Source organism: Protomyctophum bolini, assembly GCF_963924005.1.
Source record: "Protomyctophum bolini genome assembly, chromosome: 6".
Classification (NCBI taxonomy): domain Eukaryota; kingdom Metazoa; phylum Chordata; class Actinopteri; order Myctophiformes; family Myctophidae; genus Protomyctophum; species Protomyctophum bolini.
Window position 1 is genome coordinate 31,510,686 of NC_137867.1, and position 60,948 is coordinate 31,571,633.

The window sequence follows — 60,948 nt, forward strand, 5'->3', positions numbered from 1 at the left end:
ATCGTACGGCATACTATAGCGCGCCGTTTTTCTACATTTTTGAGGATTTGAAAAAAATGACAAAATGACAAAAACGATGGGTTATAGCCCATGTTTTTTGAAATTTTGAAAAAAAAAGTTAGCCTCGTTTCTCATCATTTTGGACCGTGGGCTATAGCCCATATCGTACGGCATACTATAGCGCGCAGTTTTTCATCATTTTTGAGGATTTGAAAAAAATGACGAAATGACAAAAACGATGGGTTATAGCCCATGTTTTTTGAAATTTTGAAAAAAAAAAGTTAGCCTCGTTTCTCATCATTTTGGACCATGGGCTATAGCCCATATCGTACGGCATACTATAGCGCGCCGTTTTTCATCATTTTTGAGGATTTGAAAAAAATGACGAAATGACAAAAACGATGGGTTATAGCCCATGTTTTTTTAAATTAAAAAAAAAAAGTTAGCCTCGTTTCTCATCATTTTGGACCGTGGGCTATAGCCCATATCGTACGGCATACTATAGCGCGCCGTTTTTCATCATTTTTGAGGATTTGAAAAAAATGACAAAATGACAAAAACGATGGGTTATAGCCCATGTTTTTTGAAATTTTGAAAAAAAAAGTTAGCCTCGTTTCTCATCATTTTGGACCGTGGGCTATAGCCCATATCGTACGGCATACTATAGCGCGCAGTTTTTCATCATTTTTGAGGATTTGAAAAAAATGACAAAATGACAAAAACGATGGGTTATAGCCCATGTTTTTTGAAATTTTGAAAAAAAAAGTTAGCCTCGTTTCTCATCATTTTGGACCGTTGGCTATAGCCCATATCGTACGGCATACTATAGCGCGCAGTTTTTCATCATTTTTGAGGATTTGAAAAAAATGACGAAATGACAAAAACGATGGGTTATAGCCCATGTTTTTTGAAATTTTGAAAAAAAAAGTTAGCCTCGTTTCTCATCATTTTGGACCATGGGCTATAGCCCATATCGTACGGCATACTATAGCGCGCCGTTTTTCATCATTTTTGAGGATTTGAAAAAAATGACGAAATGACAAAAACGATGGGTTATAGCCCATGTTTTTTGAAATTTTGAAAAAAAAAGTTAGCCTCGTTTCTCATCATTTTGGACCATGGGCTATAGCCCATATCGTACGGCATACTATAGCGCGCCGTTTTTCATCATTTTTGAGGATTTGAAAAAAATGACGAAATGACAAAAACGATGGGTTATAGCCCATGTTTTTTGAAATTTTGAAAAAAAAAGTTAGCCTCGTTTCTCATCATTTTGGACCATGGGCTATAGCCCATATCGTACGGCATACTATAGCGCGCAGTTTTTCATCATTTTTGAGGATTTGAAAAAAATGACGAAATGACAAAAACGATGGGTTATAGCCCATGTTTTTTGAAATTTTGAAAAAAAAAGTTAGCCTCGTTTCTCATCATTTTGGACCATGGGCTATAGCCCATATCGTACGGCATACTATAGCGCGCCGTTTTTCATCATTTTTGAGGATTTGAAAAAAATGACGAAATGACAAAAACGATGGGTTATAGCCCATGTTTTTTGAAATTTTGGAAAAAAAAGTTAGCCTCGTTTCTCATCATTTTGGACCGTGGGCTATAGCCCATATCGTACGGCATACTATAGCGCACAGTTTTTTTATCATTTTTGAGGATTTGAAAAAAATGACGAAATGACAAAAACGATGGGTTATAGCCCATGTTTTTTGAAATGTTGAAAAAAAAGTTAGCCTCGTTTCTCATCATTTTGGACCGTGGGCTATAGCCCATATCGTACGGCATACTATAGCGCGCCGTTTTTCATCATTTTTGAGGATTTGAAAAAAATGACAAAATGACAAAAACGATGGGTTATAGCCCATGTTTTTTGAAATTTTGAAAAAAAAAGTTAGCCTCGTTTCTCATCATTTTGGACCGTGGGCTATAGCCCATATCGTACGGCATACTATAGCGCGCAGTTTTTCATCATTTTTGAGGATTTGAAAAAAATGACGAAATGACAAAAACGATGGGTTATAGCCCATGTTTTTTGAAATTTTGAAAAAAAAAGTTAGCCTCGTTTCTCATCATTTTGGACCATGGGCTATAGCCCATATCGTACGGCATACTATAGCGCGCCGTTTTTCATCATTTTTGAGGATTTGAAAAAAATGACGAAATGACAAAAACGATGGGTTATAGCCCATGTTTTTTTAAATTAAAAAAAAAAAGTTAGCCTCGTTTCTCATCATTTTGGACCGTGGGCAATAGCCCATATCGTACGGCATACTATAGCGCGCCGTTTTTCATCATTTTTGAGGATTTAAAAAAAATGACGAAATGACAAAAACGATGGGTTATAGCCCATGTTTTTTGAAATTTTGAAAAAAAAAGTTAGCCTCGTTTCTCATCATTTTGGACCGTGGGCTATAGCCCATATCGTACGGCATACTATAGCGCGCAGTTTTTCATCATTTTTGAGGATTTGAAAAAAATGACAAAATGACAAAAACGATGGGTTATAGCCCATGTTTTTTGAAATTTTGAAAAAAAAAGTTAGCCTCGTTTCTCATCATTTTGGACCGTTGGCTATAGCCCATATCGTACGGCATACTATAGCGCGCAGTTTTTCATCATTTTTGAGGATTTGAAAAAAATGACGAAATGACAAAAACGATGGGTTATAGCCCATGTTTTTTGAAATTTTGAAAAAAAAAGTTAGCCTCGTTTCTCATCATTTTGGATCATGGGCTATAGCCCATATCGTACGGCATACTATAGCGCGCCGTTTTTCATCATTTTTGAGGATTTGAAAAAAATGACGAAATGACAAAAACGATGGGTTATAGCCCATGTTTTTTGAAATTTTGAAAAAAAAAGTTAGCCTCGTTTCTCATCATTTTGGACCGTGGGCAATAGCCCATATCGTACGGCATACTATAGCACGCCGTTTTTCATCATTTTTGAGGATTTGAAAAAAATGACGAAATGACAAAAACGATGGGTTATAGTCCATGTTTTTTGAAATGTTGAAAAAAAAGTTAGCCTCGTTTCTCATCATTTTGGACCGTGGGCTATAGCCCATATCGTACGGCATACTATAGCGCGCCGTTTTTCATCATTTTTGAGGATTTGAAAAAAATGACGAAATGACAAAAACGATGGGTTATAGCCCATGTTTTTTGAAATTAAAAAAAAAAAGTTAGCCTCGTTTCTCATCATTTTGGACCGTGGGCTATAGCCCATATCGTACGGCATACTATAGCGCGCCGTTTTTCATCATTTTTGAGGATTTGAAAAAAATGACGAAATGACAAAAACGATGGGTTATAGCTCATGTTTTTTGAAATTTTGAAAAAGAAAGTTAGCCTCGTTTCTCATCATTTTGGACCGTGGGCTATAGCCCATATCGTACGGCATACTATAGCGCTCCGTTTTTCATCATTTTTGAGGATTTGAAAAAAATGACGAAATGACAAAAACGATGGGTTATAGCCCATGTTTTTTGAAATTTTGGAAAAAAAAGTTAGCCTCGTTTCTCATCATTTTGGACCGTGGGCTATAGCCCATATCGTACGGCATACTATAGCGCGCAGTTTTTCATCATTTTTGAGGATTTGAAAAAAATGACGAAATGACAAAAACGATGGGTTATAGCCCATGTTTTTTGAAATGTTGAAAAAAAAGTTAGCCTCGTTTCTCATCATTTTGGACCGTGGGCTATAGCCCATATCGTACGGCATACTATAGCGAGCCGTTTTTCATCATTTTTGAGGATTTGAAAAAAATGACGAAATGACAAAAACGATGGGTTATAGCCCATGTTTTTTGAAATTTTGAAAAAAAAAGTTAGCCTCGTTTCTCATCATTTTGGACCATGGGCTATAGCCCATATCGTACGGCATACTATAGCGCGCCGTTTTTCATCATTTTTGAGGATTTGAAAAAAATGACGAAATGACAAAAACGATGGGTTATAGCCCATGTTTTTTGAAATTAAAAAAAAAAAGTTAGCCTCGTTTCTCATCATTTTGGACCGTGGGCTATAGCCCATATCGTACGGCATACTATAGCGCGCCGTTTTTCATCATTTTTGAGGATTTGAAAAAAATGACGAAATGACAAAAACGATGGGTTATAGCCCATGTTTTTTGAAATTTTGAAAAAAAAAGTTAGCCTCGTTTCTCATCATTTTGGACCGTGGGCTATAGCCCATATCGTACGGCATACTATAGCGCGCAGTTTTTCATCATTTTTGAGGATTTGAAAAAAATGACAAAATGACAAAAACGATGGGTTATAGCCCATGTTTTTTGAAATTTTGAAAAAAAAAGTTAGCCTCGTTTCTCATCATTTTGGACCGTTGGCTATAGCCCATATCGTACGGCATACTATAGCGCGCAGTTTTTCATCATTTTTGAGGATTTGAAAAAAATGACGAAATGACAAAAACGATGGGTTATAAGCCCATGTTTTTTGAAATTTTGAAAAAAAAAGTTAGCCTCGTTTCTCATCATTTTGGACCGTGGGCTATAGCCCATATCGTACGGCATACTATAGCACGCCGTTTTTCATCATTTTTGAGGATTTGAAAAAAATGACGAAATGACAAAAACGATGGGTTATAGCCCATGTTTTTTGAAATGTTGAAAAAAAAGTTAGCCTCGTTTCTCATCATTTTGGACCGTGGGCTATAGCCCATATCGTACGGCATACTATAGCGCGCCGTTTTTCATCATTTTTGAGGATTTGAAAAAAATGACGAAATGACAAAAACGATGGGTTATAGCCCATGTTTTTTGAAATGTTGAAAAAAAAGTTAGCCTCGTTTCTCATCATTTTGGACCGTGGGCTATAGCCCATATCGTACGGCATACTATAGCGCGCCGTTTTTCATCATTTTTGAGGATTTGAAAAAAATGACGAAATGACAAAAACGATGGGTTATAGCCCATGTTTTTTGAAATTTTGAAAAAAAAAGTTAGCCTCGTTTCTCATCATTTTGGACCATGGGCTATAGCCCATATCGTACGGCATACTATAGCGCGCCGTTTTTCATCATTTTTGAGGATTTGAAAAAAATGACGAAATGACAAAAACGATGGGTTATAGCCCATGTTTTTTGAAATGTTGAAAAAAAAAGTTAGCCTCGTTTCTCATCATTTTGGACCGTGGGCTATAGCCCATATCGTACGGCATACTATAGCGCGCCGTTTTTCATCATTTTTGAGGATTTGAAAAAAATGACGAAATGACAAAAACGATGGGTTATAGCCCATGTTTTTTGAAATGTTGAAAAAAAAGTTAGCCTCGTTTCTCATCATTTTGGACCGTGGGCTATAGCCCATATCGTACGGCATACTATAGCGCGCCGTTTTTCATCATTTTTGAGGATTTGAAAAAAATGACGAAATGACAAAAACGATGGGTTATAGCCCATGTTTTTTGAAATTTTGGAAAAAAAAGTTAGCCTCGTTTCTCATCATTTTGGACCGTGGGCTATAGCCCATATCGTACGGCATACTATAGCGCGCAGTTTTTCATCATTTTTGAGGATTTGAAAAAAATGACGAAATGACAAAAACGATGGGTTATAGCCCATGTTTTTTGAAATGTTGAAAAAAAAGTTAGCCTCGTTTCTCATCATTTTGGACCGTGGGCTATAGCCCATATCGTACGGCATACTATAGCGAGCCGTTTTTCATCATTTTTGAGGATTTGAAAAAAATGACAAAATGACAAAAACGATGGGTTATAGCCCATGTTTTTTGAAATTTTGGAAAAAAAAGTTAGCCTCGTTTCTCATCATTTTGGACCGTGGGCTATAGCCCATATCGTACGGCATACTATAGCGCGCAGTTTTTCATCATTTTTGAGGATTTGAAAAAAATGACGAAATGACAAAAACGATGGGTTATAGCCCATGTTTTTTGAAATGTTGAAAAAAAAGTTAGCCTCGTTTCTCATCATTTTGGACCGTGGGCTATAGCCCATATCGTACGGCATACTATAGCGAGCCGTTTTTCATCATTTTTGAGGATTTGAAAAAAATGACGAAATGACAAAAACGATGGGTTATAGCCCATGTTTTTTGAAATTTTGAAAAAAAAAGTTAGCCTCGTTTCTCATCATTTTGGACCATGGGCTATAGCCCATATCGTACGGCATACTATAGCGCGCCGTTTTTCATCATTTTTGAGGATTTGAAAAAAATGACGAAATGACAAAAACGATGGGTTATAGCCCATGTTTTTTTAAATTAAAAAAAAAAAGTTAGCCTCGTTTCTCATCATTTTGGACCGTGGGCTATAGCCCATATCGTACGGCATACTATAGCGCGCAGTTTTTCATCATTTTTGAGGATTTGAAAAAAATGACGAAATGACAAAAACGATGGGTTATAGCCCATGTTTTTTGAAATGTTGAAAAAAAAGTTAGCCTCGTTTCTCATCATTTTGGACCGTGGGCTATAGCCCATATCGTACGGCATACTATAGCGAGCCGTTTTTCATCATTTTTGAGGATTTGAAAAAAATGACGAAATGACAAAAACGATGGGTTATAGCCCATGTTTTTTTAAATTAAAAAAAAAAAGTTAGCCTCGTTTCTCATCATTTTGGACCGTGGGCTATAGCCCATATCGTACGGCATACTATAGCGCGCCGTTTTTCATCATTTTTGAGGATTTGAAAAAAATGACGAAATGACAAAAACGATGGGTTATAGCTCATGTTTTTTGAAATTTTGAAAAAAAAAGTTAGCCTCGTTTCTCATCATTTTGGACCGTGGGCTATAGCCCATATCGTACGGCATACTATAGCGCGCCGTTTTTCATCATTTTTGAGGATTTGAAAAAAATGACGAAATGACAAAAACGATGGGTTATAGCCCATGTTTTTTGAAATTTTGGAAAAAAAAGTTAGCCTCGTTTCTCATCATTTTGGACCGTGGGCTATAGCCCATATCGTACGGCATACTATAGCGCGCAGTTTTTCATCATTTTTGAGGATTTGAAAAAAATGACGAAATGACAAAAACGATGGGTTATAGCCCATGTTTCTTGAAATGTTGAAAAAAAAGTTAGCCTCGTTTCTCATCATTTTGGACCGTGGGCTATAGCCCATATCGTACGGCATACTATAGCGAGCCGTTTTTCATCATTTTTGAGGATTTGAAAAAAATGACGAAATGACAAAAACGATGGGTTATAGCCCATGTTTTTTGAAATTTTGAAAAAAAAAGTTAGCCTCGTTTCTCATCATTTTGGACCATGGGCTATAGCCCATATCGTACGGCATACTATAGCGCGCCGTTTTTCATCATTTTTGAGGATTTGAAAAAAATGACGAAATGACAAAAACGATGGGTTATAGCCCATGTTTTTTGAAATTTTGAAAAAAAAAGTTAGCCTCGTTTCTCATCATTTTGGACCGTGGGCTATAGCCCATATCGTACGGCATACTATAGCGCGCAGTTTTTCATCATTTTTGAGGATTTGAAAAAAATGACAAAATGACAAAAACGATGGGTTATAGCCCATGTTTTTTGAAATTTTGAAAAAAAAAGTTAGCCTCGTTTCTCATCAATTTGGACCGTTGGCTATAGCCCATATCGTACGGCATACTATAGCGCGCAGTTTTTCATCATTTTTGAGGATTTGAAAAAAATGACGAAATGACAAAAACGATGGGTTATAAGCCCATGTTTTTTTAAATTAAAAAAAAAAAGTTAGCCTCGTTTCTCATCATTTTGGACCGTGGGCTATAGCCCATATCGTACGGCATACTATAGCGCGCCGTTTTTCATCATTTTTGAGGATTTGAAAAAAATGACGAAATGACAAAAACGATGGGTTATAGCCCATGTTTTTTGAAATGTTGAAAAAAAAAGTTAGCCTCGTTTCTCATCATTTTGGACCATGGGCTATAGCCCATATCGTACGGCATACTATAGCGCGCCGTTTTTCATCATTTTTGAGGATTTGAAAAAAATGACGAAATGACAAAAACGATGGGTTATAGCCCATGTTTTTTGAAATGTTGAAAAAAAAGTTAGCCTCGTTTCTCATCATTTTGGACCGTGGGCTATAGCCCATATCGTACGGCATACTATAGCGCGCCGTTTTTCATCATTTTTGAGGATTTGAAAAAAATGACGAAATGACAAAAACGATGGGTTATAGCCCATGTTTTTTGAAATTTTGAAAAAAAAAGTTAGCCTCGTTTCTCATCATTTTGGACCATGGGCTATAGCCCATATCGTACGGCATACTATAGCGCGCCGTTTTTCATCATTTTTGAGGATTTGAAAAAAATGACGAAATGACAAAAACGATGGGTTATAGCCCATGTTTTTTGAAATGTTGAAAAAAAAAGTTAGCCTCGTTTCTCATCATTTTGGACCGTGGGCTATAGCCCATATCGTACGGCATACTATAGCGCGCCGTTTTTCATCATTTTTGAGGATTTGAAAAAAATGATGAAATGACAAAAACGATGGGTTATAGCCCATGTTTTTTGAAATGTTGAAAAAAAAGTTAGCCTCGTTTCTCATCATTTTGGACCGTGGGCTATAGCCCATATCGTACGGCATACTATAGCGCGCCGTTTTTCATCATTTTTGAGGATTTGAAAAAAATGACGAAATGACAAAAACGATGGGTTATAGCCCATGTTTTTTGAAATTTTGGAAAAAAAAGTTAGCCTCGTTTCTCATCATTTTGGACCGTGGGCTATAGCCCATATCGTACGGCATACTATAGCGCGCAGTTTTTCATCATTTTTGAGGATTTGAAAAAAATGACGAAATGACAAAAACGATGGGTTATAGCCCATGTTTCTTGAAATGTTGAAAAAAAAGTTAGCCTCGTTTCTCATCATTTTGGACCGTGGGCTATAGCCCATATCGTACGGCATACTATAGCGAGCCGTTTTTCATCATTTTTGAGGATTTGAAAAAAATGACGAAATGACAAAAACGATGGGTTATAGCCCATGTTTTTTGAAATTTTGAAAAAAAAAGTTAGCCTCGTTTCTCATCATTTTGGACCATGGGCTATAGCCCATATCGTACGGCATACTATAGCGCGCCGTTTTTCATCATTTTTGAGGATTTGAAAAAAATGACGAAATGACAAAAACGATGGGTTATAGCCCATGTTTTTTGAAATTTTGAAAAAAAAAGTTAGCCTCGTTTCTCATCATTTTGGACCGTGGGCTATAGCCCATATCGTACGGCATACTATAGCGCGCCGTTTTTCATCATTTTTGAGGATTTGAAAAAAATGACGAAATGACAAAAACGATGGGTTATAGCTCATGTTTTTTGAAATTTTGAAAAAGAAAGTTAGCCTCGTTTCTCATCATTTTGGACCGTGGGCTATAGCCCATATCGTACGGCATACTATAGCGCTCCGTTTTTCATCATTTTTGAGGATTTGAAAAAAATGACGAAATGACAAAAACGATGGGTTATAGCCCATGTTTTTTGAAATTTTGGAAAAAAAAGTTAGCCTCGTTTCTCATCATTTTGGACCGTGGGCTATAGCCCATATCGTACGGCATACTATAGCGCGCAGTTTTTCATCATTTTTGAGGATTTGAAAAAAATGACGAAATGACAAAAACGATGGGTTATAGCCCATGTTTTTTGAAATGTTGAAAAAAAAGTTAGCCTCGTTTCTCATCATTTTGGACCGTGGGCTATAGCCCATATCGTACGGCATACTATAGCGAGCCGTTTTTCATCATTTTTGAGGATTTGAAAAAAATGACGAAATGACAAAAACGATGGGTTATAGCCCATGTTTTTTGAAATTTTGAAAAAAAAAGTTAGCCTCGTTTCTCATCATTTTGGACCATGGGCTATAGCCCATATCGTACGGCATACTATAGCGCGCCGTTTTTCATCATTTTTGAGGATTTGAAAAAAATGACGAAATGACAAAAACGATGGGTTATAGCCCATGTTTTTTGAAATTAAAAAAAAAAAGTTAGCCTCGTTTCTCATCATTTTGGACCGTGGGCTATAGCCCATATCGTACGGCATACTATAGCGCGCCGTTTTTCATCATTTTTGAGGATTTGAAAAAAATGACGAAATGACAAAAACGATGGGTTATAGCCCATGTTTTTTGAAATTTTGAAAAAAAAAGTTAGCCTCGTTTCTCATCATTTTGGACCGTGGGCTATAGCCCATATCGTACGGCATACTATAGCGCGCAGTTTTTCATCATTTTTGAGGATTTGAAAAAAATGACAAAATGACAAAAACGATGGGTTATAGCCCATGTTTTTTGAAATTTTGAAAAAAAAAGTTAGCCTCGTTTCTCATCATTTTGGACCGTTGGCTATAGCCCATATCGTACGGCATACTATAGCGCGCAGTTTTTCATCATTTTTGAGGATTTGAAAAAAATGACGAAATGACAAAAACGATGGGTTATAAGCCCATGTTTTTTGAAATTTTGAAAAAAAAAGTTAGCCTCGTTTCTCATCATTTTGGACCGTGGGCTATAGCCCATATCGTACGGCATACTATAGCACGCCGTTTTTCATCATTTTTGAGGATTTGAAAAAAATGACGAAATGACAAAAACGATGGGTTATAGCCCATGTTTTTTGAAATGTTGAAAAAAAAGTTAGCCTCGTTTCTCATCATTTTGGACCGTGGGCTATAGCCCATATCGTACGGCATACTATAGCGCGCCGTTTTTCATCATTTTTGAGGATTTGAAAAAAATGACGAAATGACAAAAACGATGGGTTATAGCCCATGTTTTTTGAAATGTTGAAAAAAAAGTTAGCCTCGTTTCTCATCATTTTGGACCGTGGGCTATAGCCCATATCGTACGGCATACTATAGCGCGCCGTTTTTCATCATTTTTGAGGATTTGAAAAAAATGACGAAATGACAAAAACGATGGGTTATAGCCCATGTTTTTTGAAATTTTGAAAAAAAAAGTTAGCCTCGTTTCTCATCATTTTGGACCATGGGCTATAGCCCATATCGTACGGCATACTATAGCGCGCCGTTTTTCATCATTTTTGAGGATTTGAAAAAAATGACGAAATGACAAAAACGATGGGTTATAGCCCATGTTTTTTGAAATGTTGAAAAAAAAAGTTAGCCTCGTTTCTCATCATTTTGGACCGTGGGCTATAGCCCATATCGTACGGCATACTATAGCGCGCCGTTTTTCATCATTTTTGAGGATTTGAAAAAAATGACGAAATGACAAAAACGATGGGTTATAGCCCATGTTTTTTGAAATGTTGAAAAAAAAGTTAGCCTCGTTTCTCATCATTTTGGACCGTGGGCTATAGCCCATATCGTACGGCATACTATAGCGCGCCGTTTTTCATCATTTTTGAGGATTTGAAAAAAATGACGAAATGACAAAAACGATGGGTTATAGCCCATGTTTTTTGAAATTTTGGAAAAAAAAGTTAGCCTCGTTTCTCATCATTTTGGACCGTGGGCTATAGCCCATATCGTACGGCATACTATAGCGCGCAGTTTTTCATCATTTTTGAGGATTTGAAAAAAATGACGAAATGACAAAAACGATGGGTTATAGCCCATGTTTTTTGAAATGTTGAAAAAAAAGTTAGCCTCGTTTCTCATCATTTTGGACCGTGGGCTATAGCCCATATCGTACGGCATACTATAGCGAGCCGTTTTTCATCATTTTTGAGGATTTGAAAAAAATGACAAAATGACAAAAACGATGGGTTATAGCCCATGTTTTTTGAAATTTTGGAAAAAAAAGTTAGCCTCGTTTCTCATCATTTTGGACCGTGGGCTATAGCCCATATCGTACGGCATACTATAGCGCGCAGTTTTTCATCATTTTTGAGGATTTGAAAAAAATGACGAAATGACAAAAACGATGGGTTATAGCCCATGTTTTTTGAAATGTTGAAAAAAAAGTTAGCCTCGTTTCTCATCATTTTGGACCGTGGGCTATAGCCCATATCGTACGGCATACTATAGCGAGCCGTTTTTCATCATTTTTGAGGATTTGAAAAAAATGACGAAATGACAAAAACGATGGGTTATAGCCCATGTTTTTTGAAATTTTGAAAAAAAAAGTTAGCCTCGTTTCTCATCATTTTGGACCATGGGCTATAGCCCATATCGTACGGCATACTATAGCGCGCCGTTTTTCATCATTTTTGAGGATTTGAAAAAAATGACGAAATGACAAAAACGATGGGTTATAGCCCATGTTTTTTTAAATTAAAAAAAAAAAGTTAGCCTCGTTTCTCATCATTTTGGACCGTGGGCTATAGCCCATATCGTACGGCATACTATAGCGCGCAGTTTTTCATCATTTTTGAGGATTTGAAAAAAATGACGAAATGACAAAAACGATGGGTTATAGCCCATGTTTTTTGAAATGTTGAAAAAAAAGTTAGCCTCGTTTCTCATCATTTTGGACCGTGGGCTATAGCCCATATCGTACGGCATACTATAGCGAGCCGTTTTTCATCATTTTTGAGGATTTGAAAAAAATGACGAAATGACAAAAACGATGGGTTATAGCCCATGTTTTTTTAAATTAAAAAAAAAAAGTTAGCCTCGTTTCTCATCATTTTGGACCGTGGGCTATAGCCCATATCGTACGGCATACTATAGCGCGCCGTTTTTCATCATTTTTGAGGATTTGAAAAAAATGACGAAATGACAAAAACGATGGGTTATAGCTCATGTTTTTTGAAATTTTGAAAAAAAAAGTTAGCCTCGTTTCTCATCATTTTGGACCGTGGGCTATAGCCCATATCGTACGGCATACTATAGCGCGCCGTTTTTCATCATTTTTGAGGATTTGAAAAAAATGACGAAATGACAAAAACGATGGGTTATAGCCCATGTTTTTTGAAATTTTGGAAAAAAAAGTTAGCCTCGTTTCTCATCATTTTGGACCGTGGGCTATAGCCCATATCGTACGGCATACTATAGCGCGCAGTTTTTCATCATTTTTGAGGATTTGAAAAAAATGACGAAATGACAAAAACGATGGGTTATAGCCCATGTTTCTTGAAATGTTGAAAAAAAAGTTAGCCTCGTTTCTCATCATTTTGGACCGTGGGCTATAGCCCATATCGTACGGCATACTATAGCGAGCCGTTTTTCATCATTTTTGAGGATTTGAAAAAAATGACGAAATGACAAAAACGATGGGTTATAGCCCATGTTTTTTGAAATTTTGAAAAAAAAAGTTAGCCTCGTTTCTCATCATTTTGGACCATGGGCTATAGCCCATATCGTACGGCATACTATAGCGCGCCGTTTTTCATCATTTTTGAGGATTTGAAAAAAATGACGAAATGACAAAAACGATGGGTTATAGCCCATGTTTTTTGAAATTTTGAAAAAAAAAGTTAGCCTCGTTTCTCATCATTTTGGACCGTGGGCTATAGCCCATATCGTACGGCATACTATAGCGCGCAGTTTTTCATCATTTTTGAGGATTTGAAAAAAATGACAAAATGACAAAAACGATGGGTTATAGCCCATGTTTTTTGAAATTTTGAAAAAAAAAGTTAGCCTCGTTTCTCATCAATTTGGACCGTTGGCTATAGCCCATATCGTACGGCATACTATAGCGCGCAGTTTTTCATCATTTTTGAGGATTTGAAAAAAATGACGAAATGACAAAAACGATGGGTTATAAGCCCATGTTTTTTTAAATTAAAAAAAAAAAGTTAGCCTCGTTTCTCATCATTTTGGACCGTGGGCTATAGCCCATATCGTACGGCATACTATAGCGCGCCGTTTTTCATCATTTTTGAGGATTTGAAAAAAATGACGAAATGACAAAAACGATGGGTTATAGCCCATGTTTTTTGAAATGTTGAAAAAAAAAGTTAGCCTCGTTTCTCATCATTTTGGACCATGGGCTATAGCCCATATCGTACGGCATACTATAGCGCGCCGTTTTTCATCATTTTTGAGGATTTGAAAAAAATGACGAAATGACAAAAACGATGGGTTATAGCCCATGTTTTTTGAAATGTTGAAAAAAAAGTTAGCCTCGTTTCTCATCATTTTGGACCGTGGGCTATAGCCCATATCGTACGGCATACTATAGCGCGCCGTTTTTCATCATTTTTGAGGATTTGAAAAAAATGACGAAATGACAAAAACGATGGGTTATAGCCCATGTTTTTTGAAATTTTGGAAAAAAAAGTTAGCCTCGTTTCTCATCATTTTGGACCGTGGGCTATAGCCCATATCGTACGGCATACTATAGCGCGCAGTTTTTCATCATTTTTGAGGATTTGAAAAAAATGACGAAATGACAAAAACGATGGGTTATAGCCCATGTTTCTTGAAATGTTGAAAAAAAAGTTAGCCTCGTTTCTCATCATTTTGGACCGTGGGCTATAGCCCATATCGTACGGCATACTATAGCGAGCCGTTTTTCATCATTTTTGAGGATTTGAAAAAAATGACGAAATGACAAAAACGATGGGTTATAGCCCATGTTTTTTGAAATTTTGAAAAAAAAAGTTAGCCTCGTTTCTCATCATTTTGGACCATGGGCTATAGCCCATATCGTACGGCATACTATAGCGCGCCGTTTTTCATCATTTTTGAGGATTTGAAAAAAATGACGAAATGACAAAAACGATGGGTTATAGCCCATGTTTTTTGAAATTTTGAAAAAAAAAGTTAGCCTCGTTTCTCATCATTTTGGACCGTGGGCTATAGCCCATATCGTACGGCATACTATAGCGCGCCGTTTTTCATCATTTTTGAGGATTTGAAAAAAATGACGAAATGACAAAAACGATGGGTTATAGCTCATGTTTTTTGAAATTTTGAAAAAGAAAGTTAGCCTCGTTTCTCATCATTTTGGACCGTGGGCTATAGCCCATATCGTACGGCATACTATAGCGCTCCGTTTTTCATCATTTTTGAGGATTTGAAAAAAATGACGAAATGACAAAAACGATGGGTTATAGCCCATGTTTTTTGAAATTTTGGAAAAAAAAGTTAGCCTCGTTTCTCATCATTTTGGACCGTGGGCTATAGCCCATATCGTACGGCATACTATAGCGCGCAGTTTTTCATCATTTTTGAGGATTTGAAAAAAATGACGAAATGACAAAAACGATGGGTTATAGCCCATGTTTTTTGAAATGTTGAAAAAAAAGTTAGCCTCGTTTCTCATCATTTTGGACCGTGGGCTATAGCCCATATCGTACGGCATACTATAGCGAGCCGTTTTTCATCATTTTTGAGGATTTGAAAAAAATGACGAAATGACAAAAACGATGGGTTATAGCCCATGTTTTTTGAAATTTTGAAAAAAAAAGTTAGCCTCGTTTCTCATCATTTTGGACCATGGGCTATAGCCCATATCGTACGGCATACTATAGCGCGCCGTTTTTCATCATTTTTGAGGATTTGAAAAAAATGACGAAATGACAAAAACGATGGGTTATAGCCCATGTTTTTTGAAATTAAAAAAAAAAAGTTAGCCTCGTTTCTCATCATTTTGGACCGTGGGCTATAGCCCATATCGTACGGCATACTATAGCGCGCCGTTTTTCATCATTTTTGAGGATTTGAAAAAAATGACGAAATGACAAAAACGATGGGTTATAGCCCATGTTTTTTGAAATTTTGAAAAAAAAAGTTAGCCTCGTTTCTCATCATTTTGGACCGTGGGCTATAGCCCATATCGTACGGCATACTATAGCGCGCAGTTTTTCATCATTTTTGAGGATTTGAAAAAAATGACAAAATGACAAAAACGATGGGTTATAGCCCATGTTTTTTGAAATTTTGAAAAAAAAAGTTAGCCTCGTTTCTCATCATTTTGGACCGTTGGCTATAGCCCATATCGTACGGCATACTATAGCGCGCAGTTTTTCATCATTTTTGAGGATTTGAAAAAAATGACGAAATGACAAAAACGATGGGTTATAAGCCCATGTTTTTTGAAATTTTGAAAAAAAAAGTTAGCCTCGTTTCTCATCATTTTGGACCGTGGGCTATAGCCCATATCGTACGGCATACTATAGCACGCCGTTTTTCATCATTTTTGAGGATTTGAAAAAAATGACGAAATGACAAAAACGATGGGTTATAGCCCATGTTTTTTGAAATGTTGAAAAAAAAGTTAGCCTCGTTTCTCATCATTTTGGACCGTGGGCTATAGCCCATATCGTACGGCATACTATAGCGCGCCGTTTTTCATCATTTTTGAGGATTTGAAAAAAATGACGAAATGACAAAAACGATGGGTTATAGCCCATGTTTTTTGAAATGTTGAAAAAAAAGTTAGCCTCGTTTCTCATCATTTTGGACCGTGGGCTATAGCCCATATCGTACGGCATACTATAGCGCGCCGTTTTTCATCATTTTTGAGGATTTGAAAAAAATGACGAAATGACAAAAACGATGGGTTATAGCCCATGTTTTTTGAAATTTTGAAAAAAAAAGTTAGCCTCGTTTCTCATCATTTTGGACCATGGGCTATAGCCCATATCGTACGGCATACTATAGCGCGCCGTTTTTCATCATTTTTGAGGATTTGAAAAAAATGACGAAATGACAAAAACGATGGGTTATAGCCCATGTTTTTTGAAATGTTGAAAAAAAAAGTTAGCCTCGTTTCTCATCATTTTGGACCGTGGGCTATAGCCCATATCGTACGGCATACTATAGCGCGCCGTTTTTCATCATTTTTGAGGATTTGAAAAAAATGACGAAATGACAAAAACGATGGGTTATAGCCCATGTTTTTTGAAATGTTGAAAAAAAAGTTAGCCTCGTTTCTCATCATTTTGGACCGTGGGCTATAGCCCATATCGTACGGCATACTATAGCGCGCCGTTTTTCATCATTTTTGAGGATTTGAAAAAAATGACGAAATGACAAAAACGATGGGTTATAGCCCATGTTTTTTGAAATTTTGGAAAAAAAAGTTAGCCTCGTTTCTCATCATTTTGGACCGTGGGCTATAGCCCATATCGTACGGCATACTATAGCGCGCAGTTTTTCATCATTTTTGAGGATTTGAAAAAAATGACGAAATGACAAAAACGATGGGTTATAGCCCATGTTTTTTGAAATGTTGAAAAAAAAGTTAGCCTCGTTTCTCATCATTTTGGACCGTGGGCTATAGCCCATATCGTACGGCATACTATAGCGAGCCGTTTTTCATCATTTTTGAGGATTTGAAAAAAATGACAAAATGACAAAAACGATGGGTTATAGCCCATGTTTTTTGAAATTTTGGAAAAAAAAGTTAGCCTCGTTTCTCATCATTTTGGACCGTGGGCTATAGCCCATATCGTACGGCATACTATAGCGCGCAGTTTTTCATCATTTTTGAGGATTTGAAAAAAATGACGAAATGACAAAAACGATGGGTTATAGCCCATGTTTTTTGAAATGTTGAAAAAAAAGTTAGCCTCGTTTCTCATCATTTTGGACCGTGGGCTATAGCCCATATCGTACGGCATACTATAGCGAGCCGTTTTTCATCATTTTTGAGGATTTGAAAAAAATGACGAAATGACAAAAACGATGGGTTATAGCCCATGTTTTTTGAAATTTTGAAAAAAAAAGTTAGCCTCGTTTCTCATCATTTTGGACCATGGGCTATAGCCCATATCGTACGGCATACTATAGCGCGCCGTTTTTCATCATTTTTGAGGATTTGAAAAAAATGACGAAATGACAAAAACGATGGGTTATAGCCCATGTTTTTTTAAATTAAAAAAAAAAAGTTAGCCTCGTTTCTCATCATTTTGGACCGTGGGCTATAGCCCATATCGTACGGCATACTATAGCGCGCAGTTTTTCATCATTTTTGAGGATTTGAAAAAAATGACGAAATGACAAAAACGATGGGTTATAGCCCATGTTTTTTGAAATGTTGAAAAAAAAGTTAGCCTCGTTTCTCATCATTTTGGACCGTGGGCTATAGCCCATATCGTACGGCATACTATAGCGAGCCGTTTTTCATCATTTTTGAGGATTTGAAAAAAATGACGAAATGACAAAAACGATGGGTTATAGCCCATGTTTTTTTAAATTAAAAAAAAAAAGTTAGCCTCGTTTCTCATCATTTTGGACCGTGGGCTATAGCCCATATCGTACGGCATACTATAGCGCGCCGTTTTTCATCATTTTTGAGGATTTGAAAAAAATGACGAAATGACAAAAACGATGGGTTATAGCTCATGTTTTTTGAAATTTTGAAAAAAAAAGTTAGCCTCGTTTCTCATCATTTTGGACCGTGGGCTATAGCCCATATCGTACGGCATACTATAGCGCGCCGTTTTTCATCATTTTTGAGGATTTGAAAAAAATGACGAAATGACAAAAACGATGGGTTATAGCCCATGTTTTTTGAAATTTTGGAAAAAAAAGTTAGCCTCGTTTCTCATCATTTTGGACCGTGGGCTATAGCCCATATCGTACGGCATACTATAGCGCGCAGTTTTTCATCATTTTTGAGGATTTGAAAAAAATGACGAAATGACAAAAACGATGGGTTATAGCCCATGTTTCTTGAAATGTTGAAAAAAAAGTTAGCCTCGTTTCTCATCATTTTGGACCGTGGGCTATAGCCCATATCGTACGGCATACTATAGCGAGCCGTTTTTCATCATTTTTGAGGATTTGAAAAAAATGACGAAATGACAAAAACGATGGGTTATAGCCCATGTTTTTTGAAATTTTGAAAAAAAAAGTTAGCCTCGTTTCTCATCATTTTGGACCATGGGCTATAGCCCATATCGTACGGCATACTATAGCGCGCCGTTTTTCATCATTTTTGAGGATTTGAAAAAAATGACGAAATGACAAAAACGATGGGTTATAGCCCATGTTTTTTGAAATTTTGAAAAAAAAAGTTAGCCTCGTTTCTCATCATTTTGGACCGTGGGCTATAGCCCATATCGTACGGCATACTATAGCGCGCAGTTTTTCATCATTTTTGAGGATTTGAAAAAAATGACAAAATGACAAAAACGATGGGTTATAGCCCATGTTTTTTGAAATTTTGAAAAAAAAAGTTAGCCTCGTTTCTCATCAATTTGGACCGTTGGCTATAGCCCATATCGTACGGCATACTATAGCGCGCAGTTTTTCATCATTTTTGAGGATTTGAAAAAAATGACGAAATGACAAAAACGATGGGTTATAAGCCCATGTTTTTTTAAATTAAAAAAAAAAAGTTAGCCTCGTTTCTCATCATTTTGGACCGTGGGCTATAGCCCATATCGTACGGCATACTATAGCGCGCCGTTTTTCATCATTTTTGAGGATTTGAAAAAAATGACGAAATGACAAAAACGATGGGTTATAGCCCATGTTTTTTGAAATGTTGAAAAAAAAAGTTAGCCTCGTTTCTCATCATTTTGGACCATGGGCTATAGCCCATATCGTACGGCATACTATAGCGCGCCGTTTTTCATCATTTTTGAGGATTTGAAAAAAATGACGAAATGACAAAAACGATGGGTTATAGCCCATGTTTTTTGAAATGTTGAAAAAAAAGTTAGCCTCGTTTCTCATCATTTTGGACCGTGGGCTATAGCCCATATCGTACGGCATACTATAGCGCGCCGTTTTTCATCATTTTTGAGGATTTGAAAAAAATGACGAAATGACAAAAACGATGGGTTATAGCCCATGTTTTTTGAAATTTTGAAAAAAAAAGTTAGCCTCGTTTCTCATCATTTTGGACCATGGGCTATAGCCCATATCGTACGGCATACTATAGCGCGCCGTTTTTCATCATTTTTGAGGATTTGAAAAAAATGACGAAATGACAAAAACGATGGGTTATAGCCCATGTTTTTTGAAATGTTGAAAAAAAAAGTTAGCCTCGTTTCTCATCATTTTGGACCGTGGGCTATAGCCCATATCGTACGGCATACTATAGCGCGCCGTTTTTCATCATTTTTGAGGATTTGAAAAAAATGATGAAATGACAAAAACGATGGGTTATAGCCCATGTTTTTTGAAATGTTGAAAAAAAAGTTAGCCTCGTTTCTCATCATTTTGGACCGTGGGCTATAGCCCATATCGTACGGCATACTATAGCGCGCCGTTTTTCATCATTTTTGAGGATTTGAAAAAAATGACGAAATGACAAAAACGATGGGTTATAGCCCATGTTTTTTGAAATTTTGGAAAAAAAAGTTAGCCTCGTTTCTCATCATTTTGGACCGTGGGCTATAGCCCATATCGTACGGCATACTATAGCGCGCAGTTTTTCATCATTTTTGAGGATTTGAAAAAAATGACGAAATGACAAAAACGATGGGTTATAGCCCATGTTTCTTGAAATGTTGAAAAAAAAGTTAGCCTCGTTTCTCATCATTTTGGACCGTGGGCTATAGCCCATATCGTACGGCATACTATAGCGAGCCGTTTTTCATCATTTTTGAGGATTTGAAAAAAATGACGAAATGACAAAAACGATGGGTTATAGCCCATGTTTTTTGAAATTTTGAAAAAAAAAGTTAGCCTCGTTTCTCATCATTTTGGACCATGGGCTATAGCCCATATCGTACGGCATACTATAGCGCGCCGTTTTTCATCATTTTTGAGGATTTGAAAAAAATGACGAAATGACAAAAACGATGGGTTATAGCCCATGTTTTTTGAAATTTTGAAAAAAAAAGTTAGCCTCGTTTCTCATCATTTTGGACCGTGGGCTATAGCCCATATCGTACGGCATACTATAGCGCGCAGTTTTTCATCATTTTTGAGGATTTGAAAAAAATGACAAAATGACAAAAACGATGGGTTATAGCCCATGTTTTTTGAAATTTTGAAAAAAAAAGTTAGCCTCGTTTCTCATCATTTTGGACCGTTGGCTATAGCCCATATCGTACGGCATACTATAGCGCGCAGTTTTTCATCATTTTTGAGGATTTGAAAAAAATGACGAAATGACAAAAACGATGGGTTATAAGCCCATGTTTTTTTAAATTAAAAAAAAAAAGTTAGCCTCGTTTCTCATCATTTTGGACCGTGGGCTATAGCCCATATCGTACGGCATACTATAGCGCGCCGTTTTTCATCATTTTTGAGGATTTGAAAAAAATGACGAAATGACAAAAACGATGGGTTATAGCCCATGTTTTTTGAAATGTTGAAAAAAAAAGTTAGCCTCGTTTCTCATCATTTTGGACCATGGGCTATAGCCCATATCGTACGGCATACTATAGCGCGCCGTTTTTCATCATTTTTGAGGATTTGAAAAAAATGACGAAATGACAAAAACGATGGGTTATAGCCCATGTTTTTTGAAATGTTGAAAAAAAAGTTAGCCTCGTTTCTCATCATTTTGGACCGTGGGCTATAGCCCATATCGTACGGCATACTATAGCGCGCCGTTTTTCATCATTTTTGAGGATTTGAAAAAAATGACGAAATGACAAAAACGATGGGTTATAGCCCATGTTTTTTGAAATTTTGAAAAAAAAAGTTAGCCTCGTTTCTCATCATTTTGGACCATGGGCTATAGACCATATCGTACGGCATACTATAGCGCGCCGTTTTTCATCATTTTTGAGGATTTGAAAAAAATGACGAAATGACAAAAACGATGGGTTATAGCCCATGTTTTTTGAAATGTTGAAAAAAAAAGTTAGCCTCGTTTCTCATCATTTTGGACCGTGGGCTATAGCCCATATCGTACGGCATACTATAGCGCGCCGTTTTTCATCATTTTTGAGGATTTGAAAAAAATGATGAAATGACAAAAACGATGGGTTATAGCCCATGTTTTTTGAAATGTTGAAAAAAAAGTTAGCCTCGTTTCTCATCATTTTGGACCGTGGGCTATAGCCCATATCGTACGGCATACTATAGCGAGCCGTTTTTCATCATTTTTGAGGATTTGAAAAAAATGACGAAATGACAAAAACGATGGGTTATAGCCCATGTTTTTTGAAATTTTGAAAAAAAAAGTTAGCCTCGTTTCTCATCATTTTGGACCGTGGGCTATAGCCCATATCGTACGGCATACTATAGCGCGCAGTTTTTCATCATTTTTGAGGATTTGAAAAAAATGACAAAATGACAAAAACGATGGGTTATAGCCCATGTTTTTTGAAATTTTGAAAAAAAAAGTTAGCCTCGTTTCTCATCATTTTGGACCGTTGGCTATAGCCCATATCGTACGGCATACTATAGCGCGCAGTTTTTCATCATTTTTGAGGATTTGAAAAAAATGACGAAATGACAAAAACGATGGGTTATAGCCCATGTTTTTTGAAATTTTGAAAAAAAAAGTTAGCCTCGTTTCTCATCATTTTGGACCGTGGGCTATAGCCCATATCGTACGGCATACTATAGCGCGCAGTTTTTCATCATTTTTGAGGATTTGAAAAAAATGACGAAATGACAAAAACGATGGGTTATAGCCCATGTTTTTTGAAATTTTGAAAAAAAAAGTTAGCCTCGTTTCTCATCATTTTGGACCATGGGCTATAGCCCATATCGTACGGCATACTATAGCGCGCCGTTTTTCATCATTTTTGAGGATTTGAAAAAAATGACGAAATGACAAAAACGATGGGTTATAGCCCATGTTTTTTGAAATTTTGGAAAAAAAAGTTAGCCTCGTTTCTCATCATTTTGGACCGTGGGCTATAGCCCATATCGTACGGCATACTATAGCGCGCAGTTTTTCATCATTTTTGAGGATTTGAAAAAAATGACGAAATGACAAAAACGATGGGTTATAGCCCATGTTTTTTTAAATGTTGAAAAAAAAGTTAGCCTCGTTTCTCATCATTTTGGACCGTGGGCTATAGCCCATATCGTACGGCATACTATAGCGCGCCGTTTTTCATCATTTTTGAGGATTTGAAAAAAATGACGAAATGACAAAAACGATGGGTTATAGCCCATGTTTTTTTAAATTTTGAAAAAAAAAGTTAGCCTCGTTTCTCATCATTTTGGACCGTGGGCTATAGCCCATATCGTACGGCATACTATAGCGCGCAGTTTTTCATCATTTTTGAGGATTTGAAAAAAATGACGAAATGACAAAAACGATGGGTTATAGCCCATGATTTTTGAAATTTTGAAAAAAAAAGTTAGCCTTGTTTCTTATCATTTTGGACCATGGGCTATAGCCCATATCGTACGGCATACTATAGCGCACCGTTTTTCATCATTTTTGAGGATTTGAAAAAAATGACGAAATGACAAAAACGATGGGTTATAGCCCATGTTTTTTGAAATTAAAAAAAAAAAGTTAGCCTCGTTTCTCATCATTTTGGACCGTGGGCTATAGCCCATATCGTACGGCATACTATAGCGCGCCGTTTTTCATCATTTTTGAGGATTTGAAAAAAATGACAAAATGACAAAAACGATGGGTTATAATCCATGTTTTTTGAAATTTTGAAAAAAAAAGTTAGCCTCGTTTCTCATCATTTTGGACCGTGGGCTATAGCCCATATCGTACGGCATACTATAGCGCGCAGTTTTTCATCATTTTTGAGGATTTGAAAAAAATGACGAAATGACAAAAACGATGGGTTATAGCCCATGATTTTTGAAATTTTGAAAAAAAAAGTTAGCCTTGTTTCTTATCATTTTGGACCATGGGCTATAGCCCATATCGTACGGCATACTATAGCGCACCGTTTTTCATCATTTTTGAGGATTTGAAAAAAATGACGAAATGACAAAAACGATGGGTTATAGCCCATGTTTTTTTAAATTAAAAAAAAAAAGTTAGCCTCGTTTCTCATCATTTTGGACCGTGGGCTATAGCCCATATCGTACGGCATACTATAGCGCGCCGTTTTTCATCATTTTTGAGGATTTGAAAAAAATGACAAAATGACAAAAACGATGGGTTATAATCCATGTTTTTTGAAATTTTGAAAAAAAAAGTTAGCCTCGTTTCTCATCATTTTGGACCGTGGGCTATAGCCCATATCGTACGGCATACTATAGCGCGCAGTTTTTCATCATTTTTGAGGATTTGAAAAAAATGACAAAATGACAAAAACGATGGGTTATAGCCCATGTTTTTTGAAATTTTGAAAAAAAAAGTTAGCCTCGTTTCTCATCATTTTGGACCGTTGGCTATAGCCCATATCGTACGGCATACTATAGCGCGCAGTTTTTCATCATTTTTGAGGATTTGAAAAAAATGACGAAATGACAAAAACGATGAGTTATAGCCCATGTTTTTTGAAATTTTGAAAAAAAAAGTTAGCCTCGTTTCTCATCATTTTGGACCGTGGGCTATAGCCCATATCGTACGGCATACTATAGCGCGCAGTTTTTCATCATTTTTGAGGATTTGAAAAAAATGACGAAATGACAAAAACGATGGGTTATAGCCCATGTTTTTTGAAATTTTGAAAAAAAAAGTTAGCCTCGTTTCTCATCATTTTGGACCATGGGCTATAGCCCATATCATACGGCATACTATAGCGCGCCGTTTTTCATCATTTTTGAGGATTTGAAAAAAATGACGAAATGACAAAAACGATGGGTTATAGCCCATGTTTTTTGAAATGTTGAAAAAAAAGTTAGCCTCGTTTCTCATCATTTTGGACCGTGGGCTATAGCCCATATCGTACGGCATACTATAGCGCGCAGTTTTTCATCATTTTTGAGGATTTGAAAAAAATGACAAAATGACAAAAACGATGGGTTATAGCCCATGTTTTTTGAAATTTTGAAAAAAAAAGTTAGCCTCGTTTCTCATCATTTTGGACCGTGGGCTATAGCCCATATCGTACGGCATACTATAGCGCGCAGTTTTTCATCATTTTTGAGGATTTGAAAAAAATGACGAAATGACAAAAACGATGGGTTATAGCCCATGTTTTTTGAAATTTTGAAAAAAAAAGTTAGCCTCGTTTCTCATCATTTTGGACCATGGGCTATAGCCCATATCATACGGCATACTATAGCGCGCCGTTTTTCATCATTTTTGAGGATTTGAAAAAAATGACGAAATGACAAAAACGATGGGTTATAGCCCATGTTTTTTGAAATTTTGGAAAAAAAAGTTAGCCTCGTTTCTCATCATTTTGGACCGTGGGCTATAGCCCATATCGTACGGCATACTATAGCGCGCAGTTTTTCATCATTTTTGAGGATTTGAAAAAAATTACGAAATGACAAAAACGATGGGTTATAGCCCATGTTTTTTGAAATGTTGAAAAAAAAGTTAGCCTCGTTTCTCATCATTTTGGACCGTGGGCTATAGCCCATATCGTACGGCATACTATAGCGCGCCGTTTTTCATCATTTTTGAGGATTTGAAAAAAATGACAAAATGACAAAAACGATGGGTTATAGCCCATGTTTTTTGAAATTTTGAAAAAAAAAGTTAGCCTCGTTTCTCATCATTTTGGACCGTGGGCTATAGCCCATATCGTACGGCATACTATAGCGCGCAGTTTTTCATCATTTTTGAGGATTTGAAAAAAATGACGAAATGACAAAAACGATGGGTTATAGCCCATGTTTTTTGAAATTTTGAAAAAAAAAGTTAGCCTCGTTTCTCATCATTTTGGACCATGGGCTATAGCCCATATCGTACGGCATACTATAGCGCGCAGTTTTTCATCATTTTTGAGCATTTGAAAAAAATGTCGAAATGACAAAAACGATGGGTTATAGCCCATGTTTTTTTTAATTAAAAAAAAAAAGTTAGCCTCGTTTCTCATCATTTTGGACCGTGGGCTATAGCCCATATCGTATGGCATACTATAGCGCGCCGTTTTTCATCATTTTTGAGGATTTGAAAAAAATGACAAAATGACAAAAACGATGGGTTATAGCCCATGTTTTTTGAAATTTTGAAAAAAAAAGTTAGCCTCGTTTCTCATCATTTTGGACCGTGGGCTATAGACCCATATCGTACGGCATACTATAGCGCGCAGTTTTTCATCATTTTTGAGGATTTGAAAAAAAAGACGAAATGACAAAAACGATGGGTTATAGCCCATGTTTTTTGAAATTTTGAAAAAAAAAGTTAGCCTCGTTTCTCATCATTTTGGACCGTGGGCTATAGCCCATATCGTACGGCATACTATAGCGCGCAGTTTTTCATCATTTTTGAGGATTTGAAAAAAATGACGAAATGACAAAAACGATGGGTTATAGCCCATGTTTTTTGAAATTTTGAAAAAAAAAGTTAGCCTCGTTTCTCATCATTTTGGACCGTGGGCTATAGCCCATATCGTACGGCATACTATAGCGCGCAGTTTTTCATCATTTTTGAGGATTTGAAAAAAATGACGAAATGACAAAAACGATGGGTTATAGCCCATGTTTTTTGAAATTTTGAAAAAAAAAGTTAGCCTCGTTTCTCATCATTTTGGACCATGGGCTATAGCCCATATCGTACGGCATACTATAGCGCGCCGTTTTTCATCATTTTTGAGGATTTGAAAAAAATGACGAAATGACAAAAACGATGGGTTATAGCCCATGTTTTTGAAATTTTGAAAAAAAAGTTAGCCTCGTTTCTCATCATTTTGGACCATGGGCTATAGCCCATATCGTACGGCATACTATAGCGCGCCGTTTTTCATCATTTTTGAGGATTTGAAAAAAATGACGAAATGACAAAAACGATGGGTTATAGCCCATGTTTTTTGAAATGTTGGAAAAAAAGTTAGCCTCGTTTCTCATCATTTTGGACGGTGGGCTATAGCCCATATCGTACGGCATACTATAGCGCGCCGTTTTTCATCATTTTTGAGGATTTGAAAAAAATGACGAAATGACAAAAACGAGGGGTTATAGCCCATGTTTTTTGAAATTTTGAAAAAAAAAGTTAGCCTCGTTTCTCATCATTTTGGACCGTGGGCTATAGCCCATATCGTACGGCATACTATAGCGCGCCGCTTTTCATCATTTTTGAGGATTTAAAAAAAATGACAAAATGACAAAAACGATGGGTTATAGCCCATGTTTTTTGAAATTTTGAAAAAAAAAGTTAGCCTCGTTTCTCATCATTTTGGACCGTGGGCTATAGCCCATATCGTACGGCATACTATAGCGCGCAGTTTTTCATCATTTTTGAGGATTTGAAAAAAATTACGAAATGACAAAAACGATGGGTTATAGCCCATGTTTTTTGAAATTTTGAAAAAAAAAGTTAGCCTCGTTTCTCATCATTTTGGACCGTGGGCTATAGCCCATATCGTACGGCATACTATAGCGCGCAGTTTTTCATCATTTTTGAGGATTTGAAAAAAATGACGAAATGACAAAAACGATGGGTTATAGCCCATGTTTTTTGAAATTTTGAAAAAAAAAGTTAGCCTCGTTTCTCATCATTTTGGACCGTGGGCTATAGCCCATATCGTACGGCATACTATAGCGCGCAGTTTTTCATCATTTTTGAGGATTTGAAAAAAATGACGAAATGACAAAAACGATGGGTTATAGCCCATGTTTTTTGAAATTTTGAAAAAAAAAGTTAGCCTCGTTTTTCATCATTTTGGACCATGGGCTATAGCCCATATCGTACGGCATACTATAGCGCGCCGTTTTTCATCATTTTTGAGGATTTGAAAAAAATGACGAAATGACAAAAACGATGGGTTATAGCCCATGTTTTTTGAAATGTTGAAAAAAAAGTTAGCCTCGTTTCTCATCATTTTGGACGGTGGGCTATAGCCCATATCGTACGGCATACTATAGCGCGCCGTTTTTCATCATTTTTGAGGATTTAAAAAAAATGACGAAATGACAAAAACGAGGGGTTATAGCCCATGTTTTTTGAAATTTTGAATTAAAAAGTTAGCCTCGTTTCTCATCATTTTGGACCGTGGGCTATAGCCCATATCGTACGGCATACTATAGCGCGCAGTTTTTCATCATTTTTGAGGATTTGAAAAAAATGACGAAATGACAAAAACGATGGGTTATAGCCCATGTTTTTTGAAATTTTTAAAAAAAAAGTTAGCCTCGTTTCTCATCATTTTGGACCATGGGCTATAGCCCATATCGTACGGCATACTATAGCGCGCAGTTTTTCATCATTTTTGAGGATTTGAAAAAAATGACGAAATGACAAAAACGATGGGTTATAGCCCATGTTTTTTGAAATTTTGAAAAAAAAAAGTTAGCCTCGTTTCTCATCATTTTGGACCATGGGCTATAGCCCATATCGTACGGCATACTATAGCGCGCCGTTTTTCATCATTTTTGAGGATTTGAAAAAAATGACGAAATGACAAAAACGATGGGTTATAGCCCATGTTTTTTGAAATTTAAAAAAAAAAGTTAGCCTCGTTTCTCATCATTTTGGACCGTGGGCTATAGCCCATATCGTACGGCATACTATAGCGCGCCGTTTTTCATCATTTTTGAGGATTTGAAAAAAATGACGAAATGACAAAAACGATGGGTTATAGCCCATGTTTTTTGAAATTTTGAAAAAAAAAGTTAGCCTCGTTTCTCATCATTTTGGACCGTGGGCTGTATTCATAGACTGTAAAAAATATGGAGAAAGCGTTCCGCGGGTCTAACGTGAACGTAAAATGAAGCCTGTCAGTCCTTGCACTGGAAGTCGCCATCTTTCTAGATCCGTTTTGGCCCAGCTCAGGCCAGCTGGCCCATTGGCTGGCCCAGACAACGAGGCGGGACTTCCCCCTTCTTCTTCGTTGGTTTTTATTTTGACTCGAGTGGGTGGGGGATCCCGTTCATAGACTGTAACGGTAGCCACGCCCCTCAGAACATGCGCGACTTTATGGTAATTTTATTTATAAATGGGACCATAATTTTCCAAAAAGAATATTATGACATTAGAAATGAGACTTTAAACTAGTGACTGGAAGCAAAAAGTATTCATGACCATGTTTATTAAGGTAATACAGTCTAGGTGAAGTTGGGCCCAAATACATGGACTTCTATGGGGCTATGGGTTTTTTTGGGCCCAATGACAGCGCCACAACAGGCCATTATATGAACTTTCATTTCCTTAGTGGCTTCACAAAATATCCGTCTGACTGCCCCCCTGGCTGTAGCCCATATCGTACGGCATACTATAGCGCGCAGTTTTTCATCATTTTTGAGGATTTGAAAAAAATGACGAAATGACAAAAACGATGGGTTATAGCCCATGTTTTTTGAAATTTTGAAAAAAAAAGTTAGCCTCGTTTCTCATCATTTTGGACCGTGGGCTATAGCCCATATCGTACGGCATACTATAGCGCGCAGTTTTTCTACATTTTTGAGGATTTGAAAAAAATGACGAAATGACAAAAACGATGGGTTATAGCCCATGTTTTTTGAAATTTTGAAAAAAAAAGTTAGCCTCGTTTCTCATCATTTTGGACCGTGGGCTATAGCCCATATCGTACGGCATACTATAGCGCGCAGTTTTTCATCATTTTTGAGGATTTGAAAAAAATGACGAAATGACAAAAACGATGGGTTATAGCCCATGTTTTTTGAAATTTTGAAAAAAAAAGTTAGCCTCGTTTCTCATCATTTTGGACCGTGGGCTATAGCCCATATCGTACGGCATACTATAGCGCGCAGTTTTTCATCATTTTTGAGGATTTGAAAAAAATGACGAAATGACAAAAACGATGGGTTATAGCCCATGTTTTTTGAAATTTTGAAAAAAAAAGTTAGCCTCGTTTCTCATCATTTTGGACCGTGGGCTATAGCCCATATCGTACGGCATACTATAGCGCGCCGTTTTTCATCATTTTTGAGGATTTGAAAAAAATGACGAAATGACAAAAACGATGGGTTATAGCCCATGCTTTTTGAAATTTAAAAAAAAAAGTTAGCCTCGTTTCTCATCATTTTGGACCATGGGCTATAGCCCATATCGTACGGCATACTATAGCGCGCCGTTTTTCATCATTTTTGAGGATTTGAAAAAAATGACGAAATGACAAAAACGATGGGTTATAGCCCATGTTTTTTGAAATGTTGAAAAAAAAGTTAGCCTCGTTTCTCATCGTTTTGGACCGTGGGCTATAGCCCATATCGTACGGCATACTATAGCGCGCCGTTTTTCATCATTTTTGAGGATTTGAAAAAAATGACGAAATGACAAAAACGATGGGTTATAGCCCATGTTTTTTGAAGTTTTGAAAAAAAAAGTTAGCCTCGTTTCTCATCATTTTGGACCGTGGGCTATAGCCCATATCGTACGGCATACTATAGCGCGCAGTTTTTCATCATTTTTGAGGATTTGAAAAAAATGACGAAATGACAAAAACGATGGGTTATAGCCCATGTTTTTTGAAATTTTGAAAAAAAAAGTTAGCCTCGTTTCTCATCATTTTGGACCGTGGGCTGTAGCCCATATCGTACGGCATACTATAGCGCGCAGTTTTTCATCATTTTTGAGGATTTGAAAAAAATGACGAAATGACAAAAACGATGGGTTATAGCCCATGTTTTTTGAAATTTTGAAAAAAAAAGTTAGCCTCGTTTCTCATCATTTTGGACCGTGGGCTATAGCCCATATCGTACGGCATACTATAGCGCGCAGTTTTTCTACATTTTTGAGGATTTGAAAAAAATGACGAAATGACAAAAACGATGGGTTATAGCCCATGTTTTTTGAAATTTTGAAAAAAAAAGTTAGCCTCGTTTCTCATCATTTTGGACCGTGGGCTATAGCCCATATCGTACGGCATACTATAGCGCGCAGTTTTTCATCATTTTTGAGGATTTGAAAAAAATGACGAAATGACAAAAACGATGGGTTATAGCCCATGTTTTTTGACATTTTGAAAAAAAAAGTTAGCCTCGTTTCTCATCATTTTGGACCGTGGGCTATAGCCCATATCGTACGGCATACTATAGCGCGCCGTTTTTCATCATTTTTGAGGATTTGAAAAAAATGACGAAATGACAAAAACGATGGGTTATAGCCCATGTTTTTTGAAATGTTGAAAAAAAAGTTAGCCTCGTTTCTCATCATTTTGGACCGTGGGCTATAGCCCATATCGTACGGCATACTATAGCGCGCCGTTTTTCATAATTTTTGAGGATTTGAAAAAAATGACGAAATGACAAAAACGATGGGTTATAGCCCATGTTTTTTGAAATTTTGAAAAAAAAAGTTAGCCTCGTTTCTCATCATTTTGGTCCGTGGGCTATAGCCCATATCGTACGGCATACTATAGCGCGCAGTTTTTCATCATTTTTGAGGATTTGAAAAAAATGACGAAATGACAAAAACGATGGGTTATAGCCCATGTTTTTTGAAATTTTGAAAAGAAAAGTTAGCCTCGTTTCTCATCATTTTGGACCATGGGCTATAGCCCATATCGTACGGCATACTATAGCGCGCAGTTTTTCATCATTTTTGAGGATTTGAAAAAAATGACGAAATGACAAAAACGATGGGTTATAGCCCATGTTTTTTGAAATTTTGAAAAAAAAAAGTTAGCCTCGTTTCTCATCATTTTGGACCATGGGCTATAGCCCATATCGTACGGCATACTATAGCGCGCCGTTTTTCATCATTTTTGAGGATTTGAAAAAAATGACGAAATGACAAAAACGATGGGTTATAGCCCATGTTTTTTGAAATTTTGAAAAAAAAAGTTAGCCTCGTTTCTCATCATTTTGGACCGTGGGCTGTAGCCCATATCGTACGGCATACTATAGCGCGCAGTTTTTCATCATTTTTGAGGATTTGAAAAAAATGACGAAATGACAAAAACGATGGGTTATAGCCCATGTTTTTTGAAATTTTGAAAAAAAAAGTTAGCCTCGTTTCTCATCATTTTGGACCGTGGGCTATAGCCCATATCGTACGGCATACTATAGCGCGCAGTTTTTCTACATTTTTGAGGATTTGAAAAAAATGACGAAATGACAAAAACGATGGGTTATAGCCCATGTTTTTTGAAATTTTGAAAAAAAAAGTTAGCCTCGTTTCTCATCATTTTGGACCGTGGGCTATAGCCCATATCGTACGGCATACTATAGCGCGCAGTTTTTCATCATTTTTGAGGATTTGAAAAAAATGACGAAATGACAAAAACGATGGGTTATAGCCCATGTTTTTTGACATTTTGAAAAAAAAAGTTAGCCTCGTTTCTCATCATTTTGGACCGTGGGCTATAGCCCATATCGTACGGCATACTATAGCGCGCCGTTTTTCATCATTTTTGAGGATTTGAAAAAAATGACGAAATGACAAAAACGATGGGTTATAGCCCATGTTTTTTGAAATGTTGAAAAAAAAGTTAGCCTCGTTTCTCATCATTTTGGACCGTGGGCTATAGCCCATATCGTACGGCATACTATAGCGCGCCGTTTTTCATAATTTTTGAGGATTTGAAAAAAATGACGAAATGACAAAAACGATGGGTTATAGCCCATGTTTTTTGAAATTTTGAAAAAAAAAGTTAGCCTCGTTTCTCATCATTTTGGTCCGTGGGCTATAGCCCATATCGTACGGCATACTATAGCGCGCAGTTTTTCATCATTTTTGAGGATTTGAAAAAAATGACGAAATGACAAAAACGATGGGTTATAGCCCATGTTTTTTGAAATTTTGAAAAGAAAAGTTAGCCTCGTTTCTCATCATTTTGGACCATGGGCTATAGCCCATATCGTACGGCATACTATAGCGCGCAGTTTTTCATCATTTTTGAGGATTTGAAAAAAATGACGAAATGACAAAAACGATGGGTTATAGCCCATGTTTTTTGAAATTTTGAAAAAAAAAGTTAGCCTCGTTTCTCATCATTTTGGACCATGGGCTATAGCCCATATCGTACGGCATACTATAGCGCGCCGTTTTTCATCATTTTTGAGGATTTGAAAAAAATGACGAAATGACAAAAACGATGGGTTATAGCCCATGTTTTTTGAAATAAAATAAAAAAAGTTAGCCTCGTTTCTCATCATTTTGGACCGTGGGCTATAGCCCATATCGTACGGCATACTATAGCGCGCCGTTTTTCATCATTTTTGAGGATTTGAAAAAAATGACAAAATGACAAAAACGATGGGTTATAGCCCATCTTTTTTGAAATTTTGAAAAAAAAAGTTAGCCTCGTTTCTCATCATTTTGGACCGTGGGCTGTAGCCCATATCGTACGGCATACTATAGCGCGCAGTTTTTCATCATTTTTGAGGATTTAAAAAAAATGACGAAATGACAAAAACGATGGGTTATAGCCCATGTTTTTTGAAATTTTGAAAAAAAAAGTTAGCCTCGTTTCTCATCATTTTGGACCGTGGGCTATAGCCCATATCGTACGGCATACTATAGCGCGCCGTTTTTCATCATTTTTGAGGATTTGAAAAAAATGACGAAATGACAAAAACGATGGGTTATAGCCCATGTTTTTTGAAATTTTGAAAAAAAAAGTTAGCCTCGTTTCTCATCATTTTGGACCGTGGGCTATAGCCCATATCGTACGGCATACTATAGCGCGCAGTTTTTCATCATTTTTGAGGATTTGAAAAAAATGACGAAATGACAAAAACGATGGGTTATAGCCCATGTTTTTTGAAATGTTGAAAAAAAAAGTTAGCCTCGTTTCTCATCATTTTGGACCATGGGCTATAGCCCATATCGTACGGCATACTATAGCGCGCAGTTTTTCATCATTTTTGAGGATTTGAAAAAAATGACGAAATGACAAAAATGATGGGTTATAGCCCATGTTTTTTGAAATTTTGAAAAAAAAAGTTAGCCTCGTTTCTCATCATTTTGGACCGTGGGCTATAGCCCATATCGTACGGCATACTATAGCGCGCCGTTTTTCATCATTTTTGAGGATTTTAAAAAAATGACGAAATGACAAAAACGATGGGTTATAGCCCATGTTTTTGAAATTTTGAAAAAAAAAGTTAGCCTCGTTTCTCATCATTTTGGACCGTGGGCTATAGCCCATATCGTACGGCATACTATAGCGCGCCGTTTTTCATCATTTTTGAGGATTTGAAAAAAATTACGAAATGACAAAAACGATGGGTTATAGCCCATGTTTTTTGAAATTTTGAAAAAAAAAGTTAGCCTCGTTTCTCATCATTTTGGACCGTGGGCTATAGCCCATATCGTACGGCATACTATAGCGCGCAGTTTTTCATCATTTTTGAGGATTTGAAAAAAATGACGAAATGACAAAAACGATGAGTTATAGCCCATGTTTTTTGAAATGTTGAAAAAAAAGTTAGCCTCGTTTCTCATCATTTTGGACCGTGGGCTATAGCCCATATCGTACGGCATACTATAGCGCGCCGTTTTTCATCATTTTTGAGGATTTGAAAAAAATGACGAAATGACAAAAACGATGGGTTATAGCCCATGTTTTTTGAAATGTTGAAAAAAAAAGTTAGCCTCGTTTCTCATCATTTTGGACCATGGGCTATAGCCCATATCGTACGGCATACTATAGCGCGCAGTTTTTCATCATTTTTGAGGATTTGAAAAAAATGACGAAATGACAAAAATGATGGGTTATAGCCCATGTTTTTTGAAATTTTGAAAAAAAAAGTTAGCCTCGTTTCTCATCATTTTGGACCGTGGGCTATAGCCCATATCGTACGGCATACTATAGCGCGCAGTTTTTCATCATTTTTGAGGATTTGAAAAAAATGACGAAATGACAAAAACGATGGGTTATAGCCCATGTTTTTGAAATTTTGAAAAAAAAAAGTTAGCCTCGTTTCTCATCATTTTGGACCGTGGGCTATAGCCCATATCGTACGGCATACTATAGCGCGCCGTTTTTCATCATTTTTGAGGATTTGAAAAAAATTACGAAATGACAAAAACGATGGGTTATAGCCCATGTTTTTTGAAATTTTGAAAAAAAAAGTTAGCCTCGTTTCTCATCATTTTCGACCGTGGGCTATAGCCCATATCGTACGGCATACTATAGCGCGCCGTTTTTCATCATTTTTGAGGATTTGAAAAAAATTACGAAATGACAAAAACGATGGGTTATAGCCCATGTTTTTTGAAATTTTGAAAAAAAAAGTTAGCCTCGTTTCTCATCATTTTGGACCGTGGGCTATAGCCCATATCGTACGGCATACTATAGCGCGCAGTTTTTCATCATTTTTGAGGATTTGAAAAAAATGACGAAATGACAAAAACGATGAGTTATAGCCCATGTTTTTTGAAATGTTGAAAAAAAAGTTAGCCTCGTTTCTCATCATTTTGGACCGTGGGCTATAGCCCATATCGTACGGCATACTATAGCGCGCCGTTTTTCATCATTTTTGAGGATTTGAAAAAAATGACGAAATGACAAAAACGATGGGTTATAGCCCATGTTTTTTGAAATTTTGAAAAAAAAAGTTAGCCTCGTTTCTCATCATTTTGGACCGTGGGCTATAGCCCATATCGTACGGCATACTATAGCGCGCAGTTTTTCATCATTTTTGAGGATTTTAAAAAAATGACGAAATGACAAAAACGATGGGTTATAGCCCATGTTTTTTGAAATTTTGAAAAAAAAAGTTAGCCTCGTTTCTCATCATTTTGGACCGTGGGCTATAGCCCATATCGTACGGCATACTATAGCGCGCCGTTTTTCATCATTTTTGAGGATTTGAAAAAAATGACGAAATGACAAAAACGATGGGTTATAGCCCATGTTTTTTGAAATGTTGAAAAAAAAAGTTAGCCTCGTTTCTCATCATTTTGGACCATGGGCTATAGCCCATATCGTACGGCATACTATAGCGCGCAGTTTTTCATCATTTTTGAGGATTTGAAAAAAATGACGAAATGACAAAAACGATGGGTTATAGCCCATGTTTTTTGAAATGTTGAAAAAAACAGTTAGCCTCGTTTCTCATCATTTTGGACCGTGGGCTATAGCCCATATCGTACGGCATACTATAGCGCGCCGTTTTTCATCATTTTTGAGGATTTGAAAAAAATGACGAAATGACAAAAACGATGGGTTATAGCCCATGTTTTTTGAAATGTTGAAAAAAAAGTTAGCCTCGTTTCTCATCATTTTGGACCGTGGGCTATAGCCCATATCGTACGGCATACTATAGCGCGCAGTTTTTCATCATTTTTGAGGATTTGAAAAAAATGACGAAATGACAAAAACGATGGGTTATAGCCCATGTTTTTTGAAATTTTGAAAAAAAAAGTTAGCCTCGTTTCTCATCATTTTGGACCATGGGCTATAGCCCATATCGTACGGCATACTATAGCACGCCGTTTTTCATAATTTTTGAGGATTTGAAAAAAATGACGAAATGACAAAAACGATGGGTTATAGCCCATGTTTTTTGAAATTTTGGAAAAAAAAGTTAGCCTCGTTTCTCATCATTTTGGACCGTGGGCTATAGCCCATATCGTACGGCATAATATAGCGCGCCGTTTTTCATCATTTTTGAGGATTTGAAAAAAATGACGAAATGACAAAAACGATGGGTTATAGCCCATGTTTTTTGAAATGTTGAAAAAAAAGTTAGCCTCGTTTCTCATCATTTTGGACCGTGGGCTATAGCCCATATCGTACGGCATACTATAGCGCGCAGTTTTTCATCATTTTTGAGGATTTGAAAAAAATGACGAAATGACAAAAACGATGGGTTATAGCCCATGTTTTTTGAAATTTTGAAAAAAAAAGTTAGCCTTGTTTCTCATCATTTTGGACCATGGGCTATAGCCCATATCGTACGGCATACTATAGCACGCCGTTTTTCATAATTTTTGAGGATTTGAAAAAAATGACGAAATGACAAAAACGATGGGTTATAGCCCATGTTTTTTGAAATTTTGGAAAAAAAAGTTAGCCTCGTTTCTCATCATTTTGGACCGTGGGCTATAGCCCATATCGTACGGCATAATATAGCGCGCCGTTTTTCATCATTTTTGAGGATTTGAAAAAAATGACGAAATGACAAAAACGATGGGTTATAGCCCATGTTTTTTGAAATTTTGGAAAAAAAAGTTAGCCTCGTTTCTCATCATTTTGGACCATGGGCTATAGCCCATATCGTACGGCATACTATAGCGCGCCGTTTTTCATAATTTTTGAGGATTTGAAAAAAATGACGAAATGACAAAAACGATGGGTTATAGCCCATGTTTTTTGAAAAAAAAAGTTAGCCTCGTTTCTCATCATTTTGGACCATGGGCTATAGCCCATATCGTACGGCATACTATAGCGCGCCGTTTTTCATCATTTTTGAGGATTTGAAAAAAATGACGAAATGACAAAAACGATGGGTTATAGCCCATGTTTTTTGAAATGTTGAAAAAAAAGTTAGCCTCGTTTCTCATCATTTTGGACCGTGGGCTATAGCCCATATCGTACGGCATACTATAGCGCGCCGTTTTTCATCATTTTTGAGTTTTTGAAAAAAATGACGAAATGACAAAAACGATGGGTTATAGCCCATGTTTTTTGAAAAAAAAAGTTCTCGTTTCTCATCATTTTGGACCATGGGCTATAGCCCATATCGTACGGCATACTATAGCGCGCCGTTTTTCATCATTTTTGAAAATAAATGTAATAATGAAAACAAAATTTGTATGTCTACTTGGAAGTTATGCACATTTTATGATAGGCCACTCCCATTGCATCTCCCCCACCCCTTTTAGCCAATTGGTCTGAAAGCACATGACCTTCATGCAACATTTCAGTCTTCTACAGCAAATATTGTAGCTGCTAGAGGGACGTTTAGGAAGATTTGACAAAACCGCTGGCGGCCATTTTGAAAAATGGCTGCCACACCCACCAGAATAAGAATTTGGGATGGCCCAATATCCAGTTTCGTTACCAATATATCTGTCAACTTCTGCCAAATTTGGCGCTTACGTCATAAAATGAACGATAGGTTAGCTATGCCGCCTCACTATGGAACGAAAATCATCCCGAGACCATGGGCTATAGTCCATGATCTTGGAATGATTAGTCTATTTTTTCAAATCCTCCAAAATGAAAAACGGCATACTGAAAAAAAGTTCCATGGACTTCTAATATGGACCCCCAACCCCCAACTGACTGCCGAGTGTGACCGTGGACTGCCATTTTTGGTGGAAGGAGAAGAGAAAACCAAGAGTACCTTCGGGCTCGTCCCTAAATAGACTTGTAACCCAAATGTAGAGAGTACAAACGCAGTAAAGAACCTGGGGGTTATCATCTCTGAAAAGGCAACAATGAGCAGAAAATGAACCATGTAAATACAACAAATTGAGGGCACCGCAGGGAGTTGAACCCCAGTCTGGTAAACCAGTAGTACCACACCAGTGCCTTAGTTTGTTTTGTTGTAATTTACAGGTCCAAAAGCAATCACATTCATAATAATTTGAATCATAATGGACTATAAATGATAGCCATGATTATGTCTTACAATTGAAATCGAGAAGAAGACTAAGGAAAACTCCTCAGACATAAACTAAGAAAATATTTAATTTTTCCGTGCTCATAAAGAGCTGCAAAGTGCTAAAAGTGAAAAGTGCAGCAGAAAACCTTTGGGTCATAGGCCCATCGTCAATGCCTCGCCTACTGACCGGCATGAATTAAGTTTTAGCTGCAAATGGCAGCATAAATAAATCACATCAATATACACACCACATAATGTGATGTGAACTGACACGATGAAGCTTCACTCGCACATTATAAAAGACATACATCACATCAATCCACATCACATACCTAACCCTAGCCCTAACCCTAAATTCATCATGTGATGTGGGGATGACGTGATGAAGCCTTACTCACCAATGTGAAATGATACGAGACATAAACACACATCACATACCGGGCCTGTGTTCATATGTGATGTGGGCTTAGATGAAGCTTTATACTCACAAATTGGATCTGATAATATAGCACAAACAATGCTCTTATGACCTAGAGGTTTGCTGCTGGACTTCTCACTTAAAGCACTTGGAGCGCTTTATGAACATGAACAAAACAAAAAGATTCTTGGTCTCCGCCCAAGCAGTTGGCCTTAGGTTTGTGGCCAGTCTTTCTAGCCAGTTGTCCCACATTTCTATTTTAAAATCTACATGTTTTCAAAAGAATTGCCCACATTTAAATATACATTACAATTTATGCCATTTGTGGACGATTGACAAATTATACGAGGTGCAAATTATGCAATGGCAGAAGCATTCTTTGGACCCCAGTATTTGTCAGCAATACAGCAACACTATGAACATGAGAACACAACATACATACAACACTGAGGATGACATTAGAACACAAGAGCAATGAACAGAGTGCATGGCGTGCAACGAGCTATCCGCAATTTGTGAAATAATCACATAAAAATATCACATAAATGCACATCACATACCGGCCTGTGTTCATATCTGATGTGAACTGACGTGATGGCGCTTTACCAGCAAATGACACAACGCAAATGACGTGAAACGATACAGCTCCAATCAAATGATTAGAAACTGTATGAGAGACACGACCCGACACACGCACCACATACACTAGTGAAGAACTAGTGATAAATAGGAAAGGAGGAAAGAAAGAAATGACTTATGAAAAATAAAGCAAAATGCGATTAAAAACTCTGACCAGAAAAAACAATAACTTTATTAAAGCAAAGAATAGAAGAGAAGATGAAAGGTCGGGGTAGAAACCGTGCATGTTCGATACTAATAGGTTATATTCAATAATGGATGATCTTTGCATCGTGAGCTTGTAGATCAGCTATTTGCTACTTTAGTGTGTGACACTGTAGCATGACCAAGTAAGGAAATTAATTTACAAAAGGTTGAACTATGGAGATACAAGGTTTCTGCCCGACATCAAAAGATAATAAACTACGCCCACTTACCTTCAATATCAGCACTAAACAAAACAAACTAACCAACGAAGAAAATCTGCCATAATTTTCTTCCTGTTAGTTTGGACAGATCTACAGCATAGAAGGCTGTAAACAGTGTTAAGCAGGCTACATGCTACCATAATGATACCGGAAATAAGTCGCATGACGCCAAATCACATTTTGTACACACAGTCCACTAGTGAAGAACTAGGGCAATGGGCAAGGAGAAAAAAAAAAAAAGAAAGAGAGAGGAAATAGAAATTCTAATAACTCGACACAGAAAACAGCACAGAAAGACTACAACAGAACATACATAATGTGATGTGACGCGACAGCTTTACCCGTAAATTATGTTAAACAATACATAAATCACATTGCAGCATGTGATGTAGAGTGGCATTATACACAGATTACGTGAAACGATACACGGTGCGAATGACAACCTATGGTATGGTAGCATGTAGCATGTAGCCCACTTACACAAGCATCAGGAATCAAAAGGTTCATTACTAACCTTCACTGCCAACAGCACCCAGGAGTGGCAACAGCACTGTACCTTCAATACCGACGTCGCCTTGTCAGCTTCACGTTCTGAAATGACAAGAAAAAAATATATCTATTTAGTTGTCGGCCTACAGGATGACATTTTGTAAGTCATAACAGTCACTGAAAGCTGTGTCGCCAATATCTTACTTTATTATTGTCACAAATTGTGATTAAAGCTCCTATAAGCAATAATGTCAATTTTAATGATTTTTATTTCATTCAGCAATGAGTAAAACACACATGATTTAGTCTCTGCGATACATCTAGGGGCCACAATCTGCAGTCAAAGATATTCCTAGAAGCTTTGTCATTGGTCAGAGAAAAAAAAAGAACCCGGTCAAAATGACTGACCAATCAGGAAGTAGACAGGCAAATCGACCAATGACAAAGCTAGGAACATCTTTGAATGCAGATTGTGGCCCCAAGATGTGTCAGAGACAATATTGTTTTACCCATTGCTGGCAGTCTGAATAGCAATTTTTTTTAAAGTAATTACATTTGACATATTGCTTATAGCAGCTTTAATGATTCAACCCATTAAACGGCGACTTCACCCCTTTTGCAACCAGAGCTTATTTTAATGATGTTTGGGAGACAAGAAACACTTTCCTGGGTTTTTTATGTGGGTAATCGTCGTTTTTATATATGTATTATTTCAAAAGTGTCCATGGGCTCCATGATGTCATGGACAATGGGCTCACTTCCTCCCTAGACTACATGTTGTCTCAGTAAGACAGCCCTCCCCTATGCACAAGGAGCAGTGCACCAAAGCATTATGGGAATTGTAGTCTGGGTAGGAACTAGGAAGTGTCCATGAAATCATGGACACATTGAAATACTAAAAACACATAAAAACCTCAGTAAGGTTTTTCACCCAAACATATGTAAAATCATATGTATGACAATGAATGGTCAACTTGACATGTAATGGTGACACTGCCCTTGTTTCTACTACAGCCACATGTAATCCAGGTACATACCATGGGGGGGCTTCCGTCGCTCAGTTGAAGATAGCCGGTATTAATAGAGCCGCGTAGGTTGTATGGCACAATACGTCCCGAGCACCGTACGCCTCGTAATCTCAGGGAGCGTTCGTTGACACCGTTATACGTTTCAGCTCAGCCGAGTAGACACTCTATTATCAATACCAGCCATCTCCTGATGACCCCATCCAAGGTCACACATGACACCAAGGTCACATGATTAACCTGCAAGACATAAATAAAAACAACATTACTCTTTATCCAGATTTCATACATTGTAAAATTCATATAATATTTCACTTTATCGTCTACTCAGGCTTATGTGAACACTGCAGACAGCTTTTAAGTTGCTTGATTCAGTATTTAAATATTCATTTTAGCTTTTTAGCATTTTAACTTAAAAACTGTCTGTAGTGTTCACATAAACCCGAGTAGATAATAAAATGACAAAAAGTTAGTTTTTTAAAGTGAATTGTCCCTTTAAGATATTGGTAAAAGAAAATCTAAACTTCAAAATCTACATTATATAACTTGAGTCAAAGTTAAAAGGTTTTGGCATCAAAATGTACTTAAACATTTCAAATGGGACAATCTGCATACTTGGTCATTTTGAACAGAAAAAAACCTTTTGAAAATAGCAGATCTAAAAGCTCACAATGTGTCACATCACATTCACAATGCATTGTGAGCTTGTAGATCAGCCATTTTCACAGACAAGACAATGCTTTTGTTGCGATCAAGGCCCAAGGCCTCAGTCACACATAAGCATATGTTCTGGGCTCTGCCTGCATGTGTTTGATTGCCCCCCAAAATCAAACACAAATGTTTGGTCAAAGCATGTGCCTCCCATTGGAAATGCATTGGGGCGGCCATTAAACAGACAAGACAAATGTTTTTTTTGTGTGATCGAGGCCCAAGGCCAAATAACGAGTCCTATTAAAGGACAAACATTGCTGACATTGTTGTCCATTTAGTGTCACAATAAACAACAGTCTTATAAATACTCTGTTTAAACAATAAACAGTCCTATAAATCATCTTAATGTCTAAACAACAACAGTGCTCAAGGATAAAACCGTGTTTCTCAAACAAACGCTTCTTACCTTGGAACAAACAGCTCTGCTCACAGACAGCATGAAGTGGATCCCAAACCAAACAGCATGCTGGGAAAAAACATGGCCGCTCCTATTTAAATCCAAAGCCCCGCCCACTGGATCCGGTCACCTGTTCAACTAGTCCGTCCGTCATTGGTCCGTTAGTCAGACTGATTTGTGTTTGGATCATCCACTGTTGATGTAACTGCTGTGTGCACCACACACACACACACACACACACACACACACGCACTCATGCACTCACGCACGTGCATTATTTCACCCTTTGGTTGGTTATAAAGGCTTATATTAATAAACACAAGGACGTGTGTGTCTGTGGCTGTCTGTATCAGCCTTTATAGGTTTGTTTATTCCGCCATCTTGTTTGATATTTGTTTGAGTGTCACCACCATCAGCCTTTAACAGGTGTTCAATCAGGCAAATGAGCACCAGCAGCCATCTAGCAGCTGATGCACTCTGGGAGATGTAGTTGTTGAGACTGTAGAAGTTGTCTGAGAGGTACTGGTGTCAACCTCTCCCCATGACAGCACAAACTCTACTGAGCCATTTTCCCTCTATATAGACTCCTGACTCCACCCCTGGCTAAGCAGTCAGCGAATCACAATACATTTAACAACACAAGCAATCAGAGCTCTCTTCAGGCCATCAAGGCAGCTTCCCAACTACAGCATCTGCATAGATAAACACAAGGATATTAATTCACATGTCACAGCAGAATGTGCACCTTCTGTGGGACTGAGAATCAACCTGTTACACATAATACAGAAACAATACAATGAACATGTATTGTAGAACAGCATATATTAGTCTGGCTGTATACACTGTATACTGTCAATAAATGTGTTTAGCAAAAATCGGTCTCCTGGTGGCGCTATTGTAACAGGCCAAACTGAAAATTCTGAGGCAGAGGTTCTGCTCTGGCATCCAGGGAATGTGTGCACCGTTTCGTTGCGATTAAGCCAACAGTGCCGGAGATTAGCTAATCACAGACACACGGACGGATGGACGGACAGGGTGTAAAACATAACTGCGGCCTGGCGGAGACAATTAGAATTATTACTGTAGCTGACTGTTTCGCTGTCAAGCTGCTTCCCGTTCCATTACTACACTGTGTTAAAACTTACTGTATGTGGATACAGAGAAAAAGAGGGACAGACAGCAATGCTTTCACAAGAAAATACCAGAGGCTTTCTGTGCCTTCTTTATTTGATGTTTACAAGTAATGCACACACAATATTCACTGCTCTTAGTGAACACTGACTTACTCCTCCTCTCTAACCATTATTGTTTGACGTAGTCTGACAAACAGCTTTGACCTTACCTGCAGGGTAGCTCTACATGTCTGGGACCAGTGGAGAAAGAGCAAAGTGTGTCACAGTAAGTACTGTCAAGGGTTGTGGAGAAAAAGTAGAGGCTACACCTGAGAGGCTGACATCAAATTAAACTGGCCATGTGCCAGGAGCACCTCCACTAAAAATAAACAGTTTGAAGAGGTCTTAGTACATAAAAACAACTTGAAAGAACTATGATGCACTATGTAATGTACTGACATAGCCTATTATGCTATGCATGAAGTCTTAAGAACAAGTTTACTGGCAGTGTGACAGTATGACCACACACTGTCACTGATCATGTTGTGTTCCCTACATGCCTGTCAGTAGCGCGCACTGGTTAGGTAGGGTATGGACAAATAGATGATACATTTAAAAATGTGTGAGAGCAGCATATTTAAACATTACACCACACTACATTTAACAAAAGGTTTGTTACAACTTATACCAATGTCATTGGTGTAACCTATATTACATATGACTTAAAGGTATATTCAGTGATTTCACTTAATTCAAATATCACTTATTTTTTTGTTTTGTTGTGATAATCCTCTCTACTATAGAGTGTGCTGACCATATAAGCAGTTCCTCCCTGTCCCCAGTTAACCCCTGGGGGTCAAAAAACCTTAGGTTTCGTTTTTGACTCTCTATCCTGATTGGACGAAGGCTTAGGTCCCACAGCCAAAAACGAAACCTAAGGCTTTTTGAGTGAAATCACTGAATATACCTTTAATACTGAAAAATCACATCCAAGGAATGATAAGTAAGACGAGAGAAATGAGCTGTTGTGATGTATCATAACATTATTTTGGCTAATTTAAATCAGAGATTAATCAGAAACACTTATCACTATGAATGTCAACGTGCAGTATTCTGTTTGGTCAGTGTCGGTCAAACACTCGGGTCAAAGAACAGTCAGTGAATCATAAAACATTTCCCGATATCAACAATCAATGTGTCATCTCCAACTACAGGCTGAAGTAAGCATGTGACAGAGAAGTAGGCCTATGTCAAACAACGCATACTCAACCCAAAAATCATAATTTACTACTTTGAATTACAGGATTTTACTTTTTGAGTCCACTGATCAATACTAGCTTAAATATTTTACTTTGTAATCGGCTTGTTATACCTTATTACAGTACAAAAAGTTTGTAATTGTAGAATAGATATTGTGACATCTCTGAGTTGTAATGTACAACATGTTAATGATCTGACGTTCTGCCCCAATCCCAACTCTCACAGAATAGACAGCATTTAGCAGCTTGTCCTCTTGGTCCACCTCTACTGAAGAGAGGTAAAGCAGTGGCTTGACTGTCATTGGCAGAGCAACAGCTTTGTTTACATGGTGATTAGACTCCAGGCTTGTGGACCCAGCTGTCCTCCTGCCCAGCACAGGGCAGCTCCCAGTGCTGTGGTCAACATCACAGCCAGGCTGGCCTTAAGCACAGCCCCGGGAGGTCTGGTGAAGTTGCCAGGGGCCACGCTGGCCAACATAGCCACGGTCACAGTCAGTGTGAACAAGATGGAGACGGCTGTGTTAATGGCAACAATCTGGCCAAACTTGGCAAAAGGCACAATGACGCAGAAGAAGAGAGGAATCGTGGAGATCACTGTGGTGACAGCACTGGACACTATGGCAACGCCCACATGGTTGACTGCCTCCAGGGTCCGCCTCTGCCTCTTTTCTGCGAGGCCCTGAAAAACAACGCACAGGCTGATGAATGGAAGGAGCCACTCCTATTTGTTTATGGCTCCCAGGGAAATTATTTCCCTATTAAATACCGAAACTGACTCATCATCAGCTTGACACAGCTTTATGTATACTGATTATAAGCCCTTGGAGAGAAGTTTGTTCAGATTGCTCATCATGGTTGAATAACGGTGATCAACAGAGCAGGCACATACCAAAGTGTGTCCCAGTGTGGAGGGAACGGTTTCCCAGGCCAATAGGTATCCCTCCACTAGGTGCAGACAGTAATCGACTGAAGAGCCCACGAGTATAGACAGAGAGATGGCTTCCACTGCTCCCATTTCCCAGCCCAGCAAGTACATGACTGCCACCACCAGACAAACCACTCCTACAAAGAATTAAGAGCTCACAATTACAATCCCATCAAGCTGAACTCAGGGAAATAAGGACATCTAGGATGTAATTGAATCCATTGTTTCTCAACGTCTGGTCCGGGACCCCACCAAATATTTTGTTCCAGGGACCCCCAGAAGTTAAACATTTTCGCTTTAAGAGTATATTCAAAGCAGATAGCAGATCTACAAGCTATGAAGTTGTATATTTCCAGAATAGCCATTTAAAGTGGTTAAAATGATGTATAGCTCAAATCTAAAATGACTGATCATGCAGTTATATCAAGTTCCAGACTGTAGTCCCCGCACATTTACCTAGAATGGTAAGCAGTATTGACAGTAGCAGAAGTGGATGAGCAGTAAATACAGACACAGCTGCCACACAGATGGCCAGAGACAGCAGCAGACTCCAGAGGGCACTTTCCACTCCTACAGGGAGAAATACCAGGCACACACTGAAAATATGGTGGCCTGGAGGTGCAAAACACAATGACAAAATTGCAACACACATCCCAGGAACAAATAAGCAATATGCAGTATATTAATCATGACAGTGTCTCTGTTGTCTGAAAGGGAATAGTCATGAAATGTGCAAACTAGTGAAATACTATGCTATATTGTCAAAAACATCAGTGTGGAACTCTATATGATGCAACCTATACGTTTTTATACCTTTGAATCCAGGAGCTATACCTCTGTGTCTCATTTGTTGTTGCTATACATGTAGTAACATAATAATTATATATTTTTTATGTTTTGAATAAGAATTTGAAGGTTTTCAGAAACCTTAGGTTAGGTTTTAGAAGGGGCTTTTAGAATCGTCCTCAGGTCTCAATGGGTTAGGCAAGACTAATTGTAGGATGGGCTGAATGGTGGATCTGAGATTAGGAATTCACAAAACTAGACTGTTGCCCGTTGGGCACTGGCCTACTCAGGAATAGGGTTGGACCTGGAACCATTCCCTTTTCCAACCCAGTTCCGAGATTGAAGAAACGGAATCGGTTTCATCGTATTTGGAACCGTTTCTGGAAAAATACAAATATCACACTGTCAGAGCTGGTACAGTATGTGGACTATGTGGACTCTGCTATACAATTATTATACGAGTGGTTCTCAAACATTTTAATTTCACTCTGAGTGTACAATTTTGAGAGTACAAATGCATTTAAATAGAGCCTTTATCCAAGGCGCTTTAAAGAGATTGTGCATTATCCATTCACACACACATTCACACACCGATGCCGGAGGAAACCATGCAAGGCACCAACCTGCACATCGGGAGCAATTAGGGGTTCAGAGTCTTGCTTAAGGACACTTCGACACTAACTCTGGGGGAGCCCGGCAGGTTCAAACTGGGAACCTTGCGGTACCCATCTGGCCACTCTACCCCTGAGCCGCAGCCGCCCCTTGTATTGTACCCATCTGTCTGTGTCCCTTTTACGCATTGTCACGTGTTGTGAGCTTTTAGATCGGCTATTTTTTAAACCTTTCTGTGACACTAGTGTAATGAAGTAAGGCATTAATTTACAGGAAAACAATTGAATATGGAGAGGTTTCTGCCCGCAACATGCCAGTCACACTTGCCTATAATTTCCATGAAAATCTGCTTCCAGTGTTCACAGGTCTGGAAACCTCGTTGCAGGGCAGAGGTTGGCGGCAGAGCAGCAAGTTGCTCACGGATGAAGGTCTCCCATTGGAGGAAGTCTGAGTAGGTCTGAAAGGAGGATTTCCCCTTGTACGTGGTCTTGGGAATGACAGCAAATATAGAATAGAGGAGGCAGAGATTATTATAAATGGCACTGAATACCAATGGTGGACAAAGTACTCAACTCCTATACTTGAGTCAAAGTATAAATTAATAAATCTTATTTTTTATCAAATACATTTTAAAGCCATATATCAGGTTTGCTAAAATGGACATTGTAAAAATGTATAGTCATGTTGGTTCTATGTAATTTGAAAAGGCATTTGCACCATTGTTCACAATGAAGAATTCAGAATGCGCCTGAAAATGTCAAATGGTGTAACCAGTAACCACATACACATTTATTATTGTTATTATACGTTTTTGATACATTGAGGCAACACAATCCTGAGAAAACCTGTGTTATAAATAATCTTCGACAAATTAAAAATTTAAATAAAAGAACATTACTCAAGTAAATGTATGTACTCGGTTACTATCCACTATCCACCACTGCTGCGCTGAGTACTACAAATATATTAGTAGGCTATACTCACAGACTCAAAGGCCATTGAGAGCCAGCGAACCTTGCCTCCATGCATTCCCACGGCTCCATGAGACAGTTGTCCAGGTAGGAGATTGGGCTCAGGGAGAGAATGACATTCAGGATGCAGAAGAGGCAGAATAGAGGACAGCTTGTTGCCTGGGATTGAGAGGAGAGGAGACTGTAATAAATTAGAGACATATTTCATCCAAAGTTGTCAATGTAGTTTTTATGTTTTGTCTTACCTGAAGGCAAACACTGGGCTCCTCCTGGCTTCACAAGTTGTTTATTTGCACTAACGACTTTACAGATTTTACAAAGATGCCCCATCTCTTGGAAAATATCAAATTCTGGATCCAATATAACACTGCCCTTTGGAGAGAATTATGTAGATGTCAATACCACAATAATAAGTTATTAAAAATGTGGTTGTACTGTAATGATTTTTGTGTCACACAGAAACAGGTGCACCTCACCATATCGCCAATTACATGGTTTTCTGTGCGTTGGGTTCGGTTGACCCCCAGGATTCCAAACACTACAAACACCATAGCACCGGTGTCCACAAGAGGACGCACTGCTGGCTGGCCGCACACACCGCTGAAACACGGATTGAAGCCAGAGGTTTTGGATGAATGTTTCATTTTGGCAGCCAGTGTAGGATCTTTGAAAATAGAAAAAAGAAAAATCAGCATTCATCTAAAACACGTGCTAAAACCAAAGCAGAGCATCTAAGGTAAGATATTCAGTAACTTTGTGTTAATGATGCTTTCTGACACCTCATTCCTCACTTACCACCGGGGATGGGGACATAAAAGATACCCTTTGTGGGTCCATTAGGCCCAAAGCTGATTCCACAGCCAGGTGGATTGCCACACACCCTGCTGGGATGAGGTCGCAGCCGTTGCTGTGCAAAGTACAGCCTCCTGGAGGTGACATATAATTCACATCTTGCCTGTGAACAACAAATCCACCAGCTAAACGTAATTCATGCATGCTTTCCTTCAAGCTCTCATTTAGTTTCACCTGCTATTCTGTTGCTGAGAGGATGCCACGTAGAAAGAGAAATCATACGTCCACCCGTGGTGGGGGTCACACGCATGAGATGAGATCATCCAACTGGGATTGGGCCGATATACATGGGACACACACACCGTCATTCGGGTGCTATAGTTGCTGTGAGGTTGATTATAAGCCTAGTAGGAAAATCAAGATTAGTCATGAAGTGATTAGGGTTCATTTATTGACACATATAGTTAGTCTTGTCTAATTTGTTTGTTTTCTTTCCTGACCTGAAATGTTGATAGTTCTCCGTGTTCTACGCTTAACAGCTTCCATGCAGGTGAGGGAACACTGGCATTAAGGGAGTAGCGGTAAATTGGGGTAGAGACTCCTAACTCCAACTTTGAGATGAATACCGTCATCAACGGGCCTACAGTGACAAGTGCAACAGTGGTTGGCCTGTATACAATATTCCACGGAATGTTTTACAAGTATTGTCAAAAAGAACCACAGAATCCTTTACCTGTAGTGTTGGAGGTAGAACTTGGTTTTACTGGATTCTTCTGAAACAGAGTGGAATTTGCTTGGCTATGCGTATGTCCCGGGTGGGTGGAAAACTTGAATGTCGAAGTGGTCGTGCGAGCAGGACTGGACAAAGAATGGGGCTTCTCCATAAACACTCCTGCATGACACAATGCACATTTTAGAGATCAGAGTGCTGGACAAGAGAATGGGTCTCCGTCTATGACATACAGAAGGTCTCACCAGAGCACATGGGGCAAGCAATGCCTTGGCCACTGAGATTGCTTCTCAGCGCCAGTAGAGTCTGGAGGTTAGTGTCAGGACGGAACAATAGGGGAGCATGAGTGGCAGGCCTCAGGAGACAGCAGCAACCAGCAGATAAAAGCAGAATGAAAAGGTACACACCTGGGGACGAGGAGAAAGCGAATGGTAAACCAATGGTAAACAATGAAGGACGATGACGTTACATCTCATCATCATTTCAGGCCATGAACTTAAACCTAGTGTTTTTGTTTGTTATTTTAATGCACCAGAAACTTGATTGATTGATTGATGAATGTACAGTATTATCAGATTGGAGAATTAAAGTACATTTCAAGCACAACTCAAAACAAAACTTAGCTGTGGACGACACCATAAAGCATTACACTTGTTTAAAACTAGAATTTCGTGCGCGCTACGCGCGCACTCATCCCAGAGCGACTTTGCCACGCACTATGGGAAGAAATAAATGGCGGGAGTTGACTCCACATGTAGTAACGAATGGGTTATTGGAAATGTACCATTGTTTTGTCCTGAATATTTCCACAGCCTAAGTACTAAAGGATTGTGACTGTGGGACAGACATACAGTCTGACATACAATAGGCTACACGTGTGCACAGTGAATAAACAATGACCTATATGCCCAGAGTTCTTAAATTAACATAGTTGGATTTTAACAGAAAGACAATGCCATAAATCAGTCAAAGTAAGTGACAGACTCAACAGTAGCACACAGCATGCAAGGCAGCGATGCATGCATGCAAACATGTTTGTCCAGCTGAGATTTAGTGTCTCCATCTCTCTGTGGAAGAGGTTGCACATGACCTGTACGGCCACACTGAGGCGCTCCAACACAAACACAGACACAAAACAACACCACGCTGTTTGTCCAGTTGACCCAAATCAACACCAATACCTAGCCTGTTTGTCCAAAACACAGTATCTGCTGGCCACGTGTCTACTTCGCCACAACCTAATGTTAGTAACAAATGTAGGGGAGAGCCGCCAAGGTTGTAACGCTTCACGGTTGTAACATGGACGTTATATCTTGATTGGTCAACGCCACCATGACGCCATCGCGTCAGTATGTGTACAGCAACGTACTCTACGTGGCCAGGAGTTTGAAGTTTGAAGTGTTTACCTTCAAAATGCGTCTAATTTTACACCTGGAGTATATGTGTGGTACAATTTTTGTCTTTGGTGTTGGTGAATAAAAATCCACATGGATGTGTTCATGCTTATGTTCTTCATTAGTTTGCATCGTGTTTAGACGGAATTCACGTTCATTCTGGTCTGTAAGCAACTGCAAAGAAAACTTGCAAAAGCGGGTCATTTGTAACATGTGTTACAAATGGTCCGCTTCCATTCAATGCCATTATATGTAATATTTACATATTTGACATATTGGCCAATATTATATGTTCTGAAATGGTATTGTATCGTGTAGTGTATTCTGAAATTAGTTTAGGGTTGTATAACGTTGTACAACTCAATCAATCAAACGTTTGTTTAATCAATGTATTGCCCCATTGAAAAAAAAGAAATGGCCAAACTGGTACTGGTACACCCGATACTATTTAATATTTCCCTTATGTTTGATACATTTTCTTATCACATCCATGGTATAAAAACAATGCTAAGGAGTTGCTTCAATGAAATGTAATTGCTTTAAGCTGAGAACGATATGTTTAATGGTGTTTTTTAGCGTTGTTACATTTATCATGCATGCCGTTACAATTGATCCGATATGCGCAGCAAATGTAACACTGAAACAGCGTCCACGTTCGGTTGAATAACTCCCGACCTGTTTTATCAAAAAAATAACTTGAAGTGGTTTATGGTAGCTGACATGTGTAGGTCCGTTGCCTGAAAATATTACATGTGTAGCTAAACGGATCTCTGAGTAAAAGAATGAAACGTGCAAAATGTTACATCCTTGGCGGCTCTCCCCTATTAGTTTACTCACAGCACAGCACCGTCACTCCTGTCAGTTATTTCGTCCTAATAACTTGAAGTGGTTTATGGTAGCTGACATGTGTAGGTCCGTTGCCTGGAAATATTACATGTGTAGCTAAAGGGATCTCTGAGTAAAAAAATGGAACGTGCAAAATATGTTCTAAAATTGTATTGTATTGTGTAGTGTATTCTAAAATTAGTTTAGGGTTGTATAACGTTGTACAACTCAATCAATCAAACGTTTGTTTAATCAATGTATTGCCCCATTGAAAAAAAAGAAATGGCCAAACTGGTACACCCGATGCTATTTAATATTTCCCTTATGTTTGATACATTATCTTATCACATCCATGGTATGAAAACAATGCTAAGGAGTTGCTTCAATGAAATGTAATAGCTTTAAGGTGAAAACGATATGTTTAATGGTGTTTTTTAGCGTTGTTACATTTATCATGCATGCCGTTACAATTATTCCGATATGCGCAGCAAATGTAACACTGAAACAGCGTCCACGTTCGGTTTAATAACTCCCGAGCTGTTGTGTGTATTGCGTGGTGAAAAGGCCGTGTGTTTGTGTTGTAAACAACTCATGTTATGTCTGCGCACACTGTATGTTGCTATGGCTGCTGACGTTAGCATGTGTGCTATCAGGCAAAAGCTGAGATAGATATGCAACTACTACTGGGGAAAATGCCATACAAAACACAACACCTAATTTCGGAATGTTATTGTGACCTATTGAGCACAATCAGACCATCATGATTTGCTTGCTGGACCTATAATTAATTTATTAGCATTAAATGTCCACTCGCCCATCCAAAAGAAAAGCAAGATGGCTGCGACAGATTGTGAGCGCGACGGACTACGGAGGCCAGGAGGAGCAGAGCTGGTGACGTAAGAGGCAGGCAGTGTTGCCAGGTTTGCGAATTGTAAGCGAGTTGCAGTGTATGCAAGTAGCGTGGTTAAATTCCTTGTTTCTCGGCGTGTTGTGGCACCCGTTTATCTGCTGGCTCGATCGTGATTTTCATAAAAGTAATATTTGCAGAGTAAATAAGAAACTTGAACGGCTAAAAAATAGGCTATGTCAGTTCGGGGAGGGTGGCGAATTTATTTTGCATATAGAGATGTGTGGTGAAAGTGTGGTTCGGTCGGAGATAGAGCATGAAGAATGAGTATGGGTACACCTTTTCACTTGTATAGTAGATAGGGCCCACCATGTTCAATTCATCATAACAATTAGAGACGTACAAATATACTCTATATAGCAAATAACAGGAAATCATCATATAGGGGAGGTAAAAAAACGGAAAGAAACAAAGGTACATACAGTGAGGGGAAACAGGGGTGGGGGGGATTCAGGTTTCGAATTGCGGCCGTCCGTAGGTGCCCTTTGAGAGTGGTTTTGAAGGAGTCAAGGAATTTGCATGTCTTAATGACTGTTGGTAGGGCGTTCCACATTTTGGTGGCATAGGAGCGAAAATAATTTAGTCCGTTGTTTGTGCCGAATCTGGGTTGCACATGGTTAGTTGTAGTAGTAGTAGTAGTCTGGTGTTATGGGTGTGGACTTCGTTGACATTAAGGAAGTATTTAGCTAGGTACATGGGTATCTTGGTGCTGTATCGAATCTTGTGGGCCAGGCCCATTGCAAGATGCTGTACTCTGTTGTCAACCCTAAGCCATTCCAGTCTGTCAAAATGGGCAGGGGTGAGGTGGGTTCGTGGAGTGAGGCCAAGTAGTAACCTGACAAGTTTGTTTTGGGAAGTCTGGAGCCTTGTCTTAAGGGCCTTTGAGGTGCTGTGGTACCAAGAGGTGGATAGTCAAAGAAACATTGTACTAGGGCTCCTGTTAGGGTCTTTAAGGTGTTTTTGTTTACCAGTGAGGAGATCCTGTATAGGAATCTTGTTCTTTGATTGACTTTTTTGATTACGTTGGTGGCCATTTTATCACCGGAAAGATTTGCCTCCAGGATGGAACCTAGGTAGGTAATTTCATCTTTTCGTGTGATAATATTGTCACCCACTCTAATCAAGAAGTTGTTCTCACACACCAATACAAATTCCAATCAATGATTCATTGAAATGGTAATGAATAATTTAATCTTGAAACTTCAAGTAACCCTATAGAACAGCGGAGGGAAACACACAGAGCCACTTACAATTACAATTAAAATCACTTTTGAATAGGGTGTATGAACAATGAATTGCACCTGCTTGCTCAATTTTAATTCCACCTCAGGAGGGAATAAAGTTGCTTGGAAATGGCATGAACTAGAAAGGTGCACTCAGAAGAGCCATTCTCCATTTTACTCTGTGCACATTCAAATGAGACCAAGCAGTGTTAAGTCAGAGTCCGACAGAATCAGACATAAGAATGTCAGACTCTAGCATGTGATAACCAGTTGTACATAATCTCTGGCTGTACTTGAACAAGCTAGTTACTCTACATTAAATGAAGCTTCACTTCACTCATTCTCTCCATTAAACTACTGTATACTAACTGTCAACTGACAAATAACATCACCATCATTGAATTAAATCAGTGCGGCACATAACAAAACACAGCTGTCAGTCAGTAGTGAGTGTGTGTGTGTGTGTGTGTGTGTGTGTGTGTGTGTGTGTGTGTGTGTGTGTGTGTGTGTGTGTGTGTGTGTGTGTGTGTGTGTGTGTGTGTGTGTGTGTGTGTGTGTGTGTGTGTGTGTGTGTGTGTGTGTGTGTGTGTGTGTGTGTATGCTTGTCTGTGTCTGTGTGTGCAGGAAAACTCAATAACTCCTCCACGCACGCACGCACGCACGCACACACACACGCACACACCAAGACAGAGTGAGAGAAGGATATGGAGAGGGGGAGGGAGAGAGTGTGAGAGGGTCAGATCTAGAGAGTGAGGACCCGGCCATTTCTCCATTGCTGGGTACCGAAACAGGCTGTGAACAGGCTGAAATCTAAGTGAACTCTTGCAGTGTGTGGTCACTGGTGGTCACTCTCACCTAGAATAGCCTTTCGCTTCTGTACAGCTGGCTCTGCCACCAAGTGCTTCAGTGCCCACTGGAGATTTGTGCTCACCACACCCACGTTGTGCTGCCCTGAGGTAGAGAGAGGTGTCTCCACAGACAGGGACAGGATGGCTGCATCTCCTTCTGCGTCACAGGACCCTGGGGAGAGGCAAATCGCTGTGCTCAGTGTTGCGTGCCTTGGACAGCAGTGTTTTACAGGCCAAACTCATTCTTCACCCATCACGTATTCTTCACCCATCATTCATTCAATACCAGGGAGGTAATACCTTCACCTGGCTCCATCTCCACTGACAAGAGTGCCACATCATCATCATCATCCGACAAAGGACTGTGGCTCGCTGACAGGCCCGCAAATGACTTCCACCTTTAACAGGAGGTAGAAGGTTGGTGAGAGAGTGAGAGAGTGAGAGAGAGAGAGAGAGAGAGAGCTACAGAAATCACATATCACTCACTGTGGCACTAAGCATGTACAAACTGCCACTCAGAGAGAAGTAAGGAAACCTTGCCTTACCATTTTAACCAGGCATGTTCTTGGTCTTGAACACACTGGGTCCAGATACACAGCGCAGCTGGCATTAGGATGGACACTGAAAGCCAGCAGCAGCTGACAATGAGGGCCATGAACAGACCAAAGTCATGCACGGCTGGAATCTAATTGGCAGTTAAAAATAAGAGCAGAGGACATTGAGCGATTCCTTTTGTGCTTATCACATTCAATTCACAATTCTGAGAGCGGTATTTCTGTCACATTAGGAGAGTAAGTCACACATGACATTCTCAAATCCTATTAAATGTTAGGTTTTACTGTTTACCTGAGAGAAGGTATTAGCGGCATAAGCAGCCGCTGTGGTGAAGGAGGTAAGGAATGTTGCTCGACCAGCTGTTTTAATTGTGTACACCATACGCTCCTCTGGCTTATGCAGATGAGAGGCCTGTCTGAAGGTACTGATGAAGACAAATACATCATCCACACCTGGTAGGTAAGAGAATGACAGAGTTACAGAGAGACCTCCATAGTTATTGTGATATTGTAGTCTGAATCAGGTCTTTGTCCGAATGCATTCACACATAAGGAATCTCTCTTGGTACACTAGTAGGGTACTAGTAGGTAACTCCCTTTTTGAAATAAGGAATAGTCCCTTTTTTGGAAACTAAAAGACATGTCCCTGATAAGTGCTTAATATAATATACAGTACAAATATACAGTGAGATTTGATCTTTTTCTAGGCGTTCCTTATTGTTTTAAAGATAAGGAACGTCCGACCAGGTGTCCCTTATTTGAATTTGAGTTACGGTAGTTGGAAACCCTATACACTAGGTTGTGTTCTGTGTACACATAAAAACACAAGGATTATGGCGTATACAAATGTCTCCTCACCTATTCCAATGATAACAAAGGCAGCCACTCCATTAAGAATGCCGAGATACCTCACACCAAAGACAACATGGTACAAGAAAAGAGCCACGAGGCAACTCAATCCAATGCTAGCCAGTCCAAAGAATGTCAGAAAGACTGTGAGAGACCAAACAAACAAACAAGTATCAGTATATCAGCATTTGACCTGTCAAATTTGAAACAGACTGACAACTGATAGTTCAGGAGGTCGATGCCTATTTAAACAATATGGGGTAAGGCCAGTCACAATTATTACATAAAACCTAATGGAAATTATTCAAGATAATTGCAATTATTTTACATAATTGTGTCCACATTAAAAACTTTCATAAATGTTCAAACAAGCTGATCTACAAGCTCATTGATATATGATATGATATGATATATGATATGATATAGTACTTTATTGTCAGTTTGCACTGAACTTTGTCATTGGGCTGTGAAAGTATAAATGAATTAAATAAGTCAGTCATTGCTTTGTATATTTAAGTTATTTGTCTGCCTTGTGCAATGTATGTTTACAAAACATGTTCCAGGGTTCAAAGCCAAAAACACAATTAAATTGTTAATCACAATAGATGAATGTGTAGTAAGTAAAATGTCGTGATTGTGACCCCTAGACAGAGTATAATGTCTATGACGTATCTATGACGTCAGACATAGACATTATACCCTTTAATACACATGAAGGGGTACATGATAATTATATAAGAGTCATGCTGCACCAGAGAAGGACGTGAGGACAAAGACCAGCACGGTGATGCAGGCTCCGCTGATGATGGCCAGCATCATGTCATTGTAGAAGGTATGTCTCACTTCATCATCAAACAGCTCTGTTCCTCCATACAGCACCTTCACCTGGCTGAACCAAGAGACGTGCATAGTGCACACACATCATCATGCTGATCTAAAGGACAATTCTGTACGTTTTCCATAACATGTTTTTACTTGCGCAAGCAGAGTGCGCAAGTACTGTATTCGGCTGCGTATGTCGGTCGTATTTTGATGTATGTATATGTATGTATTGGGTTAAAATGGGTGGGGTTTAAAAAAAGGCAAAAGCTTGCTCTGGTGCACTGGCCTAAAAGTGGGTCCTTAAAAACTGCTAAAACGTCTGAAATGTATGTATGTAGGTGGGTATGTATGTATGTGTGTAGTATTTTAAAGGGGGGGGCTTTTTAGTAAAAAGCCCAGCCCATAAAACCTTCATATATTTAAAACAAATCCAAAATAAGGTTACCAGTGAAGGGCAAAATGCCTATTCACTGGGGACTATGCAAGGCAGAGGCGTCCACCCCCCTGAGTCCAAGTTAAGCTAGACCGCATACCTAAAGTATGTATATGTATGTATTTGGTTAAAATGGGTGGGGTTTAAAAAAAGGCAAAAGCTTGCTCTGGTGCACTGGCCTAAAAGTGGGTCCTTAAAAACTGCTAAAACGTCTGAAATGTATGTATGTAGGTGGGTATGTATGTATGTGTGTAGTATTTTAAAAGGGGGGGCTTTTTAGTAAAAAGCCCAGCCCATAAAACCTTCCTATATTTAAAACAAATCCAAAATAAGGTTACCAGTGAAGGGCAAAATGCCTATTCACTGGGGACTATGCAAGGCAGAGGCGTCCACCCCCCTGAGTCCAAGTTAAGCTAGACCGCATACCTAATGTATGTATGTATGTATGTATGTGCGTGCGTGCGTGCGTACGTGCGTGTGTGCGTGCGTGCGTGCGTACTGGCAAGCAGTACTGGCCTACTTGCTTGCAAGGCGCAAGTTGGCCACCTTTCTAGTTTACATTATTATTATTTTGAAATTTATATTATATATTATCATTAAAATGTTATTGTTTTGCCAATTAGTTGGGGGCCCACTTCCTCATGGACCACCAGTGCATGGCCCCCGGCCCACAGTTTTTATGTAAAATATGCATTGCATGCAAAGCTCTATGTATATTCATGACCTTGGAATTATAAGGTGTTATCTGCGTTTAGGGTGGTTTTGAGATTGAGCTTCAAAAGTTTACACATTCCATAGATTTAAAATGTGTTTCTGTATTAAAACTCCAACAATAATACATAATAGGCTTTCTCTTGTATGGAAGATTTTACAGAAGTATGGTATAATTGACTGACAGTAATGTCTCAATAATAATTATATATACTGTACATATTCATAAATGCAACACTTGGTGATAAAATTATCACTTTGTGATGTTCTTTAATATCAATAAAGAGTAAGACATTATACCATTGTGTAGCAACAGTTGCAATCGTTTAGTGAATATTCTCACGCTGTCCCTGTTGTGCTTACCTGGTGGATTGCTTGGCCAGGATTTTAGCATATTGCACCACAAAGCTTTTGAAGCGGCTCCTCTGCTCTTCCGCTCTGTCCTGGACAGAGTAGTAGGATGGAAGCGGAGCTCCGAAGTGGATTTCGCTGCGCAGAAGCGAGGAGGAGAGATGCTCGGGGGACAGACTCTCATCCACGTACCAGTAGAACTGTGGGTGTGTGATGGCCAGACTCAGAGACCCTGCGGAATAAACCGAAAACAAGGCGAACCATCACCAACCAACTCACGAGGATACCACTCTTTGAGGAGGGAGAGAACATGCATTTAAAACAGTGACCCCCAAGCTTTTTCCTTGAAACAAGCTGAACACCCACCCACACATTTGCGCACACTGTTAATCAGACATGTTAACCACTTACGTCCTACTGTACTTCTCGTATTATGAATACCAAACATTACTGATCTATAATCTCACACTGTAGACAATTCTAGGCCCTGTGATATTTGGTGATGCCCCCCCCCCCCCCCCCCCATGCTTTAAAATACTTTTGTTATTTTTGACACATTTGTGACTTTTAGTCCCACCATGGATGTCAGCCAGGTCAGGGCCCATGGCATCATAGTATATTTAACCCTAACCCACCATGGATGTCAGCCAGGTCAGGGCCCATGCCATCATAGTAGATTTAACCCTAACCCACCATGGATGTCAGCCAGGTCAGGGCCCATGCCATCATAGTATATTTAACCCTAACCCACCATGGATGTCAGCCAGGTCAGGGCCCATGGCATCATAGTAGATTTAACCCTAACCCACCATGGATGTCAGCCAGTTCAGGGCCCATGCCATCATAGTATATTTAACCCTAACCCACCATGGATGTCAGCCAGGTCAGGGCCCATGCCATCATAGTAGATTTAACCCTAACCCACCATGGATGTCAGCCAGGTCAGGGCCCATGCCATCATAGTAGATTTTCCCTCCTTGTTCACTGGGGAAGAGGTAAGATAGGACAGAGCTTGGTGGACAACAGTAGGAAGGCCCCAGAGGTAGGTCCCTCAATACCTCCAGGGGCTTCCAGCAGAACTGATGAAACTGGGGGTGCTGCATGAGCAAGTGCTCCACATGGTGGATGGTCTTTAGACGCTCAGGGGTGAAGATGTTGTGATCGCCCTCCCCTTGAGCCACAAACACCAGCTCGATCCTCCACAGAGCCTGGCTCTGCAAGTATGAATAATTTGGTGCGAATCTGCGCTTTCTGGTGAGAGGCAGAGTGCTATTTCTACCCCATGGTCTCTCTCCTGTCTTTGATTTACTACCTGTCAAGCTCTTGTGAGTCTCCGTCCCCTGTTCATTGCTCAATGTGCTCATACAACCCTTTGTCCTCTTATCTCCACTCTCAGCTGCTCTCTTGTGACGAGCCTCTGTTTGTAATGGGTTATTTGGAAAGGAAGTAGAATAATTTTGTGACGCTGCATCTCCCTGCCTGCCCAGCTTTTCCAACAGAAGATCCAGCAGGGCTGTGGACTCGCCGTCATCCAAATCACGCCTTCGTCTGTCCCATGACCCCAGCTGAGTCTTAATAGCGACTGTGAGGGCATCAAACCGCTCTGCAGAGAAGTGACTATGGACCTCAAAGGCAGTGTAAGAGAGGTCTATGTCCAGTGGGGGGCAGTAGAGGAACATGTAGGCCGACAGGGCGCAGGGAAGCAAGACTCCTACCCCTAAAATGACTGCACTGGTCCAGGGCTGTGTGCATGCATAGCCCACAGCCCTCCATAGCCCACACACTCCAGTATGTCCAGAGAGGCAGCTCCCTCCTCCTGCTGTTTGAGGAACAACTTCCTCTTCTTCGTGCTCCACTTCCTCCTCTTCCTCTCCCCGCCAGCTGGTTTGAAATACCAACAGCTCATCTTCAAAGTCCATGTTGGCACCTGTCGCAGAGAAACACATCACTTGATTATCACTGAATAGGCAATGGTGGTACATTTGCTACCACTACAGTTAGGCTATTTGACAGCTTTATTTACTAGTTAGTAATAAAAGCCCCACCTTTACCAGCTGCAACATTAAAGTGATTTACTAATTACAATATAATAATGTGATTGTGAAATAGGTAAGGCCATTCAGCATAATGGGTACTTTTTACCCTTTGTACTACTCAAGTACAATTCTGAATGCAGAACCTTTACTTGAAACAGAGTACAACATTGTGGGGTATTGCTACTTTTACATTAAAAAAAATCACACCCGTGTGAAGTGAGGGGCGCTCATACATCATCATACATCATCTCAGATCTGGCCAATCACAATTTGAGTCCTCACTTTTGTCTTCAATGTTTGTGTTTACACAATGTTCGTGTTTACACAAACACTCAAAGCTGGGCATAGGAGGGGCTGGCACCCCTCAAAAATACAAATAAAACAATAAGGAAAACTAAAAAGCAAAATCAACGTAGTTCTTCCAGAACTGCTTGTTGACCTACAGTACACCTATACA

General features: G+C 38.7%; 1 protein-coding gene across 3 annotated transcripts; it reads right to left on the reverse strand.

Moving 5' to 3' along the window:
- Positions 1-44,472: 44,472 nt before the first annotated feature.
- On the reverse strand, positions 44,473-60,378 carry disp3 (dispatched RND transporter family member 3). Of its 3 annotated transcripts, XM_080765965.1 has the most exons (20): positions 59,381-60,378; positions 58,468-58,687; positions 56,891-57,027; positions 56,148-56,282; positions 55,582-55,742; positions 55,281-55,420; positions 55,036-55,133; positions 54,743-54,907; positions 49,784-49,945; positions 49,542-49,700; positions 49,309-49,448; positions 49,043-49,212; positions 48,812-48,942; positions 48,493-48,680; positions 48,262-48,388; positions 48,030-48,175; positions 47,373-47,532; positions 46,104-46,217; positions 45,612-45,784; positions 44,473-45,401 (listed from the first exon to the last, which is right to left on the reverse strand). In XM_080765965.1, exons 1-20 carry the CDS (start codon positions 60,372-60,374, stop codon positions 45,045-45,047), a joined length of 4,077 nt encoding a protein of 1,358 aa, XP_080622091.1. In that variant the 5' UTR covers positions 60,375-60,378; the 3' UTR covers positions 44,473-45,044. The 3 variants fall into 3 exon arrangements, with proteins under 3 accessions (XP_080622091.1, XP_080622092.1, XP_080622093.1); XM_080765966.1 differs by lacking the exon at positions 56,148-56,282; XM_080765967.1 differs by lacking the exon at positions 49,784-49,945.
- Between the last annotated feature and the right edge of the window lie 570 nt (positions 60,379-60,948).

Bases quoted from the DNA above. Each gene is read 5' to 3' on its own strand.
- disp3 (XM_080765965.1), bottom strand. From the start codon at position 60,374: ATGGACTTTGAAGATGAGCTGTTGGTATTTCAAACCAGCTGGCGGGGA. The intron at 49,946-54,742 runs GTGAGAGTGACC...CCTCGTCCCCAG, and splicing joins GAAGCGAAAGGCTATTCTAG to GTGTGTACCTTTTCATTCTG. The intron at 48,176-48,261 runs GTAAGACAAAAC...TCTCAATCCCAG, and splicing joins AGCCCAGTGTTTGCCTTCAG to GCAACAAGCTGTCCTCTATT.